The sequence below is a fragment of the Myotis yumanensis genome, unplaced genomic scaffold (genome assembly GCF_028538775.1).
Source record: "Myotis yumanensis isolate MYYU_CA2020_CCGP unplaced genomic scaffold, mMyoYum1.0.hap1 SCAF_21, whole genome shotgun sequence".
Classification (NCBI taxonomy): Eukaryota; Metazoa; Chordata; class Mammalia; order Chiroptera; family Vespertilionidae; genus Myotis; species Myotis yumanensis.
The window spans coordinates 2,000,313-2,072,401 of NW_027223772.1; positions in this window are offsets into that span (position 1 = coordinate 2,000,313).

Consider the following 72,089-nt stretch of genomic DNA (forward strand, 5'->3'; position numbering starts at 1 on the left):
ATATTGGGAGGTTTTATGTTGAATATGTCATAGGGTATGCAGCTTTTTGACTTTTAAATGGCATACTCAGGCTTTCAATGAACAATTTCAAAATAAAGTTACAGTAGTTGATGATCACACTGTAGATTATTCCAAAAGTACTTGCTCTTAAATTTTATAATATTACATATACTTTGCCCTTGTCTCTCACCACTCAATGAGGGCAGTGCCCATTATGTGGCTGAGGCCATTTTGAATTAATAGTCGTGGTTCCCAATCTTGCCTCCAAGTATAAACACTACAAAATAATACTCATTTTAGAGAAACTAAAACTCAATAAAAAAACAAGATGAACAAAATGGTACATATATTTGTAACTGCACAACTAGGCTTATGGCATAATACATTACAGTTCTGCAAACAATCAATACAAATTATTGGATATAAAATTACTTTTTGATGACCACTGTGAAAATACAAGCTGTTCAAGTCATTCCTCACACTATTATTGATTTCACTCTACTTTTTCTATTGCATTTTAAAGCACTTGATGTCAATGTTTAAGTCTCAAAACTATTGGAAAATACTGAACATAATAACGTAGACTGGAATTTTCTAAGGGATATCAAGGAATAAGACATTCTTGAGAAAACTTTTGTTTTAAACTTTCCATTTCGATAAGCTTATCTTTCTTTAAAGATGCAAAAATGTTCCAAGTCACACTTCCAAGAAACATTTGGATATTATCCCAGCATTTTAAGACTTGCAGAAATTTTATTTTATCATTTTTTCTATAGATTTTTTCCCCAAAATGTAACCCTTTTGGCTAATTGGTTCCTATGAAGATGGTAATATTACCCTCCAAACAGGAAATCACACACAACTGTCATGTTTAAATGCAGAATGTTCTGTATTTAAACTATGTTAATGAATTAGTATTTAATATCAACTTAGCCGTAATATTTAGAATTAGCCATAGTTATCTCTGTAAACAAATGTTGATAGTTGATAACTTTCCCACAGGATGTTTTAGGCTGAGATTCCCAAGAAAAAGACTCAAAATTGAGATTTGCACTCACATCTTTTATCAGGGAGAGTTGCTGTTTAAAACATCTGGGAAGTAAAAAACATCTGGGGCCCTGGCCATTGTGACTCAGTTGAGTGGACATCATTCCATGTTCCATAAGGTTGCCAGTTTGATTCGGGTTGCAGGTTCAATCTCCAGTAGGGGGCATGCAGGAGGCAGCCAATGGATGCTTTTCTCTCTCTCTCTCTCTTCCCGTCTCCCTTCTTCTCTCTCTAAAAATTCAAAAAAGTCTTTAATAATAATAATAAACATATGGGAAGTAGTGAAAAAAGCAGGATTGAGCAAAGGGAAACTTGGAATCACCATGCAGTTCCAACAGAAACTTCAACTGATGGCAGTTAGGGCTCTGCAGCTAGGAAACCACTTCAGTCATGGTTCCAATGCAAAGGGATGGGGTGGGGGTAGGCCACGTCTGTTTCAACATATCAGTCAGTCCTTAGATGCAGGTCAATCCAGGGAAGAGGGGGATTATGACTCAGAAAAGACAGCTCCTTTCAGCCAAAGCCAGTTCCCCAGAATAACATGTGAGAAAAACGAGTGCTTTCATCCTAAAAGGGTGACCCAAAGGCTGTACCACAGCTTGTAAGAATTACAGAGGTGTTTTTATGTAATGAGACCATGAAGCCTAGAATTATCTACAGGTTATCACAAGAAGCCCCCTCTCACTAGCAACAGGTGGGCACCAGGAGATCTCCCTACCTGTAACAACCATCCATACCTTGCTTATCCCTTGGTGCCCATTGCTTTGAAAATAATTTCTACTTAGCTCTTTTGTTCTGTCCATTATTAATCCATCCCTAAGTTTCTGCTTCTATATGAATTTCTGTTTGTTTTTCTACTAATTTCAGCATTACAATTTGATTTCCACACATCCAATAAAACTGAACCAACTGTCAGGCAAAACAATGGTCTTTGAACTTTTTGCTTTGATAAAAGAATTTTCAAAATAACCATGGCCTCTCAAACATTTTTAGGTTGATTTTTATAATTTTATAATAAATTTAAATATCTATAAAGACTATAATGTGTGATAAATTTTAAATATTGAAAATTATAAAATTGTGCCCCATTATGATTTTAAAGGTATTGCATGCCATCTAAATCTCATAGACTTTATGCCCACTTCTTAAGAATTCAAAATTATATACTGTTCCTTTTACTCTGAATTTCCCTATTGTGGTCCAGCTGGTGTGTTTAGTGGTTAAGCATCAACCTATGTATTAAGTGGTCTTGGTTTGGTTTGATTCCCAGTCAGGGCACATGCCTAGGTAGTTTGCGCACTTGATTCCCAGTGGGGGGCATGCAAGAGGCAGCCGATTAATGATTCTCTCTCATCATTGATGTTTCTATCTCTGTCTCCCTCCCCTTTCCTCTCTGAAATCAATAAAAATATATTTTTTAAAACAGTTTTAAACTCACCTATCTATTCCACTTTCCCTCTGGGACATTACCTTAGTGTAAGATATTGTTATACTTTAAAAATATTATTATTCACACTATAATACTTAACTGCCCCCAAAATATGCATATGAACTGAAAATAATATTTTTTAATTTCTTGTCTTAAAAATTCACCAAATGCTTAATTTCTTCTGATTTGAGTTGTCATTATTTTGTTTGGATAAGTAATATAGAGATATGCTGCTGAGAGTTAAAAAGTAAAACAAAGCCCTAACTGGTTTGTCTCAGTGGATAGAGCCTCAGCCTGTGGACTGAAGGGTCCCAGGTTCAATTCTGGTCAAGGGCATGTACCTTGGCTGCGGGCACATCCCCAGTAGGGGGTGTGCAGGAGGCAGCTGATCAATGTTTCTCTCTCATTGATGTTTCTTACTCTCTATCCCTCTCCCTTCCTCTCTGTAAAAATTCAATAAAATATACATATAGAAGAAAAAGTAAAACAAAAACATAATAGATCAGTGTAATGATAAGCAAATCCAATATTAACTGAGTACTTTCTACATTATAACTCAGCTTGTTTCAGACAATTACAGCACTTAATTCTGTGTTTAAAAAAATAATTCTAAATTTGCTATATCATGTGGGCTCTGTCTATAAAATGTAAATATGGCCAGTTGATTGAAGTGTCCAAATGCTTTGGTGTGATATAAGAACGTCTTTAGACTACCAAGTACGTCACAGTAATAATTGTGCTTTAAATAGCTGATAGAATTATTTTATTGTTGACAGCTCTTGAAACCTAACTTGGGTGAAGAAGTGTGCTCTTGAAATAAAACTATCTGCAGATTAATTTTTCTTGCAGAATATAATAAAATGCACTTATGCCTCTAGCTGCTTCTTATTAAAACTCTGTAAGGTCTGTAGGTATAAAATTTTCAAAGCTACACTGGCTATGAGTTCTTATTATCTCTGCCACTGACCAATTGAGTGACCCAGAGAAAATCATACTATGACTCTGGCCTCAGTTTTTTTTATCTATAAAATTCAGATATTGGCAAGGTCATCACCAAGGCCCTTTTCAGATATAATATTCCATGATATTACATATTTGACCCTTGAACAGCACAAATGTTAGGGGCTTTGTCCCTCTCTGTAGTAAAAAATCTGAATATAACTTTTAACTTCCCCCCAATTTCACTACTACTGGCCTACTATTGACCAGAAGCCTCAATGATAGCATAAAAAGTCAATTAAAACATATTTTATATATTGTATGTGCTATATATTATATTATTAAAATAAAGTATTCTAGAGAAAAGAAAATTTTATTAAGAAAAACATAAGGCCCTGGTCGGTGTGGCTCAGTTGGAAAAGTGTCATCCTAAGAGGTTGCTGGTTTGATTCCCAGTCAAGGCACATTCCCAGGTTGCGGGCTGGATCCCTGATAGGGGGCGTGCTGGAGGCAGCTAACTGATGTTTCTCATTGATGTTCCTCTCTTTCTAAAATCAATAAAAACATACATTAAAAATAAAATCATAAGGAAGAAAAATAATTTAGAGTATTTATTGAGAAAAATACCCATCTAATTGAAACCCATATTGTTCAAGGGCTAACTATAATTTTAAACCCCACCTATAAAAAGATAATGTGACATTCTTACTGAACAAATCATTGGCTTGTACCATGGATTTTGATTCTCCCACAGATGAAGGAAGAGGCTACCTGTATCTGGTATCTTCTGTGCCTCCGTAGCACAACATAACCGGTTCTAGTGGACACACACTTTGCTTCTCATCATTAGTAGCTTCTTCTTTTCTTTCATTTTTTAAAAAAATAGACTTTTATTGATTTTAGAGAGAGAGGAAGGGAGAGGGAGAGAGAGATAGAAATGATGAGAAAGAATCATTGATTAGCTCCCTCCTACACAGCCCCTACCAGGGATCAAGCCTGAAACCTGGGCTTGTGCCCTGACCTGGAATCAAATTAGAGACCTTTCTGTGCATGGGACTATGCTCAACCAACTGAGCTACACGGGCCTGAGCATTAGTAGCTTCTTAAAATTGATTAAGTTAAATATTAAGAGGGAATGAATCGTTCATATATTTTACTTTTTGTGTGTGTACCTTTTCTTATACATTTTATCTCAGCATACATCATTTTCTGATAAGCATGATTGGAAGCAAAAATTCAGCCAGAGACACATATCTGAGCTATCCTATTGGTAATAATAAATGCTAGCATTTATGAAGCAGACATTACTAGTATGTGTCGGGCACTTTGCAATATAGCAACCCTATGAAATATGAACTATTATCTCCACTTTTATTGATGAATAATCCAAGTCCCAGAGGGACTTATAAATGCTGGTAAGTAACAGGGTCAGTATTAGAAACTATTTGGAGACTTAATGTCTCTGCAATACTTTTTCTAAAGGGAACAGAAAATTTAGAGTTAATGAACAAGGGATTTTTTTTGTGTGAACTTCTTTAATTTGGCTTCAGAGCAGAAGTCAGAGAGTAAAAACTAGCACTGCTTTGTTACTGTCTATGTACTTTTTGCTGGAGTTCTTCCTTTGTGTTATTGACATTGCTTCTAGTACTTATGATATAATACTTTTCCCCAGTTGGAATAGCAAAAAGAGGACGAGGAATAGGATCAAGAATCTGTGTGTGGTTTTGCAGAATTGCTGTCAATACCATAGCCATAAAATTTCACCTCGAATCGCTAGCCATCGTTTTTTTAGAATATATTTTAATTTTCTGAAGCAAAATTTATTAATATATCAAAAATTGTAGCATTAGGTGTACTCGTTCAGTTTTACCATAGAATGGAGCCCATTTATAGTAAAGAAATGTAAGGGAATCTACATTTGATAGGAATCTCAAGAAGGGAGTAAGGAATGAACTGGTTCTAGATTAGGGTAGGCTCTGTGGATTTATCACTACAACAAATGATAAAAGAGCACCAAGCCAGTCCTCAGTTAAGCTATCAACCTTTTCTTACTAGAAGAATATTTGTCAGACTTCTTGAGAACGTAAACCTATTTATGTGATAGAAGCAAAAAAATATTTTGTTTTCATGAGGTCACTCCATTGAAAAAGAATCAGGGGCATGGCACAGAGTGACATATCGATAGCCCTCTACATGAGTAAAAATAAATGAAAAAGATGTATCACACATGAGAGAGACTCAGGGGATTCCCTTTAATTTTATAAGATTCTTTAATGAGTGGTTACTTTTCTTTAATGTACCCTTTACCCTGGACATATTTATCAATATTTCCTATATCTTTTTGCCTGGTGTTAGCAAATTCTGAATAGAGTCTGTGATGTATTCATGGATCGCTTTTTGACTGAACAAACAAAGTAGGCAGTCAAAAGTCAAATAAATCACTGTGCCACAGACTGAGCCTGTGTGTTAAGAACTGGTCCTTATTACAGAAGATTCTGGCGGTTCAGTTCACAAAACACAGTTGACTGAGGTCATCATGAGGTCATGGCTAAAACAATCAGGGAAATTCAGGCATGGCATAGTAGTTAAGAAGAACATTACATTTGGGCATATAAGCCTTTATACCACATTCAAAAATAATTTTTAATTGATTTCAGAAAAGAAGGGAGAGGGAGAGAGAGAGATAAATATATCAATGGTGAGAGAGAATCATTTATGGGCTGCCTCCTGCATGCACCCTAATAGGGATTGAGCCTCCAACCCAGGTATGTACCCTGACCAGGAATTGAACCATGACCTCCTGATTACACAGCTCTATGAAGCACTCACATCCTCCCACAACAATAGCAAAAGTACAACTAATGTACAAAATAACCATCATTCGGTACTGTCTGAAATCTAGCTGAGCAGAGGTCCTACAACTAAGGATATACGGAAGAAGCCACATCAAGACTGGTAGGAGGGATGGAGGCATGAAATAGGCTGGTCCCACACCCAGGTGTGGTGGATAGAAATTAGGAGGGATATCTTAGCTGTGGAGGTGCCCTCTGAGGACTAAGGGGTCCCAGGCCCAAACCAGACCCCTTCACCTAGAGTTGCATTGCCAGGAAGAGAAATCCCCATAACTTCTGGCTGTCAAAATCAATGGGGATTGTGGCTGAGTTAGAAGGAGGCTGTTGGGGTTCCAGGCATTCCACACATGGACTTACTCAGACCTAGTCGCTCTGAGCTTCAGGGCTGAGGCAGCAGCTCAAAAGGAAACATGAACATATAGAGAGGAAATGAATTATCTGGCATCACAGTGAGAACTGGAGGGGCAGCTTTCTCCCAGACAGAAGTGCTTCCAGAAGCCATTGTTCTTTTGCTGAACCCTCCCAACATGAAGCCAGCAGGTGGGTACCATATCTGAATCTCCATCATTCTGGCTAACACTGTTCACCCTGCCCTGCTGATTACCTGAAACCCTACCCTACCCAACTTGTGGGCCCACCTAAACTATTCCCAGTGGCTTTTCCATAGGAATTGGCCTGTTTTAGCTCATACTTCAAAACTGATAAAATCTCTCAAACCAGAAAGCATCTGGGCTCAGTGTTCCCCCATACCTCTCGTTAAGTGGCCCCACGCCTGACACTCGCAGCACCTGGCCTTGGTTCATAGGTTGGCCTCTCCTGTGCAACTTCAAGCAAATATATCTGAAGATATATTTGTTGCTCATGTTGGGAGGATCCAGGCAGAGCATAGATGGTGGCTGACTTTGTCTGCATCTCCTGGGAGGCCCCAGAGCCAGCACTAGGTGTGGACAGCTTCAGACCTTGTCAAAACACCACCCAACCACCTCCACAAGCAACAAACTCAAGAGTTGTACTCAGCAGGCAGTAGAGCCCACTGAAGTAAGTCCTGCTGTAAGGGCTTGGCCCCTGCACAGCTGATTCTCCATGATGGTCACAGATCATGTTAGTTCCCTACATAATTGTCATTTAACCTCTTGGCTACAGCTCTCTTTTCAAATCATCAACACATAATGTCTATACATTTATGTTTAATTAATCACATTAAAATGTAGCACTCATCATTTGTTTCTCAAGTTGAAACTTATTTTTTTTCAAATATATATTTTATTGATTTTTTTGCAGAGAGGAAGGGAGAGGGATAGAGAGTTAGAAACATCGATGAGCGAGAAACATCAATCAGCTGCCTCCTGCATACCCCCTATGAGGATATGCCCACAGCCAAGGTACACGCCCCAGTCGACTGGAATCAAACCTGGGACCCTTCAGTCCGCAGGCTGACACTATATCCACTGAGCCAAACAGGTTAGGGCAGTTGAAACTTATTTATCATTTTGCAGATAAATGGTTTACATAAAAAATTGGGAATGTTAAGTTCTACTTTAAAATACATAATCTAAATAATTAAACTTTTAGTAAATAAACAATATGCAATTAATGTTGAGACTTCATTTCATATTTATTGATAACCATATATCTCTCTGAGATTTAATTAATGTTACCTATCTCCTATTAACAGATTACTGAACCAAGCAAATAACTGAAAAGCATAGCATTTCATTTAGCTAGCTAGAGCCTTTGCTTTGGTATCCAGCCCACCTCCCTTATTTGTGCAAAGTGCAAAGATCTATCTTTCTGGTTTCTGTTGCCTGTTTCATTTCATACAGAGATTTCCTGTTTGCATCCTAATTTTCTAACCTTGAGTGCTGGGGTCTTCCATATATTTAATGAAGTCAGCTAATAAATCTCGGTTCTCCTTCAGTAAGCAATCCTCCTGCAGACTCAGCTCTCTCTCCCAGGACTTTCCAGGAGCCCAAATAAGATTTGTGCTCTGGCAGGAAGAGCATTTACTTTATCAGAAAGCATATTAGGGTGGGCATGTCTCCGCATAATGTACACCAGAATCAGAGAGGATGACTAATTTGTTCTGCTATTAAGCAGGTAATAAAATGATTTAGGCATGCAGATATGAAACAGCCCGCACTTTAGGAATTACATGCAACATATTTCATCCTAAATCTGGTCAAGTCCAAAACCTTTTATGTATTAAGCAGTATTTACAGTAAAGGCAAGGCTTTATCCAGAAATTAGAAATGTTTACCTAGGATGAGTTAAGAAGACAATAACTAAGAATTATTTAAAGGTAGTGTCAATTCTGTGAATTTTGTAAATTCTGTTTTATACTAGTTGATATTTAGCCAATTTCTTCCATGCTTAAAAGTTATTAAATATAGTACAGTGTCAGGGAACACATGTAAACTAAAGCAATATCAGAATATTAGAATTTTATTCGAAGTAGTAACTTGCTGATTACCAAGAGAATCGTTAATGTGTATGCTTGCATGAGGGCTTATATGTATCCAGAAAAATAATAGTTTAAAAATTTGGCTTAAGCTTATGAGATAAGTGATCACTGTTAGGATTATAAACTGGTACACTCCTTGAATTAATTGGGAAATATATATCAAGAGCCTTAAAAATGCAAATCATTGAAGTAGCAATTCTACTTTGAAGTCCAAGTACATATGCTCAAAAATCATCAGTGATCTTTAGGCTAGATGCTCATTACAGAATAATATATAATTAGAATAATTCTGGAAATATTAAAAATTTTTAATAAAGAGGAATGATTAAATTTTAATACATTACAAGAATAAAATACCATGCTATCACTAAAAATTATATGCTCAAAGTTTTAACTTCATAAAGAGAAATATATACACTAAAATTTTAAAATTAAAAAGTCAGATGCAATATTATCTTATGGGAACTGTATGAAAAACAATCTTTTAAAAGTAATTTGTTTATTTCTGGTTGAGAACTTTATATCCTCTTCTTTAAATATTTTGTATTTTATATTTTAATGAAAATGTGTCTCTTTTGTAGTAAAACAGATATACTAAAATAACCATTACGTGAATTGACTTGATTAGTATACAATAACACTTTACTGATCACTTTCATTAAATCCAAATATTTATTAAAGCTTTCAAAGACCTTTTTGACAACTGTGAGAGCCGTAACTCTAGAAAAAATGGGTTAAAATAATTGTAGACCTAGTAACAATCAACTTTATGGCATCTACCTACGCTGTTTATGAGAAGTTTTAAAAAGAGTTCATATTTCATATTCCAAGGACAAAAATATTTAGACTTTTAAATTATAATTTTCCAGTGATTTTCCCCCTTCGGTTTCATATGGTTGTTCATCACTGTGAAGGTAAGTCATATAGTTTTTTTGTATGCAGTACAGTGGTTTCAAAGCAGGGCAAAGAGCCCAAATGCCTAAAATCAAACTTCATTAATAGCCCTTGTAAATTATGATTTTGGCAAAAGTAAAATCATGACTCGTTCAAATATAAAATGAACCATGTCAAAGATTTTCTTCAACTCTAATTAATAAAAGCACTAAAGATTGTTAAGACTGGCTCAAAAGAGAGCTTGACTTGCAGGGATTAACATCCTGTCTGGACAAAATTCATTTTCGTTGCTATGCTCAGGAATCATTTCTATAGCCTTCCGTTTTCCACAAACTACCCTCTACCCCTAAACAGTATACAATAAACTCAACAATGGAAAGTCACTCAAAGAATCAGATATAGTCCTGGAGTCTCCTGTACCCATTCCCAGGTCCTCAACAATTTTCCGGACAGCCTTAAGTATTAATTCTCATACATTTAGGTAGAACATTAACATTTGTCAGATAAGAAAAAATGTACTTTATAGCAAAACCAATATTTACATCTCCCATAAAAGTATTTGAGGTTCATCTTCCATAGATCATACACCTATTCATCAGCAGCCTGTGCCGTTAGGTAACTGTCTCCAATCTTTTTTCCCCTCAGTGAAAACAGTACATAGGGCCTCATTTAAATGATTGCCTGAGAAATATGGACAAATCATCCATAAGGAACTAGAATAGAGCACAGATTGTGGTTTTGAGGGTGTCTGCTTATAGTACATGCCAAATAAACATTTGGGGGAATAAAAAGGAGAAGACTGAGAAATCCTCTTCTCATTAGGACACCATGCCCCCTTAGGAAATACAGGGTAAAGGATATAACATTTCCTGGAAACTGAGAATAAAGCTCTTAATCGAAGTTGGTGAAGAAAACGTTATTCTAAAAGATTATTGAATTATAGGGAAAGCTGCCACTGCAAAAACAAAAACCTGCTCTGAGGTAAAGACGAACCAAAGTGGAGTGATCCTACTTCAAGGTTGGGATTTTTAATAGAGAATTATCCCTGTTATAGGACACGTTGCCACTAAATCCCACCACGTGTTAGGCTCTGAAAAATTAGAAGACATTTCCTCAAAAAAACAAACCACTAAAAAGAATATAATTTAGGAGGCTGATGAGAGAGTGGACTCGGTGTGTGACCAGAGGTGAGAGTGTCCAGCTGACAGAAAGTGTCGGAGGAAACAGCTTCTTCTTGTTTGGGAGCAGCAAGAGCTGTGGCCCTCACTGAAGGAGGTGGCACCCAGTGACCGATCCCGTGTCCACTGGGCAACAGAAACAGCATAACACCAAACAGGTAGCACCAGGATCAGATCAGCGGTAACTGGGAGTGCTGTGAGTAATATTCACATCCCAGGAGCGAGAGACAGCAGCAGCCAAACCAGCAGTATTGCCATCCAGAAACCATGAGGACTGTGGTATATTTCTCCCCGCAAACATTCCAAATAGAAATATGGATCCAAACCTGGACATATAAAATATGTGTGGAAGAGCCTAGTCCAATTTTTAACAAATGGTATATATTTTGGTCAAATGCCTTTTTTTTTTTTTTTTTTTTTTTTTTGACCCTAAATTGTAATCCTTCCCAAGGCTTGATAGTGTCTAGGGATGTAAGCGCCATACGCGTCTTCCCAGTTGCTCCCCCTGGCCCAGGCAGTTGAAATGACTGGGCCTGAAGATTTCCGGCGAAAAGAGAAAAAATGCACAGCCAGCCACGCAGCTGGGCCGCAAAGCTGCATCGGCAGTTGCCTTGTGATGGTTTCTATTGCCAAGCCTAGAATTACTCAGGATCCCTGGGTCACCATGCCTTTTAAGCAGCCGTGGAAGGAAGTCAGAGACTGGAAACTTGAGAAACTGCTCATCAAGTCTAATCATGTTGATAGTGCATGAAAAACTGCACGAGTTGATTGCTGAGTGTTTTAAATATCTCATCGTTTCTGTACCCTTTTATTTTCATGGAGGTGGTTTTTAACATCCAGTGGGTATGGGTTACATGCTCTCCCCGCATCAATGCCCAATGCCAGATTCTTTCATTTTACATTTGGAAGCAGACTGTGGTAAAGAATTGTAAAGCAGGATCATTTTCATTATCCTCCAGATGTTGAGGCAAACCAATATCTGGCTAAACCACTTGCTAATATGACCAACTTATTTTCCCTCCAGCTCACATAAGCTGCTTCTCCACAGAGTAAAACTGCTAAATACAAAGTCTTCTTAACATTATAGAATTTTCACAAATTCCCAATAAATTGAAAACCACAATGTTATCTTTTACTAGGAATAGACATCAATTTCCCCAACATACATGTACAAATCAATCAATCCTGATATTTTTGATATTTTTAAATTGAATGTTCAAAGAACCTCTTCAAAAGGCCTTTTAAATTCTTTTCAGTTTGTCATTAGGTAAAACTAGTTTATCAAGTTGGTTTTAACCATCCTACTTTCCTTAGGATCCCAAGGGAACTCTTGGCAAAACTCCATATATCGGCACTTGCCTCATGCCTTTAACCATATAGATTATGTTCTCTCACTGTTAATTGTAGTAGTTCTTTCGTGCTTTTTAAAAAAATGGATTAATATGTTTTTGCAGAACCACGCAAAGAACCCTCCCACCCCACTCTTATATTCCTATATTCTCTCAGAATTGCTTTGTGAAGGTAAGGAATTTACTGCTATTCCTTTGTTTATTGATTGCCTTCTAATTGGTCCATAAGTCACTTTAATAATAATTATAAAAAGTCTTCAATAACTACATCTTTGGGGTTTTTAATGAATGCTGAGAAAAAGGAGAAAGGAGGGGGAAAAGAGGAAAAAAACTCTTGCTCTTTTTAGAAAAATTATCTTTATCTTTATTGTTGAAAGTATTACAGATGTCCCCTTTGATGAATATAGATGCAAATATCCTCAACAAAATATTCTCAAACTGGATCCAGCAATACAATAAAAAGATCATATGCCATGATCAAGTGGGATTTATTCCAAGGATGCAAAACTGGTACAATAGCCACAAATCAGTCAACATGATATACCAATTAAACAAAATGAAGGATAAAAATCATATGGCCAGTCCTGGCCTATGTGGCTCAGTTGGTTGAGCACTGGCCCATGCACCTGAAGATCACTGGCCTGATTCCTGGTCAGGGCACATGGCCAGGTTATGGGTTTGATCCCAGGTTGGGCTGCATACAGGAGGCAACTGATTGATGTTTCTCTCTTGCATTGATGTTTCGTGCACCCCCTACCATCAATAAAAACAGATTTTTTAAAAAAATCATTTGATCTTATCAATAGTTGCAGAATAAGCATTTGGAAAAATCTAGTTCCCTTCGTGATAAAAGAAAAAATCACACCTATTTGCAAAGTAGGAATAGAGAGGACATACCTCAACATAATAACAGCCATATATGACAACACCACAGTCAATTTAATATTCAATGAAGAAAAACTGAGGGCATTACTCTTAGGATCAGGAACAAGACAGGAATGTCCTCTTTCCCCACTCTTATTCAACATAGTACTGGAAGTTCTAGCCAACAATCAGATAAGAGGAAGAAATAAAAGAAGAAGCAAGGAAGAACTAAAACTGTCATTTTTGCAGATGAGCATTTTTATACTCCAATAATGAACTATCAGAAAGGTAGACTAAGAAAACATTTACAATTAGCATCAAAGAAGAATACCTGGAAATAAATTCAAACAAATAGGTAAAAGACCTATATTCGGGTTCTGAGGTTCTCTTTATTCGGTGAAATATTTTGCATGTCTTTACAATTGGATTATTTCTGTGGATCTATCTTTAAGTTCACTGACTCTCCTGTCGTCTATATTTTGCTACTAAGCCAATGAGTGAATGTTTTGTTTGGATAATTGAATTGTTTTTATTTCTAAAATTTTATTTTGGTCCCTCTTTATATTTTTATTTCTCTGTGCTGATTTCACACATTTTCATTTATCATGAATGTCTTCCTCTACTTAACTGAGCACAGTTCAAATAGTTTCCAATCATTGTCCGATGGTCCTGCAACTAGTCATCAGGGGATTAGCCTGGGTTAATTTTCTTTTATCTTAAGATTGTCACATTTGCCGTGCTCTTGTTATCTATAATAATTTTCATTTTATCATGGACAATGTGCATATCAATGTTACATATATTCAGTTGCATTCTTCTGACATGTGTTGATATTTTTAATCTTAGCAGTAAATTAATCTGATTGGACAAACTACAGCCTTGAGGGCACCTGAAACCTGCAAGAGGCGGTGTCTCAGTTTCATCCTTTAAGTCTGGCTGTGAACTGCTTTCAGTTTTAGCTCGTGCTAAACACAAACACGGCCTTAAAAATTGAGCTAAATACGCATGTACACAATCTAAACAAAATAACATCCAATTCATGGCTAAGAAAAAGAGATAAAGGAGGGTAAAAACAAAGAAACCTTACTCAAAATACGATGATAACATTAAAACAAGATTTCAAAACAGTACATAATTTAAACGAACAAGGTAGAGATTCAAGTCTTCCTTTATTTTAGATTTTTGTCTTTATCTCAATGAGATTTTATCTTTTTAGGAAATGCTAATTCTGCATTAAATATGCTTTATCTAACTATCATATACTTTTATCACTTTTATTTTTCTTTTTGTTTAGTGTGGTTTTGTAAATATTTTTCTAACACCGTTTTCAGTATTTTCCCTATTGCTTCTATTGAACTTCTATAATAACTTTACTATTTAACACCGATTTGTTTCCTAGACCTTTCCAATTTCTTAAGTTATTCTGTTGCTTTATCATTTATTTTATAAATAATCATATCTCTCCATTTTATTTTGTCTTTTTTCACTTTAATTTCTTTGAGATAATGAAAAGGCATTTATCTTAGTCTAATATGTTTCATGATTCTTAATCTGATGCGTACTATTACTCTGATTGTGTTATTCTGTTGTTTATTTTTATTTTATTTTTGCTATATGTACATAGCTACCCATTCTGAATTCTTTCAATTTATGACTCAGATTTGAATAAATTCCATCTAATCTGAGTCTGTTTTTTGCACACATACACACACATGCCTCTGACAGAAGCAATGGGGGTGGGGAAGAAGAGGAAAATGGGGAGAGATGGGATGGCCAGCACCTTTAATTTAAATGTATTTTTCTTATACTTTATCATCTCATCTTATCTGCTGCATTGTTTTTTATAATAGCTAAATCATCTCTTAATTATTAGAATGCTTCTTCAAAACTACATAGAATATATCAAGATTTTAAAAAGTTTAGTTGTTTTACAAATGCTATTATTTTTATTTGCCAGGCACAAATGTAAGATCTCCAAAAAAATCAATTCTTTAATTTGCAGCATAACTTTGTGAGATATACATCTAATTTCTACAACTATAGATTAAGATACTGATTTACATAGAAGTTGATTATCTTGCCCCAAATCATAGCTAGTAGCTGGTGAACTGAAACTGGAAACTAAACATTCTGACTCTAATGTTAATGATTTAAACACTGCCACGTCATCTATGAAACAATGTGTTATAAATAATATACTTGAACTCACTAGTCTGCTTATCATGACCATTATTGGCTGGGTCTCATTGCCATGCATGAAGACTTGCTTTTATTTATTTTTTTAGGTATAAGCAAAGCTGGCTTGTTAGATGATAGTATTTCTCCACTTTTCCAGTTTATTGTAATGATCCTTTCCAAGTAACCTTACAGAAGCTTCTTGGATGGCCTAGTCTCATTATTCTCTCCTGTGGCAAAATTATTTAATGCCCACAGAATATCTAGGTGTTCTACCACATTTTTCGCCCCTTTGTTTTTGAGCAGGGCCTTTGGACTAGCTCTGAGAAGTGAACTGTGAGAGCAATGATTGTAGCTGTGGCCGTGTAAACTTCACATGCAATGCTCCCACTCTGTCTTTCCTTCCCTGGCTATTCTGGTGGCCACATGTTGGCATTGATGGGACAATGATAGAAGCAGGTAGGTTGCTAAGTCACTGCACAGCAGAACACAGCTCTGGAGAGTTCAGTAAACTACATGAGACTTGGAGTGAGAAATCACATTTTGTTGTGAACACTGAGACCATCCTAATATACACAGTATGATTGCATCTTAGGAATTGCTTCTCATAAACCTGCTAAAATTAAATGGTGGCATTTGGAAAATATATCTGAATCATTTACTTCAATAATTTAGGTCTCCAAAGAACATTTAATTCAGTTTATGTTAATAAAGTAATATATTTTTTCTTTTTAAATACAATAGAGTAAGAATTTCAGTTACCAAGGATACTGAGAGAGCTAGCTATTCTGATTACATTTCTGATTAATGGAAGGACAATGAGAAACATCACTTGTTTTCAGTAGTTGGAGCTAAAAAGCTTTCGCAAATACATTTATTGGTTTATCTAATTACTAAATAAATCATGATTTGTTACTTTGGATCATTTATAACCTGAAATAAACTTGAATTTATGATTTAGTAGTTCAGTTCAACCAAAATAATTGAGACTTTATATGCCAAGCACCATTGCTTAATACCAAATTTGTAAAAAAAAAAAAATGCATGTTGTAGGAATTGATATACTATACAATAAAAAAATTAAATAACATGTTAAGCATCATAATCAGAGTATTAACAGAGTGAAGTAAAAGAGTAGAGGAGAGAAGAAAAATATTGGTTAATGATGACTGATTTAATAAATGAGTTAATATTTGAATTTTTAAAATATTTTTATTGAATTCATTGGGGTGATATTGGTGAATAAAATTATACAGGTTGCAGGTGTCCAATTCTATAATACATCATCTGTCTATGGTATTGTTTGTTTACCACCTAAAGTCAAGTCTCCTTCCATCACCATGTACCACTCTACTTTACCTTCTACCTCTACCCTCTTTCCCTCTAGTAATCACCATACTGTTGTCTATATCTATGAGTTGCTTTTTTTTCTTTTCTTCATCCCTTCACCCTTCTCACCCAGGCCTCAAAGCCCCCTCCCCTCTGACCACTGTTAGTCTGTTCTCTGTATTATGAGTCTATTTCTATTTTGTTTATTTTGTTCATTAAATACCATATAAAAGTGAAATTATCCTGATTTCTTTTATCTTTTTTTATTTGTTTCTGACTATGAAAAATGAGTTTTTTTTCTTGATGTGTTAAAAATAAATGATACATTTTCAAGGAGTTGTGTAATAGTGCTATTTTTGAGATAATGTGCTGGTTAATATAATTGAATGAATTTTTAATGCATATGCTCTTATTTTCATTTTACAAGTGAGGAAATTCAAAACAAGAGAAGCTCAATGAATTGTCCAAGATGACCCAAATGATCCTCCTCCACATCACTGTACCAAGAGAAAGCAAAAATATATTTAGTATCCATATAGCATATAACCTAGGTCAAAACAAAGTGGATCCTTGAACCATAAAGGATTATGAAATAAGTGGCAGAAGATAATGTAAATATAATTTGATGTATATTAAATATAAGAGAACCATGTATGTTCTATTGGACCCATGCAAAATTCACAAACTGACAACATTGGGAAACATTTTCTAGGTATGCGAAAGCACTTGCACACTGTGAGTCTAACATGAACCTTTATATCATGTAGGAGGATAGTTCTAACGCTCTGATCACTTTTCTCTTTGTATTTTCCCAACCCCCAAACCTACTCAGTTGAGTTGCTGATGCAAAAGTCTGGGCAATTTTAATGCAATAAAAAATGTAGCACAAAGCCCACAAAGCCAGTAAATGTCCTCTTTGTCTCTGATGCCTGTCAGGAAATGGAAGTAAATAGATTTAAAACTCTAACATTACAGACGATGAGATTAAAAAGCCATTAGTAATCATAAGCCCATTAGAACTCTGGGCACCGAAAGACTGTTACAGAGAAATTTCTTGACCAGATAAAAAAAAACCAAACAAAACATATTGATATCATCCTTCTTTCATTATTCAATAAAAGGTTTTATTGGATGCCTTGGTTTTAGTATTCTATCCTTTTCTGTAATGGGTGCTTTTAAACAGAAAAAACTTTCTTGAGTGTCCTTGTCTTGAAAGACAAAAACAATCGTGATCGTTTGCTTCCCTGACATCATCAGTGAGACAATATCATTTAATGGTCTGGGTGGAGAAAACAACTTGGCTACTTGCAGTCTCCCGGGCAGTTCTCTCAGTCTTTTCTCTTGCAGCTCTGTTACTTGGCCATGTTCTTCAAAAACAGCAGCCCCTGGTAATCAGAGCAATGAATGTCTTTTTCAGGCTCCTAAAATAGAACTGTTTACTCCAGCAGATGATGGTGAAAAGAGAGAGTTTCTATTTTTATTGCTTCCTGTCGGGGATTCATTCAAAATAGGGCTCCAAGTTGAAATGAAACAATCCTCAACCTAACCATTCAATTACAGAATGGGCGATGCTGGGAAGAGGAGCATGGGGTACAGAGAAGAGAGAAATGCTGGTCAGTAGGTGTGGGCAGAAAAGGCATTGATGGATTCAGATCATGAACTAAGTAAAATGCAATGTTTTAAAAGAGTAATTCATTCTTATTTGTGAAAGTTGCCTTTTGGCACGCTGCATTTCTAAATTTTGGCTAAAATGGGATTACTTGCATGGTATTTCACCCTATTAGATCAAATAAAACCTTTAGAAATTAGTGTTTACATAGCACAGTGTTGTGGTTTGCCACTCCCACCCCACAATCCTGAAAAGAAAAAAAAAAGACTGAAATGCAGTTAACACTAAAGGGAAAGTGTGCCATGATATGACTGGTAATTATTGCTCAATTTTCTTTATTAAAACTTCACTTAGCCCTAGTGCCCATCAGTAGATGAGTGGATAAAAAAAAGCTGTGGTTCATTTACACCATGGAATACTATGCCATAATAAAAAGCAATGATCTCTTACCCTTTGAGACAGCATGGAGGGACCTGAAGTGTATTATGCTAAGTGAAATAAGCCATTCAGAGAAAGACTAATATCACATGTTCTCACTCATATGTGGAATCTAAGGAACAAAATAAACTGTTGAACCAAATAGAACCAGAGACATAGAAGCATGGAGCAGACTGTTGAATCTCAGAGGGAGGCAGGGGTGAGTGGGTGGGAGGGAAGAGATCAACCAAAGAACTTGTATGCATATATGCATAACCCATGGACACAGACAATAGTGGGGTGAAGGCCTGGGGCAGGGGGTGGTTGCAGGCTAGAAGGGGTCAATGGGGAAAGAAAATGGGACATCTGTAGTACTTTTAACAGTAAAGATAAATTAAAAAATAAACTTCAATTACATATTCTTTGTCACCATTTTTCTTTAATTTATTAATATCTCACCTTTCTATATTTAATGCTATTTCTCCATCATTTAAAATTCACTTTGGGTTATAAGCATTGCCATATTAAATACAAAGGCTAAGGGACATTCACAATTACTACAATAACCTTGCAATTGGAAAAGAACCTTTATTTCTATTACATTAAAGTCAGAATGTGGCTTTAAAAACCTGACTGCCTTATGACAAGTAGTGGTTTGTCACGTGATTGTTTAGCAAGTTGACCAATAGCTAGACAAAACTAGCAGATATTTTGTGAAATTGTGAATGTCACTAACTATATATAGCTTAAGAATTTGAACTCCTTTAACTTTTCAGAAAAGAAGAGTTTTACCTATTACCTTGTAACCAGTACAGCATCCTTAGAGAAAATATAATCAAAATACAGTTTTTTTTATAGCTTCCAATTTTGAAATGGCTGGTGTGATACTCCAGTATTCAGTAAGTAACTAATGAGCTCGCTACCTCCTTGTATCTACCCCCGAATTAGCACGAGGCCCACAATCTGTGGGCCCAGCACTTGTTAGTGTCAGGACCTGAGCCTCTTGCTTCTCTCATAGGCCACAGCCAATCCATTACAAATGTGCTGACCACACATGGGGTGTTAATTGGGGCTTGGCACCCCCCGGAGCATGACAAATTAATTCTTCACCAGTTAGAAATAAACAAAACCCCAAAGGGCTTTTATTAACTACTATGAATTTGAGACATTTTATCCCTCTTTTACCAGAGGTGTAGATGAGATTAAATCATAATGATATATGTGTACTTATCCCAGTGACAAAATGCAGTCAAGGAAAATCGTGGCTAGCGTGCATTGTCTAATCTGCTCTCTCCATTGTATGATATGATTTCTTTTCTTATTAATGTAAAAGTCACTCTGCAGGTGCTTTCTGTCTTTAAACGTGCTGTAGGATAATTGAACTGGAAGGCAATATTGCATAATGGTTAAGAGATTAGCTAGGAAGGCAAGCAAGTCTAGACTCAGGTTTTCCAAGTCTGAAAACTGTTTCTATAATTAATGAGTCTACATGTAACCTTGGAAAACTTCTGTTCATGTTTTCCTCAGATGTAAAATCAAAATTTGAAATGTCTTAAGATTGCTGTGAAGATTAAAAATAGACATATGCTGAATATAAAATCTCAGCATGTAGGTCAGAGCAGTTCATATGTACAAATCGTGGATTATATTCAGAAAAAGTCATCACATTGCTGATCTTGAGCAAAATTATTGCATGATAGGATCACATATTGTTAAAAAAAAAATCTTTTCAACATTTGGTGAGACTATGACTGCCTTTTAGTCAGGCAAACACCGGTGTCAGAGTGGCCATTATAAATGTGCCAGAGTTATGTTTCTTCTCCACACAAGACACTTCTGATTGCTTCTCATCCAACCAATGTAAAAGCCAGAGTCTTTTAATCACCTATGAGGTCTTTTATTCTCCACCGATCTTTTCACCATCCATTCTGCTCCTAGCACACTAGCCTCCAACTTTCCAAGGGAAATACACTCCTACCTTAGGATTTGAAATGGTTTGCTCCTCAAGCTTCGGCATGATTCACTTCTGTGCGTGCTTAAGGTTTCTGTCGAATGTCACCTTATCATAGAACTCTGCCAGCCCCCTTACACTAGTATAACAGAGAAAATGGTCCATCTTGGATTTCCTAACCCTTTAACCCATTGATATTAACCTGCAACGGAATGTAAGTTTCATGTGAGCAGGGAAATTTTTTTTAACAGTGTCTACAGTTGTTCCTGGTACATGGTAGGGACACAACAGTTAGACTAAGATTTGGCTGACAATTATAAAATCCAAAGTAGCAATGGCTTAATTAAAACAGAAGTTTGTTTCCTGGGCACATAAAATTCCCCGTAGGTGTTCCAGGGCTGGTATGACATTCCCAGTGACAAGGTTCTGTCACTGAGTTTCTTAATTTCAAAGCTTTACGCTTTGAGGTGGATGCTTTACCTTCACCTCCAGCACTGCAGCGACCACCTCTGTATTCTAGCCAGCGGGAAGTAGGAAGCAGAAGACCACGCCCCCTCCATTTAAGGACATTTTTGCAAAAGTGACACAAACAATTTCCAATATATACCTTTGGCTGTTAATTAGTCATATAACAAAACTTAACTATAAGAGAGGTTGTAAATACCATATTCTGACCAGCTGGATATACAGATAAAATTCCATTGTTCTGTTGTAGCATACCAGGAGAATAGATATGGATGGACAACTGTCACCTTAAATAGAACTTTACTAAACAAGTATTTGTAGGAAAGATGAATACAAAGAACTTATTTTTGGTTCAATTTTGGTTTCATGAGTTGCAAAACCAAAATGTTCATTCAGAAACAAAATATCAATTATATGGAGATATGATGCTGATGGTCCACACATAGCTGATTTTCATTATTAATAAACTATTGCGAGGATAAATGCTGAATGTTCATTGAAATATTTCATCTTCAATTCAGGATAAGAGCACTGTTTATAAAATCTAATCACATGGATTGAATTACTCGTTTTGTCATAGACTCAGAGAATAATGTTCACTAATTCATTTAACTGCCCATTTTTCCTTTTGATCCATATATAAAGAGTAGGGTTTGATTAGCTCAATCAGGTAACCTAGAGTTCAATAAATCCTATTCTATTTAATCCCATTAAATTATAATCTTTGTGGTTTAAGTCTGCTTTTAAGCAAACAAACAAACAAAAAAACTACATAAAAACAGTCTCACTTTCTCTTAAAAAAAAATAAAAAGGCTTCAAAAGGCTTCAATGAATTTTCCCTGTCAGTTGCACTTTCTGCCTCTGAGCCTTCTCTGAGCTATTTCCCTGATCTGTGAGGCAAGGGATTCTGCTGCCAGCTTCCTGAGCAGATCTGGGGGAAAATTAACACATCCACAACTGAGCTCAAGCATTGCTGACATCTGGTTTACCCGTTCTCACAGCGCACTTGCACTGCACCCTACTGCCTCTTTCTTATGCGCTGTTTTATCAGGTGGCTCATTTCAAGAAAATGCCTTTAACTTTTAGGTACTACTCTGTGGTATGAAGTGCGGCAAATAGGAAATAAAACAACCTTGCAAGAGCATTCCCACATACATGCAGCTGGAATCATCACTGAATATCAAACCTTATGCTCTGTTTGGCAAAAGCTTATGAGACCAGGGGCAGTGTTGATATTTAAAGACACCAATTTCACTTTTGTAGAGAATGAGAACAAAATACCCACCATAAATCATCTCCTTACATGGATTGCAGTTTATTGCTACTCCAGAAAAAGAATAAACAATCACTTTTACACATTTATTTGCTTAATGCTGTTTTTTTCTTTAATAGTAGGAAAAAGAAAATGGTTTCAGATTTTGGGTTTTATTTTGAATTGTACATTTTGAAAATATTCTTTGTATTTTCTATGTTCTACTTATAATGCAATTTCCTCATTGGTATAGTAATTTATGTAGAGAAAACTCTTTCATGCAGAGCTTAATTTAATTGAGAATATGTCATAAATAAAATAGTACTAAAGATGGCTTTGATTCTATGGATACAAGTTTAGCTAAGAAAATGTATATTATAAACAGCATTTATATGATATTATATAACCTGTACATGGGAGATAGTTCAATTTGAATTGTTGTATAAACTTAGCATTATTGAAACTATACATAAAAATGTCTCTCAACCCAAATTTTTATCAACTGTAATTTGTTTTCTACTCAGTCATTAACAGTGCATTCTTGAATCTTCTATTTAAAAAAATGATATCTTCTCCAGTCTTATGTTACTGATCTGTGTCACTCATTTCACTCATATAATCTCATTATGCTCTTTTGGAAAAGAAGGACAAGGCATAGAAGGTGAATGTAATTATTACAGCATAATATTTATGAGAAAATTTATGATGAGAAATTGACTATTTTATGAAGCCAAGAGATGATAATTAAATATCTGTGAGGTATTTAACAACATTTATTAACTTTCACAAAGAAAAGTGTAATAAATATGTTCTGGTAACCCTATTTATAACACTAATCATTCAGTAGAAATGTATTGGCAGAGATATATCGAGGGTGGTATGTTAAACTGAACCAGATTCCCCATGTAGTCCTTCAGAAAGTCTGTAATTTGTGACTTAAATTTTATTACAAATCTCACATTTTAATTTATATAGGTATAAATTTACATCGTTAATAAAGCTCCATGTGTGCTGGAGTATTTTACTTTTTCATTAATAAAGGGCTAGAATATCTCAGATGAATAATTTTTAAAATTTGAAAATTTAATGAATCGTTTGAAAATTTAATAAGATTAATTGGTAAAGTCAGAAACTTATCTTTCTCCGACTGGCTTATCTGTGCTTGGACCCACAGCTTCTCATACCTTAGTGCCAGCCTACTTAAATGCTCACAATTTTCATCCCATGTATCTGACTTAAGATTATGTGGGTGTTTTTTTGTTAATTTTTAAAATTAATTTTGAGAGAGAGAAATTAATTTGATGTTTCACATATTTATGCATTCATTGGTTGATTCTTGTAGGTGCCCTAAGTGAAGATCAAACCTGCAACCTTGGCATATGGGGACAATGCTCTAATTACTGGCCGTGTTTTTGATTGTCAGAAAAAATCACAGGAAAATACAACATGACATAAATGGACAGCTTGACAATGGGGTGTCTGCAGAACATATAGGGAACTTCAATTATTAGATAGTTGTCTTGAACCTTTAAGCACTAATATATGTGAGTATTTCTGCTTATTTTCATAATGATGATTATGGTAGGCCCCCAAACAAATAAGCTTGTTGAGTTTGAACTTTATTATACCCATTGGAGTGTCAAAATTGAGAGAGTCCTATTATAAATATGAATATACAACTTATACTTTCAATTGGTAGTGTGAGAAATGTCATGGATTCACTTCCTAGAAAAACAAACAAGACTGGTAAAATTACTTCAAAGAGTACTTAATGTGTATGGGAATTGTCCTAAAGGTATACAACAAATGAAAAAAACATTTCTTAGGCAAACCTATAATTGAGAAAGGCCCTCTAGGTGTCAGAACAAACCTCAAAGACTTACTTCAAAATCTACCCTTGCAAAGGAGCCCAGATTGAATCGAATCATAGTGTGTAGTAAAGTATACTCCAAAGTGTTATCAACAATTACAGAGCAATCATTTGTTATTAGCGAAGCCTAACAGCTGTATATGATACCAGCAGAGGAAGGCAGCTTAATCGAGAGATCGGGATCCTGAAAAGACCCCCTGTCATCCAAGTGTAACTGTCCACATGTCCAAGCCTGAGCCTCTGAGGAGCCAGGTAACAAAGAAACAGATGTTATACCAAAATTTTCCAGTCAAATCGCTACATAAATGTAACAAAATCAAGCTCTGAGATAAGATGAGGATCAGTACTCAGAGTTGCTACAATATGTTATATTTTTTAATTCTTTATTATTGAAAACATTACATTTGTTCCCTTCCCCGCCCCATTGACCTCTGCCAGCCTGCCCCCGCCCCCCAGCCCAGGTCTTCATCACCTTCCCTCTGAGGTTTGACAGTCTGTTTGATGCTTCTCTGTCTCTGGATCTATTTTTGTTCATCAGTTTATGTTTTTCATTATATTCCACATATGAGTGAGATCATGTGATACTTATCTTTCTCCGACTGGCTTATTTTGCTTTGCATAATGCTCTCCAGTTCTATCCATGCTGTTGTAAACGGTGTATTGCTTAAAATATCTTGCTACGCAAAATAATTCAGACAGAAAAGTCAAGAACCATATCATTTCACTTATATGTGGGATATAAAACTGAAAGCAACAAATGAACAAACAAGAAAAACAAACAAACATAAACGAATAGACACAGAAAACAGCATGGTGGTTACCAGAGGGAAGGGGAGTCGGGGTGGCGGGGCAACATTAAATAGTAAAGGGGATCAAATATATGATGAAGGAAATTTTATTTGGGTGGTAAATACACAATACAATATACAGATGATATATCATAGAATTGTACACTCGAAACATATAATACATATAATTTTTTATTAACCAATATCAGCACAAGATATATAATAAAATAGTAATTATCACATATCCAAAATTAAACTCATTATTTTCTTCCATGACTAAGAGCATGAAGCTCTCAGTCTAGTAAGGGGAGGCCAAATAAATGAATGAATAAATAGGTAGTCTACTTTATAACAAAAAAACAAAGAGAAAAATGTAGAAACATAGGACAGTGAGATTAATATAAAGGAAAAGAATCAAGCAACAGCACTTACTGGAAATGGCTCAAATGTCAGATTTAACTTAAGACAAAATAGACTTTACACTATGTTCCTAGAGACAAAATATGTTACTAGAGATATAAAAAAAGGAGGTCACTTTATAATTATTAAAGAGTCCATTTAGCGGGAAGATATAATTTTTAATATATAAGCACCTAATAACAGAGCCCTAAATTAAATAAAACATGAATTTATAAAACTGAAGAGAGAAATATATAATTTACCTATAGATGAGGAATTCAATATTATACTTTCAATTATGGATAAAATTATTAGGCAGAATATCACCAAGAACATAATGTATTTCAACAGCTTTATAAAGCAACTATGCCTAATAAGCATCCATAGAACACACCATCCAATGGCAATACAATAAATATTCTTTATTCTCTATGCAAGACAATATGCTAGGCCATGAGATTAGACTTAATAAATTAAAGAGAATTGAAATCATACTAACTACATTTTCTAATAACAATGGATTTAAATTAGAAATCAAAACCAAAATGAAATTTGGGAAGTTAATAAATATGTGGAAATTAACTAATGTACTTCTAAATAATCAATGGATAAAAGAAGAAATTGTCAGGGAAAATAGAAAATACTTTGTTGTGATTAAATAAAGACAACTTATTAATAATTAGGAGCAGCAGTTAACTTTGGTGAAATGGAAAAATTTATAAGTCAAAAAGTATTGAAAATGACTCAAAATGAAATGGAAAATCTGAGTACACCTAAAACAAGCAAAAAGATTGGTTTAATAATAAAAAGAAAAACTACCCAAAGAAAGTCCATGCCCAAAGAAAGCTTAGTAATGTATACCAAATACTTAAAAAATAATACTTACCAACATTTTTTCACAACTTCTTCCAAAAATAAGAGAATGCACTACTTCCCAACTCATTATATGAGGCCTGTTTTACCTTCATTCCAAAAATAGACAAAGACATAAAACAAAACTACAGACCAATAATTCTTATGAATAGACATGTAAATATAGTAAACAAAATGTGAGAACACTGAATTGAGCAACATATTAAAAGGATTATGCATCATGAACAACTGGAATTTATCCCAGGGACACATTTGCTTTAACATCCAATAAATAAAAATATTATATCAATAGATAAAGGACAAAAGCCACATGATCACTTCAATAGATATAAAAACAATATTTGGCAAAATTTAACACAGTTTCATTATATAAACATTAAACAAACTAGGGTTAGAACAGAACTTCCTCAACCTTATAAAATGTGCTTACAAACATACTCAGCTAATATCATACTAACTGAGCAAAAAGTGAATATTTTCCCCCTAAAATGAGGGATAAGACAGAATGTCTGCTCTCACAATTTCTATAATATTATACTGGAAGTTCTCATCCAAGCAACTGGGCAATAAAATAAATTAAAATATAAATGCAGATTCTAAAGGAAGAAATGGGAATACCTCCATTTGTAGATAAATGATCTCAGTATGTTTGAAATCTTAAGGAATCCATTAAAGTAATCTATGAGAACTAATAAGCAAATTCACATAGGTTGCAATATATAAGATTAATATCAAAAGCCAATTACATGTCTATACACTTGCAATAAATAATCCAGAAAATATGTCAATACAACTTCATTTTTAATCGTATCAAAAATAACAAAATGTCAGATATGTATAATAATAAAAGCATAATATGCAAATTGACTGAATGGCCGAACAGCGGAACGACCATCTGGATGATCATGTTATGACACCCACTGATGCCAGGCCAGCCAAAGCGGGTGCTATGTGATTGGTTAGGGACCTGGCCACCACCCCTGGATCACAGCGCAGAGGGAGTCCCAGGCCACCCACCGGCAGGCTGCAGCAAGTGGGCGGGGCCATCCTCTGGGTGGTAATCCATCACAGAGCCCTAGCTGGTGGGCACGGCCTATCTCTTTGGAGCGATCCATCCCAGAGCCCCGGCCAGGTGGGTGGAGCCTCCCTCTGTGGGGTGATCTATCGCGGGGGTCCTAGACTGTGAGAGGGTGCAGGCCGGGCTGAGTGACCCCCACCCTGAGTGCACGAATTCCATGCACCGGGCCTCTAATAAGTTTAATAAAAGAAGTGTAAATCTTGTACTCTGAAAATTATAAAACATTGTTATAAGAAGAGATCTTAATAAATGAAAAGACCTCAAATTTTGAATTGGAAGAGTTAATACTAGTAAGATGAGATTACTTTCATACTGATTTACAGATTCAATGTCATTACCAATTCTCATCTAAATTCTATCTGGTTTATTTGCAGAACTTGACAAGCTGATTCCAAAGTCACATGGAAATTCAATAAGCAACTGAGAAAAAGAATAAAGGTGGAAGACACACTCCCTGATTTTAAAGATACTGTAATCAAGACAATGTAGTAATATCATAAGGAGAAGCATATAAATCAATGGAATAGAATTGAGAGTCTAGAGAACAATTTTGTCAATATGATCATTTTATTTTGACAAGGTTATCACAAGAAATAAAAGAATAGTCTTTTCAACAAATGGAGTTGGGGTAACTGAAAAAGAATAAAATTGAACCCTTATTCCACACTATATAAAAATTAACAAAATGGAATAAACATACAAATATAAGGACTACAATGGCCAAGATATGAAAATAACCAGTGTCCTCTGGTAGATAATTGGATAAAGAAGATGTGGTACACATATACAATATAGTAATACTCAGCCATAAGAAAAGATGAAGTAATGCCATTTACGACAAAGTGGGTGGATCTTGAGAATATTATGCTAAGCAAAATAAGGTAGACAGAAAAAGTTAAGAACCAGCCAAAACAGGTTTGGCTCAGTGGATAGAGCGTCGGCCTGCGGACTGAAGGGTCCCAGGTTCGATTCCGGTCAAGGGCATGTACCTGGGTTGCTGGCACATCCCCAGTGGGAGATGTGCAGGAGGCAGCTGATCGATGTTTCTCTCTCATCGATGTTTCTAACTCTCTATCTCTCTCCCTTCCTCTCTGTAAAAAATCAGTAAAATGTATATTAAAAAAAAAAAGTAAAGAATTACTCTTTAAAAAAAAAAGTTAAGAACCATAGGATTTTACTTATATGTGAGATATAAATCTGAAAGCAACAAATGAACAAATGACAAACAAAAACTCAGAGATACAGACAACAGTATGGTGGTTACCAAAGGGACGAAAACTGGGGGAAGAGAGGTAGTGGGGTATAAAGGGAGGCATATATGGTGATAAAGAAGATTTTACTTTGGGTGGTGAACACACAATGCAATATACAGATGATGTACCATTGAATCATATACTTGAAACCTATATAGTTTTATTAACCAATGTAGCCACAATAAATTTAATAAAAAACCTAAAAGTTTAAAACTAATAGAAGAAAATGGTTTCTTAGAAAGACAACAAAACACAAGCAACAACAGCAAAAACACCTTGGATTTTAATAAAATTAAAAAACTTTTGTGCTCCAATGATATCATCAAGAATTTGAAAAGATAATCCAGGGAGTCAGATGAAATATTTGCAAATTATATGTTTAATAGAGGACTTGTATCTAGAATATATAAAGAACTCTAACAAATCAATAATAAAAGGCAAATAACATTTTGAAAATAGGCAAATCATCTGAATAAATGTTATTCAAATATGATATACAAATGGTCATTAATTACATGAAAATATGTTCACACCATTACCTGTCAAGGAAATATAAATCTGGAACACAAGAGATTGATTCATATGTACATAAATGGATATAATCAAATAAGAGATAATGTCAAGTGTTGCCAAGTGTGGAAAATTGGAACCCTAATACTTTGCTGGTGGGATTATCAATGATTTACTCCTTGGAAAACATTCTGGCAATTCCTCAAAAGGTATAACATAGTGTCATCATAGACCCAGCAATTCTACTAGATATACCCAAAAGAAATAAAAACAGTTGTCCACATAAAAAGTTATACACAAACATTCATAACAGCATTATTCCTTTATTTGTTTATTTTTTATTGTTGACAGTATTACAGATGTCTACCATTTTCTCTCCCTTCTCCCCTTTACCCAGCCCCCACTCCACCCTAGGCCTTCACCACAGTATTGTCACAGTGTGTGTGTGTGTGTGTGTGTGTGTGTGTATATATATGTGTATATATATATATATATATATATATATATATATATTAGTCCCAAAATTCACGCAAGATTTGAAATTGAATTGAATTGAATTGCAATTCTTGCATGAATTTTGGGACACCCTATATATTGCATGGTGTATCTATTAAGTGGAATATTACTTACTTTAAAAAAAGACAGTACTGATAGATGGTATAAAATGGATGATCCCTAAAAACTTCATGCTACGTGTAAGAAGCCAGTCACAAATACTACTTATTTCATTATCTCATGCATATCAAATATCTAGAGTAGGCAAATCTATAGAGACATATAATAGACTAGGGGCCAGTGCAAGAAGATTCATGCATGGGTGTGTGTGGGGGGGGCGGGGGCGGGGGTTCCCCGCAGCCTGACCTGCACCCTCTCCAATCTGGGAGTTTCTGTCTTTGCAATCATATGAACGAAGTGTCTGAGACCCCCAACCCAGTTTGGCTTGTTGCTCACAGAATAATAGAGGCTTTTTTTTTTTTTTTTTTCTTCATTGGTGGAGATTTCCTGGAAGTTTTAGGATATCTTCCCTTTAATTTTTCCTAGACACTCTGATTTTACTTATGTCTCTCTTCTTTGCTTTCCCTCCATCCCCCACTGCAACAAACTTGCTCCAGGGTCACTTTGCTCTAGTGTTTAGGGGCTCCATCTGCCACCAGAACTATGATTCCCAGCATTCCTGGTGCTCCCCACGCTCTGGGCTTCCGCTTCCCGTCCTGGGGCTGCCATCAAAACTACTATTCCCAGAATTCATGGTGCTCCCTGCGCACTAGGAGCAACTGAGGGAGCCACATCCCCCCAAGCTGCTGGCTCTCCTGCTTCTGCTCTCTGCCTGGTGCCTTTGTATGCAAATTAACCCACCAGCTTTGTCAGGTTAATTTGCGTATTCACCCTGATTGGCTTGTGAGTGTAACGAAGGGATGGTCAATTTACATGTTTCTCTTCTTTATATAGGATTAGAAGTTGCCTAGTGTTTGAGGCAGGGGAGGAAGTGAGGAGTTAAAGAGAAATAGAAAATAATGCTAATGTGAATATACTAAAAACTATTAAATTGGTAGAGGTCTTTGGTTAATAGGACAAAAGTGGAAGCAATCCAAAAATCCATGAATAATAAATAGTTAAACAGAGCATGGTGTATCCATTAAATGGAATACATATTACTTAGTAAAAAAGAAAAAGAAATGAAGTACTAATAGGTGGTATAACATGGATAGTCTCTAAAAACATCAGACTTTACTAGTATCTAAGAAGCCAGTCACAAATACCACTAATTTTTGTGAGTTGCTTATCACATTATATGCACTTAGTAATAAATTTATATACTTGTGTGTGAACAAAAGCAAATAAATGCATACAGGTATATGTGAAGCAAAGTAAAATGTACAGTGTGTAGACCTTCACATGGTATTGGGAATCATGAAAGAATTTATGTTCTTTGTGCACATAAGCATTTAATTTCCTGAAAAGATTTATTCACTCCAACTTATTATAGAATCAGTGCCTGCTAAAGGAACATGTTTGTGCATCCAGGAGACCTCTGATTGTTAGCAATGAAAATCCCAACTACTGAGTTTCTATCATTAAGACTTACAAACCCATGGAGAAGGACAGTAAAAAGCAAGAGTAAAATTCCATGAGGTTTTAGCATTTCTTTAAGGAAATATTAATTTTGAATAAAACATGAACACTTTAGTCCCCTGGTATTTAAACAAATGGTTGCTTAATTGACTATGTGTCCTAAAGCACTGGGATGATCATCTCACTTCCATAATATCATTCAAACTTTGCTTCAAGCATATGCATTTCAATACATATTTTGGCATTTTGCAATATGTACATATTGCATAATGAAATGATATGAAATATTCAGGTAAAATATAGTAAATCCAAAGAGTGTCTTGAAAAATAAAGTTATGACAAGTGTCTTCATTAGGAGATTATATTGTATATAGGAAAAAAACTGAGTTTGTTTACAAAATTAGTATTTATAGGAATTATGTTTGCTTCCTGCAGGAATGTTATATGCATGGATTTTCCCTTCCATTCATTGTGCTCAATCGGCAATTGTTTTTCAAAATGTCACAACTGCAAGCACAAATTTCAAACACATTTCAACCATGAATGCTAAATTCACCTCCTACTTTTTAGGAATGTAGACTCTGTAGCCTATAATTATGGAACCTGGTATTTTGACTTTTTTTTTTCACTTTCTATGCAGTCCACAATAGCAGCTCATCTAATTCTTCTAATTCTGACATCCTTTAATGGGTTTGAATGTCTTAATAAATATTGTGATCTCTGATCAGAATCTTCTCCAAGATTGTCTTTACTTCTAGTTTACTTTAGTAAATGTTCCTAAAGCAAGAACGCTGAAGTCAAGAAAATGTTCAGTGAAAGGATGTAAATCCGGGCTTTCACTTTTTGCTTTTGCTGTAATAGGAAAAAAACAACAACAAAAACACACACACCGACCTTTTTTTCTGTAGATACGTTTTTATATAGAAACATGTTATTTCTAACCTGTTAAATTGGGCAGAGAAGAGTAATAAACCTTTAGTCTGGCAAACAGTGTTCTGATTCAGTCCCACACAAAGCAATTGTGTTACTCTATATTCCAGAAGGATTTCATGCTAATGGCCAGCAGTAAGGCTAAAAAGGTGGGAAGCAATATAATACCCCTGAGCTCATGAAGGTTCCAGGCCTAGTGAGAAGAACTGCAGCGGATGGGCTCAAATTAATTGGGAGAGGGTTCACCCACAGTGAGGCAGGCAAGAGGTGGTCCAAACAGAAGTGGAGGAGGGGAGTAAGAAAACATCTCAGCAAGCAGTTTACCATAATCTTTAGCACTACTCTAAAGAAACAGGAGGGGGAGCTCTGGGACGTTAGAAACAACATTTGAGTCTAGTGTTTTTTTTTTCTCGACATTTGGGAAAACTAAATTTAAATAGAAATGTACAACAGGACAGTATCAAGGTTAAATACCATCAAAATTATTTTACTATAGAAAATATAGAACATTATAGCATCCTTAAGGATGTTGAAGTACAAAGGGAAAAATAAAAGACTCAGATTGCAAATTCCTACTTCAAATTATACATTAAGAAAATATGCAAAACATGAAAGAACAATCTAAACAGAACTCCAATAACTCAAAAATAAAGTGACAATTAGAAACAGAGCTAGAAATAATATCAAAATAAATAACTTTAAAAGTTAGGACTAAGCTAGAAAAAAAAACATGATGAGATAAACACAATAAAAATATAAAATATAAAAAATTAGGGAAAAATTTAAATGTAAAATAACAAAGGAAGTGATCAAAAGGTTTCAAGAGAAAGTGATTAAGTATTGAAGATCGATAGAGAAGGTTGAGTATACAGATACTAGTGTTCCTAAGGAACCTAAGGGAAGCATCAGAGAAAATTATGAAAATGTACATTTCACGGAAACCTTTAAAAAGTTTAAACTTTACATTAAATTTCCATTTTATACCTGACAATATTGACAATAATAATTAACAAGACATAATCTAAAAGCATAATATGCAAATCGACCAAACAGCTGAATAGCAGAACAACAGTCCAGATAACCTTCCAGACGACCTTCCGGATAACCTTCCGGACAAAGCCAGGGCTGCGAGGGCTGAGGCAGCTGGGGTTGTGAAGGTCCACTCTTGCACGAATTTTGTGCATCAGGCCTCTAGTCTAATTATTGCACTTAACAGAAAATGAAGAAAAAAATGAGCATGTGACTTGGGAGGCAAATACAATTAGATTATCATCAAACTTTTAATAGCAACTTCTATTTAGAAAAATAGAGTACCATAATTAAGTTATTCAAGGAAAGAACATATGAACCATGGGTTTTATATCCAGGAACATTAACCTTCAAATACAAAGGACACAGTAAAGCTGTTATCAACCAGTGTAAACTCAAAGAATATAGTTCTTATGAGACCCTACTAAAGATTTTATTCAAGAACAAACTTCAAGAAAACAAAAATGACTAGAGAGACACAGAAATAGTGGAGGGATGATGAGCTTTAAATTGTATAGTTCATAATACAACCAAAACTAAATGAGAATTTAACAAGGGGAGAAGTTAGCATGCAGTGCCTATCTGATTTGATCATTTGCTACAGTACAATGATAAAATACAGTAAAAATAATTGGTAATAACAGTATTAATATTATTCATCTAAAACAGTTATATGTAAGAAAACACTAAAAATATTTAATTATATATTATTTTAATTCTATCATCCCTATTGTTCTAGAAAACTAGAAGTCTCAGTGTGGAATTAAGGAGATATAGATGTAATATAGGTGAGTTTAAGCAAAAAACAAACAAACAAACCTGTAATTCTACATATAGAATAGAAATACATGTCAGTATGAAAGCATGAGATATTTACCTTCCTTGTTGGTAATTTTTTTGAGAGTCAACTTTTGTGATAGAATGCTAGCAATCTCCTAAATATAAGAAAAATTTTGTTTCCTGGGCCAACTCTAAAAAGAAGGCTTAAATACTTAAGACAGAGCCCCATGGCTTGCACCTTGCATGCTCAATAAAAACCATCTTCATTTTGGTTGATCTCTTACCACCACTACTCCCTTCCCTGCCTTCCCTCTGAGGTTTGGTGGTCTATTCAATGCTTCTGTGTTTCTGGATTTGGTTTTGTTCATCAGTTTATGTTGTTCATTGTATTCCACAAATGAACGAGATCATGTGATATTTATCTTTCTCCAACTGGCTTATTTCGCTTAGCATAATGCTCTCCAGGTTCATCCATGCTGTTGCAAATGGTAAGAATTCTTTCTTTTCTACCACAGGGTAGTATTCCATTGTGTAAATGTACCGGAGTTTTCTAATCCACTCATCTGCTGATGAGCACTTAGGCTATTTCCAAATCTTAGCTATTGTAAATTGCACTGCTATGAACATAGGGGTGCATATATTCTTTCTAATTGGTGTTTGTGACTTCTTGGGATATATTCCCAGGAGTGGGATTACTGGGTCAAATAGAAGTTCCATTTTTAATTTTTTGAGGAAACATCATACTATTTTCCACAGTGGCTGCACCAGTCTGCATTCCCACCAGCAGTGTACTAGGGTTCCCTTTTCTCCACATCCTCGCCAGCACCTGTCATTTGTTGATTTGTTGATGATAGCCATTCTTAGAGGTGTGAGATGGTACCTCATTGTCATTTTGATTTGCATCTCTTGGATGATTAGTGACTTTGAGCATTTTTTTATATGCCTCTTGGCCTTCTGTATGTCTACTTTCAAAAAGTGTTTATTTAGATCTTTTTCCCATTTTTTTTTATTGGATTGTTTATCTTCCCTTTGTTAAGTTGTATGAGTACCCTGTAAATTTTGGAGATTAAACTCTTATCAGACGTAACATTGGCAAATATGTTCTCTCATGCAGTGGGCTCTCTTGTTGTTTTGTTGATGGTTTCTTTTGTTGTGCAGAAGCTTTTTATTTTGATGTTTTAATCTAACATTTCTTGCACTATATACTTAAATCTGAAACATCCAATCTCAAAAACAAAAGCATTTTATGCATTGAACACAGGAGAAAATAGGAGATCTGCTGTGCCGGAAGTGGTGTCAGCCTTAGTATGGAACGCTTGGTTAAATCTATCTCCATCTGAGGATTGGAGACAAGACTTGGACTTAAGGAGATTGAAAATGACAGATTCATGAAATTGGAGCTCCTTTGAGGAGTAGTTGGACCAGAAGGAAAAGTATTCCATTAATACAAATGCAACACATTAAGACTTCTCCTAATATGAATCTGGGGTCTGAGTGAATGGAGGTTGCTCTTGAAAATTCTTAGTCTGAGCCTGAGCTTCACAGGCTATGTATGTATATCAAATGTATAAGACCCTTGGTGTTAAAATATCCAAAATTTATAATAAAAATTAGTCCAAGGCCTGTTCTGTATGGATGCTTACACAAAATTATTATGGAATAAAAATGGTGAAACTACCTTTAGTTCCTATTTAACTTAGTTTCCCTGTCTGTCATGGAGCAGGTTATGTATATCACCTAAAGAGGATTTAAGTTTTATATTTGCACATTGAGATGAGCCAAGTTGTCATTTTTGTTTTTGTCTTTTGTTTGTTTTTTGCTTGGCTTATGTATGTAGGGTGTGTTGCATGTATACAAGTATGCATGTAGGTTTTTATTGTTTGGTGGGTTGGTTGTTTACTTAATAATTAAAATATATTTTATCAAAATTGTATTTTGTATTATCAGTGTAATTGAATGAAAAAGGTTGACTGTCGTACATACTAAAACCAAAAATTCAGTCATTTGGTTCTGAAAGCTTGGCTGCTTTGCAATATGATTTTTTTTTTGAAGGAAGATAAAAAAAAAGCCATCATCAGAAATCACAAATTTCCATGATGTTTTTCATTATGAGGAGTGGGTAGCTCTAATTGCCCAGAGCTTCAGGCTGGAGGCAACTTCTGGGCAGTAGACTCAGGGAGGGAAACTCAAAGGGAGTCCCGCTGCCTTGAATTGAAGAACTGTTGATTGTACTGTGGGAATTGTACATATATAGTGAGATGCATATATAAATACTTCTCTTTTTTAATGCTAATGAAAATAGTATTTTGTATATAATTTCAAATCCTCATTGTTTACTCCTGGAATATAAGAAATCAATTGACTATTGCAATCTTGCTATAATTGCTTATTAGTTCCAAGAGGTGTTTTGTTGTTGTTGTTGATTCTCTGGATTTTCTACATACAAAATAATATCACCTGCAGAGACAGTTTTATTTCTTCCTTAACAATCTGAAAACTTTTTATTTTCTTTTTATATCTTACTTCATTAGCTATGACTTTTACTATGATGTTGAATAGAAGTGGTACAAGTTGACATCTTGCCTTGTTTCTGATATTAGCAAGAAAGCATCTATCTAGTTCCTTACCATGAAGCATATTAGCAATAGATTTTTTTGTAAATTTCTTTATTGAGTTGACACTGTTTCCCTTTATTGCTGAGAGTTATTTTTTTATCATGAATGGATGATGAATTTTGTTAAATGTTTTTCCTGCATCTATTGATATAATCTTATTATTTTTCTTCTTTAGCCTGTTGACATTCATTGATTTTGAAATACTAAACCATCCTTGCACACCTGGGATAAATCTCATTTGATTGTGTTGTATAACTCTTTGTATACATTTTTAATTTGAAACATGCTAACATTTTACTGAGGATTTTGCATTTGTAGTTATGGAAATTATTGACCAGTAGTTCTCTTTCCTTGTCATGCCTTTCCTTGGTATTAAGACAATGCTGGCCTCATAGAATGAATTAGGAAATATTTGAACTCCTAATATTATGGGAGAGAGTATAGAGAATTAATATAATATCCTCTTTAGTTGTGTGGTAGAATTCACTGGAACGATACCATTGTAATTAGCTAGTTACTAAGTGAAGGCCACATGTTAGAGGCATGTCATTTGGGCAGTTTCTCCAGGAAGCTGCAACTTTACACTCCCCAAGAAACCACTGGCCAGCCCATTTCCTGCAAAACACAGGGGAAGGGATCCAACAAAGGGAAGATAACAAAACCCATTATAAATATGTACTAATTTAGAACTTGTAGTATTTGCTATAAGAACAGACAAACAATGGGAAATATATTTATGGTCTTTGATTAATGACTATAAACAGAAAGGGTGGAAAATTATCTCTTAAATAAATGGTTTTAGTTAAATTAGACATCTACATTTTAAAAGGGAAATGATAATCCTTGGCTAATATCATATGCAAAAATCAATTACAGATCCGTCCTAAATTTAAAGGGGAAGAGTAAAACAATAAAGATTTTAGATGAAAATGTATTTATTAACTTAGAGCAGGCAAAGTTTATTCAGCAGAATGCAATGTGAAAGGATATCTGAAAAATTATATTCCATTAATATTAAGTTCTGGTATTAGTTAAAATACACCATTAAGAAGGTGAAAGTCAAACCAAATTGCATGAGCCATATTCAATGTATATATCTAGCAAATACCTGTTCTCAGGTAATACAATGATCTCACAGAATACTAAGAAAAAGGCAGAGAGGCCAATAAAAAAATGGAAAAATGGCTTGTACTGGATCTTTAAATGAGTATTTTCCAATGATCAATGTGCTTATTAAGGGATGTTCAGATGCTTATTCAACAGAGAAATAAAAATTAGATACAACTACACATTCAACAAAGTGGGTTAAATAAAAATGACATACAGTACCCATCTCTATTGAAGGTGTAGATCAAAGAAAATGTCCATGCATTTTTCTTGGGAGTGTAACTTAATAAAATCACTTTGTAAAATTGTGCTGCAATATCTACTAACATGGAATATACATTTACTGAACCAATTACCATAAAGTAATTTCTTTTTACTCCAGAAATGCATGTAAATCTTTAGAAATGTTCCTAGAAGCATTACTTATGATAACCAAACACTGGGAAAAATTAAAATATTCACAAAAATAGAATATAAATAAATTGTGTGTATATTCAAAGAGCACTGAACAAATTTCACTGAAAAGTTTTAAAATGATGTCATTTATTACAGCATTAGAAAATATCAAGTATCTATGAAAAAATGTAACAAAATATTTCATATACATAAAAATAGGTGGAATTGCAAGTATAATTTGAATAAATGATGTTAAAGTTAAAATAATATACATGACTCCATTTATATTAAGTTTTAAATAAGCAATACAAAATATGCATATTCAACTGGTAAAGCTGTTGAAAGGAAGATAGAACAAATCTACCTTTGCCATCCAAATGTTGGTTGTATCGAATGGGGAGGCAAGGAAGGCCTTTTAATTGCAGTCATTCAGATAACACCTGAAATGGTGGCAATATTTTATTTTATTTTTTAAACATATTTTTATTGATTTCAGAGAGGAAGGGAGAGGGAGAGAGAGATGGAAACATCAATGATGAGAGAGAATCATTGATTGGCTGCCTCCTGCATGACCCCTACTGGGAATGGAGCCCACAACCTCAGCATGTTCCCTTGATCAGAATTGAACCCAGGGCACTTATGTCCACAGGCTGATGATCTATTCACTGAGCCAAACCGGCTATGGCATCTTTTTATTTCTTGACCCATTATATGGGAGCTACATTTAGTGATTTGTGCTAAACATAGACACTTCCTTAAGTTTAATAGAATGGTGTTCCGTTGTTGTGTTTTAATTTGAGGTTTATAAAATTGGTATACTTTAAAGGAGAAGAAAAGTTTTAAGAATGCTTAGTTCCTGGGGAAGAGTTTATTCGGCTTTAAAATCCCGCACTAGTCAATTATGCATCGATTGACAGTAAAGAGATTATTGAGATTTATTATGAGAGATGCTGTGTAATCAATTTTAAATTACAGGACACTAATATAATTCAATTTTTAACACATAAAATTTGTAAGGAATATTTAGGCACTTAATCGGAATTTTAAAAGCCAGTGATAACAAGTTAATAATTGTGACAACTAAGAGTATCTAAATAAATGTCACTTTTTTATTAATTGATATTTAATTTGCTTTGCCTGCCTTGGTAAATGTTAATTAAATGCCAGAAAATTTCTTATAATTTTAACATATTAATAATCTTATAATTATGCCTTTATTGCTTACATAATTATGAGTTCATTCCACAGCTACTGGATTTACTGTACCCTTAATAAGAGCTTCAGACTATCTATTCTTCCATAGGTCAATAAATCTGATTGCCTGGTAACCACTGCTCATCATAGACCGAAAGCCGTTTGTGGATAAATATACATTTGCACACAACACTGTGAACATTTTACAATAAACTAGGAAAAATAAAATCTTCCATCATTCCTTTTATTAATTTATCATTTACCTAAGAAAATATGTAAACTATAATATGTATAACAAGAGGACTCTTTCTCCTTAGACTTTTAAAAATGATATCTATATATATAAAAGCCAAGCAACCAGAATGACAGAACAACAAGAATGACTGGTCACTATGATGTGCACTGCGATGGCCAACTGAGCCCCCAACTGAGGCTCCAATGAAGGCCCCAATCAACCCTCCCCACCCCAATTGGGGGTGGGGCTGGCTGGGCAGTTGCCCAGCCAGCCCCTCCCCCCAGCTGGCCCCGCCACCCATGCCCCTCCCCAACCCAATTGGGGGTGGGGCCAGCTGGCCAAACTCCTGTGTCCCTTCCCCCCACCAGCCTGGCCCCAATCGGCCCCCATTGCAGGGGCGGCCAGACCCATGCACAAATTCGTGCACCGGGCCTCTAGTACTATATAATGAGTAGTATTTTCTTTCTTTCAAAATGTTTTCAGCCTAAATTCATGCATATAATAACCCTATAAAATCCAATGACCCTCCTTTCCTAATAAGAAAACTGGTGTAGAGGTTGTGTCTTTCCCAGTATAACCCCATATCACTACTACTTGCACACACACTAACCTTTGTCCCTTTATTTCCTTATAGTTTCTCTACCACTTCCTCCCAGCTATCAATTTCCAATCTATGTGAATTGTCACTATCCTTTTTATTTCTGTTATTGGAAGTAACTAAACATTATATAAAGAAAAAAATGCATAGATATAGTAATTGGTTCTTCAGCAAACCCATAATTTCTAACTCAATTTTTCACCACAGTGGTCAGGCTGGGAGATGAAGAGATCATGTCTGATTCATCCTTGCATTTCTAACTGAGGCCTTAGGACATGTAGTATTTCACAGAAAGTATAAGTGAATTTAAATCTTTTAATCAAGTCAGGTTCATTTCCTATTAATCCTAGTGGTTAAAACAGAACCTCAACTCCCCTCAATTTTCAAACTTTAAGCCTGCTGCTCTCTTATCAGTGAGACATATTTTTCTCTTAGAGAAAGGTCTTCTACAAGCAGTCCCCCATACCTGCCTCTCATTCTCGTTTCAACCCATTCTCTTATTTATTTATTTATTTATTTATTTATTTTTCAGCCTAAATTCATGCATATAATAACTGCTGAAGAAGTGATCTTATATGTTTTAGGGTAAATCATCTATGTTCTTGATCATCTCTATTTACATCTAGCATTTATAGGAACCACTGATATCATAAAATGTACAAATAAAAAACATATACCACAAATTAAGCAATAAAATTTGCATAGCAAAATCACTGAATACAGGAGAAACCTCATTATTACTGATTTTATACTTACAGAAATGTTTTTTAGACAAATTTGAACTAATATTTTTAATTAATCACATAGTCTAAAATAAAGTAACCATAACTCAACATCCTGTAGACATCAATATACACTGTTAGTCTTTTTCAAGATATTACATATGATGCATTGAAGAAAATAATTGGGTATTATGCCATCTACCATCCAAACTACATTTGGAAAATGCAGTAAGTGGATTAGAAAACCTTTATGGCCTTTTCTAATTCTAAGTGTAATATTAATATACTAGAGGTCCAGTGCATGAATTCACACACAGGTGGGGTCCCTTGGCGTGACCTGTGGGGATTGGGATGAAACTGGCAGTCCAACATCACCTGCCACTCCTGCCTGCTGCTCTAGCTCATCCCAGCCCCACTGCACCTTCCACAGTCTCGCGCCCAGTCAGTCCTGATCAGGAGAGGCTCACTCTGCCATAGCCATGCTTGCCAGCCATGAGCCCTGTGTCGATCGCCTGTCCCGAGGCAGCTGGTGTTGGGGGCCGGGACACAATCAGCCCTCCAGGCAGGCAGTGGGATGCCCTTGCCAGCCCAGATCCGGATCTGTCCCGCTGACATTTGCGCCAGTTGTCGGGAGCCACCTGGCAGCCACTTTTATATCGTTTCTTCCTTGAGGAGCGTCTAGAGAGGGGAAGCAGCCGTGGTGTCGGACGCTGACTTCCAGGAGACCAGCGGTGCTGTCAGGATCATGCTGGCGACGCGGGTCCATCGGTGCCTGGCCTGTTCTCTCCGGAGATTGAACCTACAGGATTACTGGCAGCTCCTGCATCGAGTATCTTCCCCCTGGTGGTCAGTGCATGTCATAGCAATTGGTCAACTGGTCAACCGGTTGTTTCTCATTCAGTCGTTGGTCGCTTAGGCTTTTATATATATACAAGTGTCCTGCTCTGCATGGTGTATTAAGATTAGAATTGATCGTTAAGTAAGCAATAATCACTTCTTCCACATTCTCAGTTTTTTTATTTTAGAAAGTAATGTTTTATTCATGCTTGCTCAGGTTTTATGAGTCACTCTTTTATCACATAAAACAGTCTGAGTATTCTGATGATGCAAGAGATACTGTTTCATAGTAATCACTATAGAAACTGCTACTTGGCCTGGTTTTCAATTTTCTTCAAAATCTGATGTCACACAATTTACTTTCTCAGTTCTCTTTAACATGAACACAGTATTCTAACCTAATACTACCTCCATTGATTGAAAATCTACAGCTTTGACTAAAAGATCCTATCTACTCATCTCTGAGTATTCAAATTATTATTTTTTTAAAATTTATCTTTATTGTTGAAAATGTTACAGATGTTCCCTTTGTGGGTTTTCTTGTTGTTGTGGCTTTTTTTTTTTTTTGGCATTGACCCCCTCCACCTTGCACCTGTCTCTTCCAGGCCTTCACCACTCTATTGTCTGTGTCCATGGGTTATGCATATATGCATATAAATTCCCCGGTTAATCACTCTCCTTGCACCTCCCACCCCCACCTTTCCTCTGAAATTCCTCAGTCTGTTCCATGCTTCTATGTTTCTGGATCTATTTTGTTTGTCAGTTTATTTTGTTCATTAGATTCAAATGAGTGAGATCACGTGATACTTATCTTTCTCTGCCTGGCTTATTTCACTTAGCATAATACTCTCCAGATCCATCCATGTGAAAATGGTACCTTCTTTTTTACAGCCAGGTAGTATTCCATTGTGTAAACTTGCCACAATTTTTTTATCCACTAATCTGCTGATGGGCACTCATTTTTTTTAATTTTATTTTATTTATAAAAATAACAGATTTATTAAGATATATTACACATACCATACAGTTCACACATTTAAGGTTAACATTTTTAAAAAGCACTAAAAAGTTGCCTCCATTCTCTACCAGTTATGGTTATCCTTGTTCAGGACCTTCCTCTATGTCTTAAATGAACTCCATTTTCTCTAGTCTTAGCCAGTTCAATTTCTTTATCTTAATTTTAGTCTGTAGAAGCCGAGGTCCTTTCCATAGGGCAGCCTCTGACAAACCTGGTTCTAGGCATTCATTTTCTTACTTTTCAAGTCTGTGTTGCCCATATCCACCGGTACTTTCTGGTTTTCAGCCTTCTTTGCCCCTAAGCCTCATACTTCGTTTAGCTCAGTTCTTCCTGTTTCCTTTTTATCTACTCCTGCCCTGTTTTTAGTCCTTCCAGCTGGCTTTTCCATCCACTCCTCCAGTTTCACTCAGAGAAGACTTTAGCTTTTCTTATTTGCTCCCAGAACATAGAATTTTCCTTCGATGGACACTCATTTTTAAAGAACCAAAAAAGTCTTATATTTCACCATTTTTATGACACATTGTCAGATAATTCTTGCCTTCACTGATCTCCTTCAATACTAACCTCCCTCAGAATACTGTTTATTTGATTACCCATTTTATATCGTTTTTTGTCTTGTGCATTTTTAATTTTCCCCAAACTACATCATTAGCGCCTTTGGATTAATAGCCGTGACTTCTGTCTCTGTTTTATCTTTAACCGTCCCAAGCATTGCTTATGCATATAGCATGAAATAACTATTATTTCATTGTGTTTTGAGTCATGTGCAGCATTTTGTTTGTTTATTTGTTTTCTTTCATTTTATTTTTCTACAGGATGTGTTGGGGTGACATTGGCGAATAATTATATAGGTTTCAGGGCTACAATTCTACAATACATCACTGTCTATTTTATTGTGAGTTTGTTACCCCAAGCCAAGTCTCCTTCCATTTATTCCCCATAGCACTTTTAAAAAATGTATCTTTATTGTTGGAAGTATTACAGATGTCTGCTTTTTCCCCATTGACCCGTTCTAGCCCCTACCTGCCCCCCACCCCAGGCCTTCACCACACAGTTGGCTGTGTCCATGGGTCATTTTTATTCTGTGGTTCTTTGGTGAAAGACAAATAATTACCTGGAAGCCTTCTGAAATACAGACTCCTCTGCTGTACCCAGGATCTGGGAATCATGGCATGAGGGCCAGTACTTTTTAGAAGCAGCCTCGCTAATTTTGATGCACATAATAGCCTGGGGGCAACTGAGTTTGGACCTAGATGTCTTTTTTTATTTAAATCTTTTTTTCTTTTAATCTTTATTGTTGAAATTATTATATAGGTCCTCCTTTTCCCCCATTAACATCTTCCAGCCCGCTCCCATCCTTCCCCCTCCCCAGGCCCTCACCACCCCATTGTCTGTGTCCAGGGATTATGCATATGTGGACCTACATGTCTAATATACAAACATTACTTCTCACCTTATTTTTCATGTTGATGAGCATCAAAGAGAAAAAATCCTGCAAGTTGGCAAACATTTTGAGACTAACTGACAAGATACTATTAAGATAAGTAGATGTACTCCTGTTTCTGTATATGCCTTCTTCATGGGTAATATTTAGAATACCACCAAAAGGAAACATCAAAAGAAAGATCCTTTGATGATCCCATAAGTGGTATGTCTGTATAATCTAGTTTGTTTAGTGAAAGTACTTTCTATATGCTGAAAAGCAAATTAATTTTAAACCATTTAAAATGGACCAATTTAAAAAAAGAGATTTAAAATATCAATGTATGTCACTTTGTTCTCCCTAAAGATCATATTTTTTTATTTCAAAAGTGGCAGAAACTTACACAAAATATAATTGAGGAGGGAATGGATTTATCCTGTGTGTTTGTCTTTGTTTTGTTTTTCTATGAGTAAGAGCCAAAAATCATTCAGCAAATTTTATCAGGGGGAAAATGTGTCTTAAAAGACTACATAGCTGGAGCTTTATTCTAGAGTACAAATTAAATTTTATGGAAAACCAATTTTTCAGAAGTTTTTCAGCTTAAAAACAATTTTTAAAAATGCCCTAATCATCACTGTTAGTTTAACTCAACCATAGGCTAATCAATTTAGAGTTTCATGAAAATAACTGACAGAGGAAGGTGGTCCCTAGATAGAAACTTCAATTTCAATTTCTTGACTTTTGGTGTGTTAGGAGACATAACATACTTTCCAGGTAGGCATTTAATTTGTAATTGACACGTGTGCCATTCTGCAAGCCATTGGTTGGCCTCATCTTGGCACACAGGAGCCATTCCAGTAGAACTGGACATCAATCCACTGTAACTGAACAGCTGCACAATGTACTGGTTTCCAAGGCTCACATTAGCACCGCGCTAATCCATGTATATTTGCAAATTGTTATGATCATTGCTCAGAAATGGAATCAGTTGCAGCTGCAGTCTTCTGAAAATATTTCAGACTTGTGATGGCTGGAACAACAACACAGAAATTATAATCATCTGACATCCATCACCAGCGCTCCTTCACTTGATTACAGCAGTCAACAGACCCTGTGCAGGAAGACAGTGCAGGAAGAAATGGCGCGAGCCTTCTCTACTAAAGAAATCTTTATCTTTCTCTCTGATTCTAACCACTTCACATTTCTGCGATCTTCCTTCTTCCATTTCAAACAGTATCCAATACACAAACAGAATAAGAAGAAAATACATAATTTTTGAAAATGTCCATTAATGTGCCACTTCTTAAGAACTGAATCTACAACAGCTTCTAAAAAACAAACCCAAACTCCCCCCCGCTCCATGTAATGTAGGGTTATTAAATATTAGTCTGAATATGATTCTATTTTTTGAATAAATATACTTATCTGCTTTTATTCTCTTTTTATCTCCCTCTTTTGTTGTTGTTTTGTTTTTTCCTTATTGGAAGACTGAAGTACTCTCAATGTACAAGTTAAATGGCATTTCCTTTTCAATGCTGCTATTTTATCTCTTATCTCTTATCCATATACTATGGCTCCACAATGCTCTATTGAGGGCTAGTCTGAGCATTGATGACTAGGAGTTACCGATACACACTTCAACCTAATGACGTTTTTTTAAAGGCTCAGTTGTAACCTTAGTGTTACTAGTTTTTCTTTAATCTCTCAAACAAGCTGAGCAACTTTGAAAGGTCTAACACCAAGCAAAGTGCTTTTACTTGACATATGCTAAATAAACATTGCTGAGTGAACTAATGAATGCATATTTATATCTGATGAGCTGTTATAAAAGTATACTTTGTCATTTCAAATTAAGATTCAATTAGACAAAAAATCCTAGTGTTGTAGCATGTAATATGAAAGTTTTCATTGTCTGACCTTTGCTTTTACCCTGGTTACAAATGCCATCATTTGCCACACCACATAAGTAGGAAAATCCTTCCATGGGAAGTGCAGTATCTCATGTCTTGTGCATTATGTTCTCTCTGCGAGAATTCTATCTACTAATAACATATCTCAAACGACACTTTTTCCAGAAGGCATACAATTCATTTTATTTTAGCAAAGTTACAGAGTTCAGCAACCATCACCAAAATCTAATATAGAACATTTTCATCATCCCATTTGATTCTCTTCATTTCTTCCTGTAGATTTGTGTTACCATCTGGTTTCACATTTTTTTGCTCCAATACATCTTTATTTCCACCTGCCTCCTTTGTATTGTTATCATAAATTAGATTGTAAATTATATGCCCAACAACACAATTATATACATATTTTAATTTAATTTGTAATCAGTTAAAAGAAAGGAGAAGAAATATGTAGCCACACTGTCTTTTAGAACTACCTACATAGTTTCTTTTGTTAGCCCTCTTTGTTCCTCACGTAGCTCTGAATTTATGTCTGCTGTCAGTTGCTTTCAGCCTGAAGACTTTTCTTTTATTATCCTTTGTAACGTAGATAGCAATAAATTATCATTTCATTTTCATCCGAAAATTTTTCTTTCATTATTTGGTGAAACATGGATAGCAACCGATTATCTTTATTTTATTTTCATTTTTGAAAGATTCTCAGTTGATTTTTTTTAACACCAGAACCTTGAGCTTTGCTGCTTACCGTCTTCTGGACTCTATTATAGTTTCTGATGAAAAGTCAGTGATTAACCTGACTAGGTTTCCCCCAAATGTAATGAGTTGTTTTTCTCTTTCTGCTTTCAAATTATTTTCTTTATCTTCAGCTTTCAACATTTAACTGTGATGTAGCTGAGGGAAGATCTCTTTGGACTTATCATACTTGAAGTTAATTATATTTTTGGATGTGAAAATTAATATTTTTCATCAAATTTGGAATATTTTTAGCCATTACTTCTTAAAATATATTTCCTGCCTGTCTGTCGCTTTCCTCTCTTTTTGGTATCATGCATATGTTTGTGTTCTTCATGATTCCTCTTGTCTTTCTGAGGCTCTGTTCATATTGCTTCATTTATTTTTATCTCTGTTCTTTAGATTGATGATCTCTTTAATCTATCTTTGAGTTGGCTGAATCTTTGTTTTGTTTGCACAAATCTACTATTGACCATTTATGTCATATATGTTAATTATAGAATGTCATATAGTTCTTCATTATAATGTCTATCTCATTATTGATATTTACTGTTTGTTGAGATATTGTCATTATGATTTCCCTTAAGTCTTTATAGGTGGTTTACTTTAGTTCTTAGAATAAATTATATCTGCTGCTTGGAAGTCTGCAAAGTATAAAATCTGGGTCCCACCAAAATAGCTTCTATTGTATGTTTTATTGTCCCATTTGAATGAAGTACACTTTTCAGAACCTTGCATGTCTCATTGTTTTTGGTTGAAAACTGAATCTTAAGATAATATGTTGTAAGACGGAGTCCCACCCACACATACATAGGGGGAGTAGTTCTTGCTTTTGTTGTTGGATTGGTCATTTGTCTATTTCTTTAGTGACATGGTTGAACTGAATCTGTGACATTTATTTTTCTCTCAGTTGTTTCTTGCTTACGTTTTAGCCTGACATCAAGAGTTGCCCCTTGCCGAAACCAGTTTGGCTCAGTAGATAGAGCGTCGGCCTGCGGACTGAAAGGTCCCAGGTTCGATCCCGGTCAAGGGCATGTACCTGGGTTGCGGGCACATCCCCAGTGGGAGATGTGCAGGAGGCAGCTGATCGATGTCCCTCTCATCGATGTTTCTAACTCTCTGTCTCTCTCCCTTCCTCTCTGTAAAAAATCAATAAAATATATTAAAAAAAAAAAAAAAAAAAAAAAAAAGAGTTGCCCCTTGGTCAGCATAAGCCTCTTACTGATCAAGAGTGGTTTAAGCCTAAGCCCCCTACTCTTTTCATTGCCTATGTTTATGGCTTGTGAGCTGCTATTACAGTTTATTTTGGGCAAACATTCAGCCATGAGCTTGGAAGTTCCCACCCTAGTTACTTCTGAGAGGACACGACCTTAGATGTAAACACAGTTTTCAGACTTCCAGGGGTACATGTGATTTTATTTTTAAACTAGAGGCCTGGTTCACAAAATTCTTCCAGAGGTAGGGTCCCTAGGCCTGCCTGGTGATCAGGGCGGATCAGGGCCTTCTTTCCCCTGGCTGCCAGCTGAGGTCTTCCTTCATTTCCCACCGCCCCCTGGTGGTTAGCACATGTCATAGCGAGCCATGGAATTCCTGGTAGGTCAAACTCCTGGTGGGACAATTTGCATATTAGCTTTTTATTATATAGGATAAACAAACTTCTTAGAAGTTGTTCCTTGGTTATAGTAGCTTAATGTTTAGCCAACATTTGATCAACTAAGTCTCCTGTGCAAGTGGTTTTCTGCCCTCTGTTAGTGGATGCTTGTGTGACTTGGGGATAGTTTTCAGGTATGTTCCACATCTGGTTCTGGGATTGCGTGCAGCCTAGTAAATGTGCACAATCTTTCCATTTCTTAGGGTTGAGTGTGATCTCAAGAGGGTCCTTCTGGTATCTTTCCCTATTGCTCTGTCTTAAATTGCTGAATTCTCTGTTGTCTATTTTGTTGCTATCACTGTTATGGAGCTACCAGACCCTTTTAGTTGTTCTTTCCAAGATCTTTATTGTGTTTGACAATGAAGGGAGCATCAGTCCTGTTGGCAGTGTTCACCCATGAGAGTGTTTCTGTAATATGGGGCTGGGGCGAAGAAAAAACACTGGTGACCTTCTTCCTAAGGGTGAAATCACAGGCATAGTCTGGGAGGTAGGTGAAAAGGGTACTTCCTTTTTGGCCATTGAGTTTCCATTGGCATAGCTGGGGAGCAGCATGGGAATAGGTTGTTGTTTAAATGAAACACTGTATTCTCACAAAGGCTTAGAAAATTTTCTTGAGTCAATGTTTCTCTTTGGACTGTATATCCTTAGGACAATATGCAGAGACTATAATTTTTTTTTTATTTTTTGCTGTAATTACCTCCACTTAGATTTTTGTTGTTGTTGGGGACAATGCCATCAAGTTCCTCATTCTACCATTCCAGAAGTATTACTAGGGTTTAATACAAGAATGTAATGCTTTATTAACATATTCTCCATACTAACAGACAATTTTTTTAAACCATATGAGTAGATTATCAGTTTCAAAGGTGGAATGATAAAGATAGTCACTTGCTAAAAACTCATTTAATATTAATGGTTGTTTTAAGCTTTGCAAAAGCACAAAAAAATAGGCTATGCAGTTAACTAATCAACCCATCATTTGATTAGGTTTCATCTACCATATACATTTAGTAAAGAATATCTATGCTTTTTTGTCTTCATTTGTATCATTATCATTTTCATGACTCATTAGTTATCATTCCTAAAAGGAATAAAATATTCTTATATTTTAATAGAATTTTATCAAATAATCCAGAAATATATCAAAATAATAATATGATCAAGTGGGGCTTATTCCAGGAATATAAGAATTCCTTTTTCTAATGTCCCTATTAATAAAATTTACTACAACATTAAGCCAAAAAAATTTTAAATTATATGATTATCTACTTAGATTTTTAAAACTCAGTGATAAGAAAGATACTTTCTGAAAGTCACATTAAACCACTTCCTCATAAAAATATTCTGTAATGATAATTTGATTTATCATCAAGGAGTAACATAAAGACTTTCTTTATCATCCCAATCATTTTAAAAGTCTTCTAAAGGTATATACAAGATATGAGGCATGAAAATTAGATAAGGGGATCTACAATTATTCTCATTGTAGATCATATTACTGTTTACCTGTAATACACAAAAGAATTAATTAAAACTACAAGTGATATGAAAATTCAATAAAAGGATTGGCAAAGACCACCAGTGAAGTAATAAAATTAAGGAACAAATTTATATAAACAAGCAAAAAGGGAAAAAAAGAAAATACCTAGTAATTACTAAAAAAAAATGTCTCTTGGGAGAACAATCTTAAATGCTACTAACGGTCACAAAAGAAGACTTGAACAAACATGAAGCCTGGGTGTCTTTGTCTAAAGTTGCATGGAAGAAAGAACTGAGCTCTCAGCAGTTGGTGATTTGTTAGCTGAATAGCCAGTCTGTTTCGGTGACCAGATATTCTCTCTCAAGAATGGAGTGGTTGCCTGACATCTCTACCACTGGACCATTAGTACGCAGTCCTTATTAGAGCAAACACGGTAAAAAAAAATATAAAAAAAATTATATATATATATATATATATATATATATATATATATATATATAATCTGTATTATGAAGGCATATTAGAATTTCAGAGAAAGATATCTCTTTAGAAACGGACCTGCAGTTTTCAGCATGGAGCTGGGTAAGTTTTTTATTTCATACATGATTGTACTTCTCAGAGATTCCCAGCAAAAAACAACAACTACCCACCCAAGAGTGTAATAATTAATGTATAATAACTCCCAGTAGAAATAAAAACACTCTAAGCACTGAATTGTCTTCTGGTAAAGTAGTAAAGGAAAGTATATATAGTCAAATATTACAAATGAGTTTAGTGTGCTCTATATACTGATGTTAAAAAAAAAATAAGTAATTGACTTTGCTTGTAAGGTTAATTAACTGTAACTTTAAAAATATTCATTTTTATATAAATAATGTTCGCACTGCTTCCATGTTTGGGTAATGCTAATAAAGCATTCTTTTCCTGGAGTCCAGAATAGAAATGTTTCTATGGTTCTGCTTTTACAGAGGAAATTTATTGTATTAGGCCACAGCTGTAAATTTCATCCCTCCAATCCTATAAATTTCTTCTAAATGTTTAATGGTTTATAACTGTAATTATTCTTGTGTGCCAACATTAAACTTTAAAAAGTTTAATTTGGAGACTATTCGGAGAAACTCATCTTTTTTACAGCCTCATAAATAGTTCTTTGATGAAATGAGCAGAGGCTCTGTGTCTGCCCGAGGAGAATACAAATGACACCGCGTAGAATATACTTACGAAGAGGAAACCAATGCATTGATGTCTAAAGTGATCAGCTGGTACAGAACAACAATGGGGAGCGATATGATCATCGACGGGAAATGACATGGCTCTCAAGCCTATTTCACTCTTTTATTCTCCTTGTCCTCCTTTTTCTCCTCCTAATTTTTCTCAAAGTTTTCGGTATTAACAACCATTTCTAATAAACAAAGGGGTAGTCACTGCTGGACAAACGAACTCCCAATCCAGAATATACAGTTTGTGGCTTTTATTTTGTCAATATATTTCAGTGTCACTTTAAAATATTATCTAACGGAGACTGCAGAGCTAGGTTACGTATTGCTGAGAATATGATTTCTCTGCAAAGTTCAATTGCCATACCATACCATATCATGAACTCAGGTGAACGAGAATTTCTTTAGTTTCAAAAATAAGCTGTCAACGTTGTGATAAATATTGGAAATTCTCAAGTGAACAGTTATTCATAGAGTGCTTCCAAATTCTTTTAAGTTCAATTAAGATAGAATAACAAGTCAATTTTCTTTCATTAAAATCAAGAGAAAAAAATGGAAAACTTTCTACCTACAAGTACATAGAAAGATAAGGGCATACCCTGCAAAACACTGCAATTTGTTTCATTTTTAAATTATTAGATTATTATGTTTAAATCTATACTTACCACAAAATGATACATTTTCATTTGTATATATAATTGTTTGAATCGAAAAACTTTCCAATTAAATTATGCTATATTATTCTACCTTAATCCAAAAAATAAAATGACAAATAATTATTTCTACATATGTACATATATTTGTTGCATATATTTTTTCTCACTTTAAAATTAATACCTAAAAAAGTAAAAAAAATAAAATGTAGAAAAATAAATTTAAGCAAAACTAAGATAATCTGTTTTCCTTTCCTAAGTAGTCTGTTCACTCTGTGGATGTAACTCAAATATGATGGGAATTGCTCAGCCCAGTGAGACCGGAGTCGTCAGCCTTCTGACTTACAGAAATGTAAGAAAAAATTGTTTTGTTTTAAGCCACTCATTTTGTGTAATTTATTATAGCAGAAAGTGGAAACAAATGCAGTAAGAATGCAGCATAGGTATTATAAGATATGTAGAGGTAAATCATATGACAAATATAGCACAAAGATTCAAAGGAGAGGAATGGAGGAATAAATATTGTAAATTTCTTATATAAATAAAGTAGAATAAAACCACTTGAAAGTAGTTATTATAAATTAAGGTGTATATTATAAATGCCACATAACCATTAAAATAATAAAATAAAGTGTTATAGATAACAAGCCAACAAAGGAAATACAGTAGAATAATAAAAATATAAATTAATCTAAAAGAAGTTAGAAAAAGAGAATAAAGGGACCAAATAGATGAAGTTAATAGGAAACAAAATCTAGCAAGATGATGGATTTAAAGATAAAGATATCAAAAATCACATTAAATGTAAACATACAGCAAAAACAAACAATGGAGTCCCACCCTTGCACCAATTGCCTACTTCCCCATTCTTGTAATCCCTCCCTCCCCATGTAATCTTTGTCCTACTTATATAAGCAGCTGGTTTATGGGTGGCAGCAGAGCACACTTTCATGGATGACCTGCTGCTCTCCCATACTGCCAGCAGTATTGGAATAAACGCTCATGTATGATTAAAAAAGAAAAGTCAGTTATCACCCTGGCCAGTTGCTAAATGGTTAGATCATCTGCCTGTGCATGGAAGGGTTGCAGGTTATATCTTCAGCCCCTGTAGGGGTGTGGGGGTGTGTGCTAGAGGCAATCAGTTGAGGTGCCTCTCTGGAATTGATGTTTCTCTCTCTCTTCTCCCCCATCCCCCGCCGCAACCCCTCCACCCCCTGCCACCCCAACAACTCTCTCTAAAACTCAATGGAAAAAATATCCATATCTTTGGGTGAGAATTAACAACAACAACAAAAAAGTCAGATTGTCATATGGACTAAAACAAATCTCAGAGGGAAGGCGGGGGGGGGGGGGTGAAGGTGGGCCTTGGGAGAGATTAATCAAAGAACTTATATGCATATATGCATAACCCACTGGCACAGACGATAGTGTGGTGAAGGCCTAGGGGTGGTGGACAGGGGTGGGGTGGAGGGGGTCAAAGAGGAAAAAGGGGGGGCATCTGTAATACTTTCAATAATAAAGATTAATTAAAAAAATATATTCCATCTCTGAGGTTGTGTGCTACCTCATGTATAATGATACAGCAGAATCCTAAAAAGATCATTGCAAAGTCCAAGTAAAACACAGGAGTGAGCAAAAGTAGGTTTACAATTTTAATATAAATAAATAATATAAAAATTAATAAATAGCAGAACAAGAATAAACTGTTTTGCAGACTCACAACAATTTGCCCACCTTCTGTATATGTATGTGATAGATGATATAAATGTAAATGAAGAATGCAAAATCATTTTGAACAAATCCCACATAACATTCATTTAAAAAGGAATTAATTTAATTTCACGTTATACTCATTAATGTAAGTTCACATAACATCACAGATAATTGATCAGTAAGCATGTTAATTATTAGTGTTGTACAGCTCAAGTCCCCAAAATATCTTTTAATAATGATCAGTTCCTTATAAGCCATGTATTTTATGACTAGAACTTCATGGAATTTAATTATATTTATTAAATAATATAATTTAATATGAGGTGTCTCTTGAGGATATACAACCGCATACTAAACATTGCTTTATACACTCATAAGTATCTTTTCAGAAATCATTGAAGTATCTATTTAACCTCAAAAATGATCTTATTAATTTCAATTTAATGCTTAGTTAAGTATGTTTAGGGCAAATCATTTAGATTATGGTTATACAGATGAAATAAATTAAAGAAACATAATTGTTATCTGAATAATTTCAGCCAGAAGTAAATTTTATAGATCTAACTTAGGGAGGACAAACTTCTTTGATCATATGTATTTTGATAACTATAATTCTTGGATATTGGATTTTTTTAAATATATTTTATTGATTTTTTACAGAGAGGAAGGGAGAGGGATAGAGAGTTAGAAACATCGATGAGAGAGAAACATCGATCAGCTGCCTCCTGCATACCCCCTACTGGGGATGTGCCTGCAACCTAGGTACATGCCCTTGACTGGAATCGAACCTGGGACCCTTCAGTCCGCAGGCCGACGCTCTATCCACTGAGCCAAACCAGTCAGGGTGTGGATATATTTTTTTTAATGAATGAAGTTTATATGCCATTAAAACTATAACAAAATCTCCTCAGGGTAGTAAACATTTTGTTTTTATTTTTACTTCCATATTTTTTTTACAATGGCATAGAGCATAGACCAATTGAATTCATCAGAATGTATAGAGGTCATGCACAATAAATTCTCAATAAAAACTCATGCCCGACTGGCATGGCTTAGTGGTTGAGTGTCAACCTATGAACCAGGAGGTCATAGTTCAATCCGGGTTGCAGGCTCAATCCCCAGTGTGAAGCATGCAGGAGGCAGTCAGTCAATGATTCTTTCTCATCATTGATGTTTCTATCTTTCTCTCCCTCTCCCTTCCTCTCTGAAAAACAAAACAAACAAAAACACTAATTAACCTGAATTAAAAACATTAAATGATATCTATGTAACATCAATTTTTGCAGAGTATGAAATTTTATAGTTTTATTATAATTTTTATAAATTAAAATTATACAATAATACTCTTAGTGTCTCTTAATATAAACCAGTGCAAGAGGCTGCCATAATATTGTCTGTATTTGCATAAAAAATGAAGATTAGGCCACTAAGTGCTTCAAACTAAAATTGTCTCAACTATATGGCACAGGAAACATTACTGACTCATTATTTTGACTAAATATCATTAGTCTTGTGTTAAAAGATAAACTGAGGCATATTAAAAATGTTAAGAATTCATCTGAGCAAAAATCAACTCAAATTCAGCAGTGCCAAACGGGCAATGGTTATGAGGGCTCGTCAGGTAGGAGCTGGGGAAAAGACTGTGTAGAGACTAGATTGGCTGTTTATGATTGGTTGTCCATAGGTTTTGATTTCTTAACCGTGTGGCATTTAGAGGCTTAGGTTTTGGTTTGCTTACATAAGCTACCAAAGTATTAAAGCCACTTCAGTCTTGTTTGATTAATTTAACATATAATATATATCTTATACTTATTATGCAAATACCACTCTTCTGAATGCTAAATCATATTTGAAGAGTAAGATTGTGTAGAAAACATTTTCAATCTGGAAAGATGTAATATATATGCAAATAAAATCATTAAAAAGTACAACTATATTGTGGTAAATACAAAAAAAGTAAAGAGATGCAAATAATTGGGTGCTTTGAGGAACAAGTAATTATTTCTAAAGGAAAGACAAAAGGTAAGTTTTGTAATTGAAATGGCATTTGAACATGCTCTTGAAATTTGGAAAATACAGCAATCATCAAATAAAGAACTGGAAATATTCCAAAAGAGTTAAGTTATGGGAATGGAAATGCTTATTATGAGTCCAGGAGATAATGAGCTCTAAGTGTGACAGAAGTAGACTATGTGAGAAGGGAAATAGTGTGCAAATAAGTTAGCAAATGTCAGTCTTGACTGGTGCAATGAGTGAATTGAATGGAGTTTTGGTATTGATGAAATTTATTAAAATGAATGATTGGATTATAAGTTTTCAAAGACCAAATCATATGAATGAATCCAAGTGTTTCCACTGACTTTGTATAACTCATATATTATTTACTTAAAGAACTTTCAATATACTTTGGCAGAGAAAACAATGAAATCCAAAACATTCCTTCAGAAAACGAAATCTAAGACAAAGATGACCCCTGAGAGCATAACTATTGTAAAAAGACCTGTTCTGTCCAATTTATATATATATCACACTCTGAAATTCTGTCTCCAATTATTTCTCTAACTTTTCTTCCTACCATTTCCATCATATCATTCACCTCAGTTCCCTACTTTTTTATGATGCGACAGCTCCTCTAGAACTCATGAAAAGTGGCATCAATAAGGTTCGGTGGTGTAATAGGTCTCTGGTTTAGAAATAGTACAAAATGCAAACCAAACTAGCATAGCAGGGAAATTATTGGTTGATGTTATTGTTATATTAAGTGCACGGTTAACGTAAGAGGCAATTAAATGGAAGCACTCCAACAATATCTCATGGTTACAGTATTTTTTTCCTTTATCTCTCAGCCTCACCTTTCTCCTGATTCACTCCACATTCAGCGAGATTTCCTGTCTTTCCAAGAAACTCATCACAGCTTTAGATCCAAGATACCTCAGTTTGAAACACATGGTAGAATGTGGGTTTCCTTCCCAGAAGTTGCATCAACAGTGTTTCAGTGATTCTGATGAACTCAAGTGCTTGCTTGATGTATAATGAATGGAATGCTCAGATGGGCTCAAGCCTAGGACGCCTGCTCCATTCTTCACCTGTAATTTGAAAGGGTGTTCCCCAGGAAAAAAAAAAAAAAATGTGGTGCAGTTAACAGAAGAGAGAGCAAATGAGAGATAGCAAATAGTAATTTCAAAACCACCAAACAAGCCTAACTTTTAACTGACCCCAATCTGAGAGGTGAAAATTTGTTCTGTGACTTCATTACTTTTGCAACAAAACTTACAGTGCTTTGTCAAAATATACAGTTGACTTTGATTAAAATTTCATGCCTTATGTATTATCTGAGCTTTCAATAATAGTGTCAGGTGTGGGGAATTTATGTGGCAAGATGAAATACTCCTGAGACTTTTATTTCAACTAAAAAACTCTCATATTTTGTTCAGTGTCAAACCTGAGGTTTCATGAAAGGCTATGCCTGCTATCTGACCTCATAATTCAGGTTGAATCACTTTTAATTTATCTTCCCCTTTCACTCTTCTGTAACTGCACTATCAAATGAGGCCAATTGGCTCCTGATCCAATTTCTGGGTTCAGATATTTCCTCTCATTATCAAAATATTTCATTTTTTTTGCAGTGCACTGCTGAAAGTAGTGATTTTAAAGTTAAATTTTTGAAAATTATTTGCAGAAGTCTTTGTTGAAGTTCTACAAGAGAAGACTTTATAATATTTATTTTGACTAGAAATGAAAAGAATCACTTCTAGATAAAATTTATGTACAAGATTATGAACCAGCTTACCTCTCCCTTTCATATCTTAAAATGTGTAACCTCTTATCACGCAGAAAGATTCCATCACATTAATTAAAGAACTGGTGGCCAACGAGGATCATACCTTTTATGATGTAGGGCCCAGAATGAATGGAAAAACAAATATCCTTCTAAATGTAGTCTAAGGATGGTGTTAAGACTGCCCAGGACTTCACATGATATTTAATGAATCTGAGCTGAATCTAGGAAACTCTGTTGTATTTATGTCTATCCTTCTTATGTTTTAGAGACGCACTAATATTTAGAATGTTTTGAAATGTTACGACAATTTTTTAAAAATAAGTCTAATTTTAAAGTTGATGTGTGGTGATATTGCCACTCTTCATCTTTTATGTCCCTCTTCTTCTGGGTGTGCTGCTGTATGACTTTTGTTCATGATCTCTTCCTGCGGGAAACCTTTCTCTCCCTATCTTTCCCACAGTTATTTCAAGTCCTCAGTTGATACATCTGTCTCTATAGTCTCAATACTAGGGTATTGAATAGTCCCTCCTTTAGTTCTGTTGGCTGATCAACTAATGAAAATGACGTAGGACAGATGAACTGGAGAAAATAAAATTTAATCCGTACATATGGGGAATCTGCACGAACGTGAGAGATTCCAATAACAGTAAGGCAATGTGTGGTATATATGTCATTTGGGACTAAGAAAAAGGAGGTAGAGGCCTGGAACTTCGATGGGGAGTAAGGCCATTCATAGGAAGATGAAAAGATTCAATGTTTGGTAAACCAGTATTTGTTGGGCCATACAGAAACAATGAGATACAGAAAGTACTTTGATTAAAGGGGCCTTGCTAGGTTCATACCAAATGCATGTTAAACTGGTTATCTATGGCACTACCTCTCTCCCTGGAGCAGGTCCTCCTTGTAGATTCTTTTAAGCAATTAGGGAGGAAGATCAAGTGTCCTTCCTGAATCTTTTGTTTCCTCAAATCAATCACCCTGAAATAATCTTCATGCCAGAGAGAAACATCTTGAGGAGGCAATGTTTGTTCCCCTACAGTAGCTTAAACAATATTTCTACGTGAGATTTTGTGATCAGGAACATAGCAGCACTCAATAAAAGTCTTTTGTATTGTATTTCAATTAAATATCAGAAGTCAGCGGGAAAATAGTCTGTTGTCCTTTTTTAATGTATTTTCTTTTCTGTGGATTGTCAGGAGGGAACCTGTGAGCAGGTTCAACACAATTTTTTCAAATCTTAAACCAATTAAAGAAAAAAATGTCAGTCATTTTTACTCCCTAGAATTTTGCTCTGTTGCAAATTGCCATATATATTCATATAAGTGTTTAGATATACATATGTATTAGTAATGCACTTATATATATTTATCAAAAATACATATACAGAAAGTTATATTTTTTATTCATTTCTCATGTTTTACTTACATGGACATTAATAATTTGTGATTTATATTATGGCCATGATACATTGGCCATAGTCTTAAAAGCTGGGGGAAAAAAGTCAAGAAAGCTACATAAAATTTTATTTCTTAGAGAAATCACAAAGACACAAAACACGATGTTGTATTCTTTCCCTGAATAGTTTCCGTATTTTCTGCTAAACACCAAAAATGGGAAAACTATTTTAATTAAAAGGGAGCAGAACTTGCCACCCCCAGAATATTCTTTTTTGTTGTAAGGATTATTTTAGGTTGATTATTTTTAAGAAATAACAGACAAGGTAGAAGCTCTGAAAACAGAGTGGAAATTACTCTTGTGTAAGGAAACTTGCATTTATAAGGAAAAATCTCCTTTTGTAAGGTTGTCTCCCCATCTATATCAGGAGGAAGAGAGTGATCAAGTCTCTATAAACTCTCATCAATGAAGAAGGCAGAGATTGAGAGCTGTGCAACAACCAGACTCCTGCTCACTGTCATTTTTCTGGTAACTCCCATAATTACCGCCAACATCTTTCTTTTGTCTTTAGCTCTAGAACGTATTTAAGGTGGTGGCTTGAGCCATTTGGGGGGGAGTGATTTAGTTTTATTGGAGTTTCTCCATGTATACAAGAGGCATCGATGTTATTAAAATTCAGTTTGTTTTTCTCCATTACTCTTTTATTCCAGGGAGTTTTCAGCCAAGAACCAAGAGCAGAGGGATCATTTTTCCTTCCTTATGCAATCCGAAAGGGACTAAGCTAATCTCAGCTGGTGTTTCAGAGTTTATTAGAAGAATTAGTTTACTTCTGATTGTCCATTGTGTTTACCTAAGACCTACCCGCTTCTTTTTGGTACCTGCTAGACTCCTTTTTATTTTTCTTATCCTCAGTACTGTATATCTGCTGAAAGATCCACTGAGCTTTCCAACTTTATGTACAGGCTCTGAATTCTCCTGGGCTTTGCATTTTATGAATAGCAAATTATTTCAGGAGAAACTGCACACTGTCCTGATTATGTACTGAGCCTCCATCCTCTGGGATTTGGGACTCCCAATGCTTCCTTCCTTGGCAGGCTAGAACTTTATCATTTTTTTCTAGGTGTTTTGTTTCTAGTCTAGATCCTTATGCTTTTGTTCCTAAATGCCTTATGCTTTTGTGCCTGAGTCTCTTTCACCTGAATTTCTCTACTACTGCCATGTCAGTTCCACCTGTGAAAATGATGCCTCTTGTCAATGTCCATATCAAATGTCTTCTCAACTTGTTGCTGTTTTTTTTTTTTTTTAGCTTACCCAATAAAAGTGCTTTTTCTTTTTGTAACTTTCTTATACCTATTCTTGTATTTTGCTTCATATCTTACTGTGAGTTTACTTTACCGTGAGACTGCTTCATATATCAGTGAGACCCTTGAAAAGGGGAAGGTTTTAAATTCAATGTTGTATTAACAGTTTCTGGCACATGTTAGGTGACTAATAAGTATTTATTGAATGAACAATATCAGAATATTAACTGAGAAATAAATTTCTCTCAGAGGCTCTTTCCCTTCAGCTCCTTATCTGGAAAATTTACATTGCAGGTTTATCTGAGAATAGTTACTCCATTCAATTCATTTAATATTTAGCTTTTACTTCTACGAACAATTCAGTCCCGAAAGGAGTATCAGCCATAAAAATGCAGAACAAAAATTAGCTTTAATAAAAAACACAATTCAATTCCCTATAAGAGGCAAACAGGTAGAAAAATAAATGAAATTAGCATTCTTATCTCCTCTCCCTGCATAGATCTTAAGGCATTCTGGGTGAGTTCCCAAGATTAACATGCAAAAATTTCACATAAGAATTGTTCACAGCTCCATGGATGAATTTAAATGTAATTCAGAAATATCATAAAATAATTTAATTCCCTAAAAGTAACACAGACATTGCAAAAATCAGAATGTAAAATACCTACCAATTTCCAGGAAGTATTGCTGGAATTAACCTTGCTATATATAAATATTCTGTAATTCAGTATACTGGTTACTTTTCTATTAGAGGTAGTACTTAGTTCAATTTTCCATTTACATACTGAAAATTTGTAGTTTCTTAATTTTGAAGAGAAGAACATGCTACTGGGACCTCCATCTCTGAATATATATGTATTTTTTTTCCAAAGAGGACAGATTTTATGTACTTTGAGATTCTCAATCTTGCTCCTACTTAGCAAAAACAGACATAGTCCAAGTCCAGTGGAATCTAAAAGGAAATGAATTTGGGGACTTGGTAAATTATTCCATTCAGTTCTCTAATTTCCTTTAATAATCATGATAAGGATATTTATTACTAATGTGTATTGAGTGCTTACAGTGTTTCAAGTACTATGCTTAGTACTTAGCATGCATTGAGTCACTGTGAGTTGTAGACACAACCATGGAAAATAAGCTGTGTAACCTTGTTTTTATCATTCTTGAAAACAAAGAAGAGGAAAAGATCTTGCTTCACTCACTCTTGCCTTCGGTCATCTTCAAACCTTTACCCTTTGCTACAAATCATTTTGTAACTATAAACGTGAAGGCAAATTAGTCCACAACATAAATTTTACATTTTATTTTAATCAGTGTACCTTGTGATAGTGTTTAATCATAGGACTTGAAAGGTGAGTAAAATTCTTGAATGCAAGTACATTTCCTTTTTTCTCTAATTTATTTTATTCAATATCACTAAATCCATACTAGATATTTTTTATTTACTTTGCCCCCAGGATTAACTAAATCACTAGTCCTTCAGGAAATAAAAATAAAGTATAAGGGAAATAATTTAAAAATGCAAAATGTTTTTATAAATGGCATAATGGGGGTGCAAGCAAATAAGTGGAACAGTTTTGTTTAGCCTTTGCCATGAGCTACATAAAAGGGGACGGCTCTGAGCCGCAGCTTCATCATCTGTAAAATAAAGAGGGGTGGGACCCATTTTTCCTAATATCCATTTAATTTGAAGCATTGCATGGTACCAGGAAAAAAAATGAAAGAAACCAATTTTTCCTAAGACTTGAACAAAGTTGAACATGTCAATGTTAATATCTCCTGAATATTTAGACACAGAGAAGGGGAAGTAATTTACTTTTGGCTTTTTGCCTTCCAGTATTTTATGCTATAATCAAAGACCAAGCCACTGAATGATACGTAGACTTATATTGATTCCTGTTACCTATCACTCAAGGATGATGTGGTAATAAACACTAGGAAGGATGCTCACTGGAGTTTTTGCAGGAGTGAGAAAGTGTGACCTTCCGTGCAAAACAAAGTGGTCTACTCAGTCACTAAATCAATGAACGCTGACATCTTGTGAGTCTCACAACCCAAACACTGAGCCATTCTCTTCAAGCATCAAAAAGTGACAATGGAACAGCTTTGGGGTGATATTTTACTCTTTACAGCTCCTACTGGCATAAAGTTATAAAAAGGGTGGCAAACCTTTCGTTTTGGTTTTGTAAATCCTTCTGTGTAAAAATATAAAGTGGCATTTTTAAAGACAAAAATCACAATATACAATTACTTTACAGACTCCAGAGCTCACAAATCTGTCATTTTCAGTTATTCAAGCACTGTGAAACAGAAATAAGTAAAATATCTTCTGAGTCACAAAGACAGATTTTGCAAAATGCACACATTAATACCCAGTCTAACAAACAAAATACATAGTTTCGGTTCAGACACCATTAAAAGTAATAGCATATAAATGAATGGTGGAGGCAGACCATTTTACAACATCAATATGTAAACACTTATTGAGCACTTACTATTTGGCATTTATTGCCCTAAATGCTACATCACCATGAAATAGAATTATTTTATGAATTATTACCATGAATCATTATTTCTTTTAATTTCAGAGATGATGAACCTGAGGCTCAGAAAGGTGATATAACTTATCCAGGTCACACAACTCAAAATGATGTTGCCAGGATTCAATCTCAGGCAGCCTTATTATGGAGCTCAGACTTAAAGCCAGGGCATTTTATTACTTTACTAACAACAGAAAGGATGGTAATTTGTAGTTTAAAAGTAGATATAAAGTAAATAAACATTTAAAACATCAATTAAGGAAGAGATAGACTGGTAAAATATAAACAAAGATTTATATATTCATATATTTATTACAATCATGTATTAATTCTCTCAGCACTTTATTTTCCCCTTGGATTTTTGTAATTTGTGAGTATTGCATGACAAAGCAAATTTACTGACCATAATTTTTCTCATAGGCAAAACTAGGGTGTTTTCCTTGTGAGAGATATGATAATTAAATCTAATAAGGGTCTAGCACAATGTATGGTATATCTGAACACTCAATACATGATAACTACTACTTTTAGTTGTTAATGACATCATAATATAGAATGTGCTCCAACTCTGATATTTAGATTCAAGTGGATCATTTCACTTTTTTTTTTGCCTGATGCTTAAGTTGATCATGATTTATAATGTATTTTATCTTTTTAGAAAAAAGTTTGTAAAAGGTATTTTTACACCTCCCAATATATTTGAGAATTTAAAAAAATGCAATAATCTCTTTCCAAGACTAAAATAAATGATTCTTAGGTTGAATTAATCAGAAATAGGTAGTTGAGGCCATATTCTAAACTGCTGATGCAATATAAATGTTCACATTAAACATAAATTGCCCATATCAGAAGCAAATCATTCATACAGCACATAATCACAGAGAGTATTGGTTATTTTACAATCCCTTGGTAAAATCTGTTAAAATATTGAATCTATCTAGAAAAATATACTTTTTTTCCATGTCAGTTCAACCTGAAAAACATATCCCCTCTTCGGCTTTAAGGTGTGTAGATAAGCTATTTTGTGAAATAATGACATTCACTATGGCTACATTTATTTTCATCTATTTGAGATAAACACCTAAAATGCTAGCTAAATATAAAAACATTTATTTTTACCTATGGTTGGTTGGTTGACTACAAAGGAAATTTTCAAGGACAAGAACAAAAGTCAGCATTGTAGCTAAAGATTGTCCTAAAGGTGTTTGGTGACAGCTTTAGTAGATTAGGATGTGAATATATTTAAAGGTATATCTAAACAACATGGACAACATAGAACCTAGACCTATACCAGAATGACCTATTAAAATGCCATACTTATACATGAAGCTAGGACCCAGGACTCACAAAATATAGCACTCCCAGGAGAGAAATATGCACCCACCTTCCCCCCTACAGCTTCCCCCACCATCACTACCACACACCAACACCCCTATGAAATCTCTGAAGGGAGACTGTAAACATACGTGGTCCTGTTGTTCAAGTTTGCTCTGACAATTCTAACCAGAATGCTTCACAAACAAAGGTTTAGGTGACTTAAAACTTGGTCCCAATTAATAGTGTTTCCAAGAACCTGACAAATTACAAGCCTATCACAGCAAAATTCATTTTGCATTGTGTGTTGCATATTTGCATTGTATATTGCATTGTGTGCCCACCACCCAGTCAAATCATCTTTTGTCATCATATATTTGTCCTCCTGTTCCCTTTACCCCTCTTCCCTCTTAGAACCACTGCACTATTGCCTATGTCTATGAGATTTTGTTTGTTTTTATTGCTTGTTCATTTGTTGCTTTCAGTTTTATATCCCTCATATGAGTGAAGTCATATGGTTCTTAACATTTTTTTGTCTGATTTATTTCACTTAGCAAGATATTTTCATGATCATTGCAGCATTATTCATGGAGGAACTCACTTTAAGTCCACATCTTAGAATCTTTTCCTCCCAAACCTCCAAAGAATAAGCTCACATACAGAACTCACTAAAATAATAAGAAAAATAAAGTCGATAGGAAAATACAATTTAAAAATTAGAACCACCAAGCTCATAAGTGTTGATAAATCAGGAACCAAGACACAAAATTATATTTAACATATAATTTAACATCAAGTAAAGAGCTCCTCAGTTCATAGAATACAACAACATTTGTCTCTGTGAGGTCCTTTCCATGTTTCATTCACACCCTTGATTCCTTTCCACTTCCTTACAGGCAATGGCTGTATTCATGAATTGGTATATAATATTATAACAATGTAGTGAGGTTTGATGGTCTATATATTTCAATTTACATACATGCTACTTTCATTTTACATAATTTACTCTGTGCTGTTTTAAAAATCTACCCATGTTGCTGTTTCCATCTACTTTGTTTCCTATGATTTCTGTAACTGTTCTCTCTGTTCATAGAAACACTTCATGATGAACATCTGACATGTTTCCTTACAGAACTTTGTGATAATCAGAGAGAGAATGAAAGAGAATGAATATGAATCAGGAGAGAAATGTTTTCTCCTAGGTACTTACAGAAGTTAAGTTCCTCTTAAGAATGTCTCTTTAGCCTGGCTGGTGTGACCTAGCGGTTAAGTATTGACCAATGAACCAGGAGGTCCCAGTTGGATTCCCAGTCAGGGCACATGCTCAGGTTGCAGGCTTGATCTCCAGTAGGGGGTGTGCAGGAGGTAGCCAATCAATGATACTCTCTCATCATTGACATTTCTATGTTTCTACCTCTCCCTCTCTTAAATCAATAAAAATATCTACACTAATAAAAGAGAAACATGCAAATCGGTGTCACTCCGCTACACCCACCAGCCAATCAGAGCAACTATGCAAATTAACCCAACAAAAATGGCAGTTGATTTGCATACACAGGCGCGGAGTGAAGACTGAAGGCTCCGGCTGGAGTGAAGACTGAAGACTGAAGACTGAAGACTGAAGACTGAAGACTGAAGAGGCTTGGCTTCTCTGCAGTGGCTGCAGCAGAGAAGCCAAGCCTCACTGTGGCCAGACCAAAGTCCTGGGTCCCAGGTGCCAGAGGAAAACCAGTGCCAGCAGTCAGGGGAAGGAAGGCCTATTGCAATAGGCTTCTAGTATTAAAAAATAATGGCTCTTTATGTCTTCCCTCTTCCTTATTTGACTTTATCCTACTACTTAGGATTCTAGAGATAATTGTGTTTGAAAAGTAAAGGCCAGTTCTTAAATGGTTTTTGAAAATTTAAGATTTGGTTAAAAGTCCTTTTATTTTATTTTTTTAATGCCAAAAAGGAAGTCATGCTATCATTACTACAAATGTATAAGGAACTGATTTTTGGCTTTTAAGATATGGAATTTTGTTTCTGATATGAAGCTAATCTCTATATCTACAGTTTTTTTGCTATGTAACATTGGGATGTTGACCTAACTGATTTAGGAACTTTAATTTTATAATCTGCACTAGAGGTCTGATGCACAAAATTCATGCAAGAGGCTCAGCTCCTGCAGCCACGGCAGCTGCCTCTGCCTTAGCGCCTGCCACTGTGGCTTCATCAAGAAGGTCGTCCAGAAGGTCGTCTGGTCTAATTAGCATATTACCCTTTTATTATTATAGACTATGGGAATAAATATCTATTTTATATGATTATTGTCATGATTAGTAGAAATGATATACATAAAATGTCTTTCACAGAGCTATCTTGATGCAAATTTCATTCATCTTCTCATATCCCCTCTCCCCCTTTCAGCTTTGTTAATGCTTTAGGATAGTGGCTCTTCATATTTTGAGGACATTGATTACTTTGAAAAGTAAATGAAAGCAATCTACCAATTTCATTTTTTAAATTATATATATAATAAATACAAAATTACAAAAAATCAAGGTGATCATGATCTCTTTTAGAGACTATGCTTTTTAAAATATTTTCAGTTTCACCAGAGCCTCTGGCATTTACCTCCTTTTATGGAGCACAGACCCAAAATATGAATAGATTCACCACACAATATACTGGGAGAAAGGACTGTTTGTTTCCTGGGAACTGGTGTACCTAGACCAGAGTTACGCTGGGCAGCCACAGCACTCCAGCCTAGCAGAACACTTTATGGTCTTTTCCACTGTCAGGAGATAAAGAATGAGAGCTTTCTGCATGCCTTCTGCAAATTATAATTTGCTTTATGTGCAATGTTCATTAATGGCTTTTGTTTTCTTGTCCTGAGGCACACATTTCCGTCTATGCCTTTGCTAAATGGTTTCATTTTCTGCCATTATTTATTATTTGTACTTGTCAGATTTTTAATTGTATAATTAAGATGCTGTTGGTCTCCACTAATAAAAAGGCATCAAAGTGTTGTGACAGTGTTGTACCAAATGAATTTTGAGGTCACTGAATATGGGAATTTATAGATTTCAAGATACAAGGTATGTAACACATTTCATTCAGGGGCAAGCTTAATCAGCTCTAGGAAATAACCAGTTTTGCTAATAGCTATTGAAACGCAGACAATTATTAGCTCGACATTATTGAATGAAATGACATTAGACCGGTGACCAATGTTTGAAATGGAGGATTTTATAAAAATAAAATTAGGGGTAAACAATTAGACATTTTTTCCAGTTCTTTTCTATGAAGACAGCAATATTGAGAATTGAATAAAACCAATTTAGAATAACAAGGAGTTTTCCTTGAGACAAAACTGAGGTCTAGAACGTTTTGTCATTTGCACAAGACATGAGGTCCTGTGCTGATTGTTTTTTTTCCATGCCATTATTGTTCCAGCCAACTTCACTGTTTAGTGTTTTTCTTATTTTAGTTTTTTTTGTCACTACACTGTGGGCATGATACTGTGTGGCCCCACTGATAGTATTATATAGTTTAGACACATATGTGCCTAGAATATGGAGGTTTGGAAATATAGATTTAACATTTACAGAAAATTTCATAGAGCTATATTGAAGTAGATTTTTGAAAATAGATTTCCTGTCTAGCTGGTGTGGCTCAGTGGTTAAGCATTGACTTATGAACCAAGAGGTCCTGGTTTGATTCCCAGTCAGGGCACACGCTTGGGTTGCAGGCTGGATCCCCAGTGTGGGGAGTGCAGGAAATAGCCAATCGATGATTCTCTCTCGTCATTGATGTTTCTATCTCCCTTCCTCTCTGAAATCAATAAAAATCTATTTAAAAAATAGATTTCCTTTCAAATGAATATTGATTTACAAAAGTACAAATTGTCTAGTTATAAAAAATTCTGAATTTATATAGATTAAAATAATCAGCTAAAACATATGTTCATAGGTGCTATATAGATGATACAAGGTATAACTATTTGATCATAAATTATGTTTTTTTCTCAAGATATCTTTGTTATTTTCTTATTTTGCAGAAATAGTTTCTGAGTCTTGTCTTTTTTTCCCCCTCACTGTTGTGACATGTGGCTTTTAAAAAATGCCTTTATATTTCTTCTTGCACATGAACTGTATCATACATCCAGCTTTTTGGCCCTTTTCCCCTTTGAATGTGAATAACTGAGACAGACAAGTTACTGGAACAAAGCATTCCCAATTCTCTCCATATGAAATCTGTATGAAATCTGCTGACACCTGAACTGGCTTCTACCAGAATTTGTTTTTGGCTGATCTTTACATGACCTTTGAAATCCTGGCATCTGACCTGCCTCAGGCTTGGACTCCATGGCTGTAAGCCTAGCCACTTCAGGGACTTTGTCCTCCCAATCTAGTATTTTTCTGGATCTCTCTGTCTCTCTTAACCCTGTGGAAGCCAAGAATATGAGAAGCTAATATTTTCTTGACCTCTTTGTCAATCCTAAGCCTATGAAAGATAAGATATACAAACCCAAATACCACACACCTCTTCCTAGTGGCTGTTCGGTCCCAATCAATGTCCAGTGCTTGAAAGACGTACTCATTGAGAGGAAACAATGAGCAAAACAGAAAATGCCAAATCCTGAGAGACCTTGGGCTCTGTGCACAAAAAGGAGCCTTAGCCAGGCGATTTCGTATTCTATTAAAATAGTTCTTCTACATATGAGATTGCTAAAGTTAGCAGATAGCTAGGTTAAAATTTTAGGAAATGTCAAGACAATGAGTCCAAAAATAATATTTGTAATAATACATTCCTTCACACTTAGATGGACTTCTTGATTCTGGCTTGGGCTATTGACATATGTGCCAACATTCTCCCAGGAGAAAAGGTGGAATCCTCACAGGACTTCTGCCCAACTGGAAAAGGGAAATTCCAGCCATCTCTTAATAAAGCATGAGCTCCAGAGATTTGCAACTCAATTTTGGAGACCTAATGAGTTTGAAGATGATTGGAATAAACATTGCAAGTCTGGTAGCGGCTTAGCCGAATTCTGGCTAATCTCTCTGTCCTCTGTGGTTTGCCCTTCACAGATGCAAACTCCTCACAGCTATTGCTAACCAAGATCATTAGTGTCATACAAAGCCAATTGAAAACAAGTCAAGTGACAATCCTCGTTGTGTATCTTTAATTTACAAAGGGAAATTCTCTGGGCAGTTTTCATTAGCTTCTAGCAAGTTTAATTGGATGAAAACATTGCTTTCATGATCTTTGATACCATGTGTTGGTACAAATTAAAGCATAGCAGCGTCTAGTCACGGAATCTTGCTTCTCAAAGGCCTCAAGAGAGTTAGGCTAGACAAAGGAGGGTCCTTGACAGAATGATTACAAATTCCAAGGGTGCAAATTGATACTTACAAATATCAAGTTTCAGTACCAAACAAAAGAACAAAAGTTCAGATAAACACATGCATAATCAAACATTCATGAGAAACACATAATGGGTTCAAGACAGGCAGTGTGTTCAGGAGTCCTACCCTACATGAAATGGAGACAGGCACTTTTATAGAAAGATATGTTTTAATATATCACAGTATATGAACCTTGTCTATGTGGTAGCATAGCACATTGATAGTTTTCTGGCTGATTTGAAATTATATTATCACTGGTGGCCTATTAACTGAAGTTGGTCAATAGAAAGCATTCAACCTTGGTTATTTTTTGTATGATTACATTGATTACTCTGATGAAGCAATCTGTAGCCTGAAAAATAAATTAATCTTCTACAGTTAGAAGAAGGTAAAGGGAGGAGGCTGCAGACTAAGATTTAATATATTTGTCTAATAAGATAATCACAGAAATCGCATATCCAATTTTTTTTATTGAAAAACACAATTACGTTGATAGTTCTTGAGGTGGTCAGTCTTTTGGAATGTAGAACTTCATAAACTACAATCACAAGTTCCTAAAGCAATTATTTATTCAGATATATGCCTACCTCTGCAGACCAAAATACTTAGGTTGGCTTTTAATGGCATTCACTCCCCAAAAGGAAGTCATGCATCTTTTGATGAATTCCTAATAAAGAGGAAGGGGAAATCCTAGGAGAAGTGTCACAGTTGTGATAGTGCACCATATGCACTTTCACTATCTGGGGTTATATCTGCCAAACAAAATAGATGTTGTGTCTACCAGCTCTCCCAGACATTGACAAATTCAGACTTTTTTATTTCTCATTGACTAGATTCCAGTGGGTAGGCTTATGCCTTCATGTTGTGAAAAAGATGACAGTATTACATTAAAAAAAAACACAACCCAACTCCTTAATGAGTCTATTGGATACATTTTGGAAACCAGAAGTATGTATCATGGATGTCTCCAGTCCCTATTTCAGGGGTCATGGCCAACATCACAGCACTGGGACCCAGGCACACGGATCCTTCTTGACAATGTTTCTGACTGCCACTTGAAACACCCAACCATGCTGCTCTATGTCATGAATTTTGGAAAATATTCTGGTCTTATTAGGAAAATATATCCAAACAATCAGTTATGGAGGAATCTCCTTGTAAATGGCAAGACCCTTTCAGTGATTCATCGTGATTTTAGATTCTGATGGCAACACTTTCAGGCTTGCTCTTATTCTAGTGTGTGTTCTATTTAGCTAATGTAGTCCCACATTTTACAGTAATAGATTCAACCAGACAATGGTCATTTTAGCTGAAGAATAAAAAGTTTCGAAGCATTCAAGTGATGTCTGGAAACAGTTTAAGTTTCTTTTTTTTCATATAAATTATGCATGCAATTAAAATATTGCTAATAATTCATTTGCTTGAATAGTCATAAAACTTTAAATATGATACATAGCGATTTTATTTAACTCTATTTTTAATTAGCAAAAAGTGACTTGATTTTTAGCATTAAAAATCTTTAATAATGTTTTAAATGAAAGATCATGCTAATGGTTGTAAAGAATTAATTCTAATTTCTAGCATAAATCAGCAAAACACATTTTTTTATATTTAAAAAATGTTTCCTAAAAGAAAAAAAAGCATTTGTATGCAAGCACATGCATTCCCTACTTGTGCAAATCTCAGAAATGCTTTCATTTCCCCCAACATTTAATTGACATTATACATAGCAGTGAAGGAGTCATACAGAATCACATTTATGTGAAAGTGAAGGCTCCTGTGGAGCAGCAAGACTTGGAGGCTGAACCAGGAAAATAAAATTTTTTTAAAAAGCATCTAGGTAACCATTTACGTAAAATGGTGCTGCAGTGATGGCGGTGTAAGGCGATGATTCTTGGTAGATGGAGAAGGAACAAGTGACAAAAAGAAACACTGCTTGAGTCTATATTGTCCCCAGAAGTTCACAGTAGGTGAGGGAATGTTTCTTCCAACTCCTCCTTTCCTATGTCTGCCCAGGAGAAAAATGCCATCATGTCTCATCATGCTCTTTTTCTGGCAAGTTCTCACAAAATACTCCCCAGACACTTGTGGCCCTAGGTTATCAGCAGCTCCAGACAATATCGTGAGCATCCCTATGTGGCCTTTCTCTCGCTGCTTACTAAAACTTCTCCACTGGATGCTACTTCTCCCTCCTAACCAGATGAGCAAAAGCTTAATAGATTTCAGACCTTGTCCCTAAGTGGTTTTATTTCTTTTGATTCTTAAAAGGCAGAATTTAGCTCTCCCTTTAACTGTCAGATTATCCTGAATTCCCTAGGATGTAGGCCAGGAATATTCTAATGATCACACTTTGTGTAGAACCATTGACCTTTCTAATTTAGTCTAATTTCATCCTCTCAAATTGGGCACAAAACTCCCAGATTCACTCCTACCTCATGTCCTTGCCTTTCTAAAACATCATCCTCTCTTCATGGGTCCGGGGAGATTTATTTGAAGGCCTGAATGAATAATTCAGTCTTCTCTATTAGCGTCCATATTTCCTTTATTGATATTTCACATTATGAAATAGCTCAGACATGTTGATCATAAGAAGGGATCTGTCAATAAAAGAAATTAAGAGAGTTTTATTCTATATGATTTTCAAATTAAGGGGCATGAACCAAAGATATGTTCCAAGGTATTATGGCTGGGGTGTGTTTGTTGGGGGGGGGGGGGGGGCAGAGGGGAGAGAACAGGATTTTTAAAAGGAGAAGAGTTCCTAGTGAAACAAGGTTATAAACTTACATCATTCATTTTCTGGTGGGGACAACTGAACTTTCAATGGTAAGAACAAGTGGAAAATATAATGGAACATTTGTCAACATCCTAGTTTTGGTTCAGGCTCACAGAAAAAAGGCTCTGGTGGAGCAGTTCCTGTACAGGAAGTGTATAGGGTGCATTGCTTATTGACCTCATATGGGGTGTGATTTACCATACAGTACAACCAGCCCAGGAGGGCTGCTTGCCCTGTTTCAGAGCCCAAGCTGCAAAAATCCCAGTGTTGGGCCATAAGTTATGATATTAAAGTTCTTATAAG